This window comes from Panthera tigris, chromosome B1 (genome assembly GCF_018350195.1).
Source record: "Panthera tigris isolate Pti1 chromosome B1, P.tigris_Pti1_mat1.1, whole genome shotgun sequence".
NCBI classification, from domain to species: Eukaryota; Metazoa; Chordata; class Mammalia; order Carnivora; family Felidae; genus Panthera; species Panthera tigris.
The window spans coordinates 89345983-89418071 of record NC_056663.1 but is presented as its reverse complement, the minus strand read 5'-3'; positions in this window follow the sequence as shown (position 1 = coordinate 89418071).

The window sequence follows — 72089 nt, the reverse complement described above, 5'->3', positions numbered from 1 at the left end:
CGTAACAGGAGTATCTCTTATAAAAGTACAGGGGCACTCACCCATCCCACCAACAAATGGAAAACCAAAATTTCTTCCGTTTTTCAATTTCTAAAAGATGTTCATTTTCTTTCCTTCTTTTCTTTCTTTCTTTCTTTCTTTCTTTCTTTCTTTCCTCCTTTCTTTCTTTTCTTCCTTTCTTCTCCTCTCCCTTCTCTTTTTCAGCCTTGTCCTGTTCTACCTTTGATATCCTATACATTAATGCATAAATTATAATATTAACCACCCCAAACTCACCTTATAAAAATAATGGTACAGGAAAGTAGGGAAGAAAAGCAGGATGTGGTTAATATATAACAAAATATATATATATATATATGTATAGCTACTATCATCCTCATTTCTTCGACTTTTCATAAGAGCATCAATAAGGCCAGTTATAACTATGCCTGTCTGTCTTCCCTTCTCTTCCTCCTCCAAGCACAATTTACCTAGCATATTTAAAAAATATATTCAGTTCGTCTTTAAGTATGTTGTGTCATTTTAACTTCATTTGAGTGTTTTCTTTTTTAAAATAAAAATTATATTCAGATAATTGTCACTTAACAGGCAGCTGGAAAAAAAAATAATACAGCAAGATCCTGTACACATTTTACTCAGCTTTTCCCACTGGAACAACTTTCAAACTATAGTATAATACCAAACCAGATCATTGACATTGATGCCATCTACAAATCTAATCAGATTTTCCTACTTTACTCATATTCATTTATGTTTGTGTATGTATGTGTGTATATGTAGTTCTGTACAATTTAATCGCGGGTAGGTTTATGCATCCACTACCATAGTCAAGGTACTGAACAGCTTCACCAAAGGTCCTCATGTTGCTTGCTTACTAGCACATCTGAATCCCTCCCACCACCCCCACCCTGTCCATATTCTTAACTCTTGGCAACCATTAATCTATTCTCCATCTCTAAAATTGGCCATTTCAAAATGTTATTTAAATAGAATCATAAAGTTTATAACCTTTGAGAATTGGCTTTTTCCACTTGCTACAATTCCCTCAAGATGTATTCAAGTTGTTTTGTGTGTTGATAGTTAACCTTTCTGTTTGCTGCTCAGTAGTGTTCCATGTTATGGATGTACTACTACACATTGACCATTCATCTGTTGAAGGACATCTGTGCTGGAAAACCAGTTTGGGGTTATCCCAGATGAGGTTGCATTGTTTATCTATGTGCGTTTTTTTTTTCATGAACATAAATTTTTATTTCTCTGTCAAGAATGGAATTATTGGTTGTAGAGTAGTTGAATTTTGAGTTTTATAAGAAACTACTAAATATATTCCAAAGTGGTTTTACTATTTTAGTTTGTGCTTTCTTAATTGAAATTGTTATTGAGATTCACATGCCATGTAAAAAAGGATATTTTAATAAGAAAATTCACATGATTTATAATTTTTCTAAATACATGTAGAGTCAAATGTTAACATGCTTTCATCTAAGTTTATTTTCATCATTTTTTAAAAGCTTTTGGTATTGTTGCTTTCTTAACTATTCTTACACTATATTTGTGTGTGTGTGTGTGTGTGTGTGTGTGTGTGTGTGTGTGCGTGTTATTCTGCTTTGTTTTGTTTCTTCCTATTCCCCACTGGTAGGTAATTTCTGTTTTTGTAGTTTCAAGTTTTTATTCAAAATCCAGTTAGTTAACATACAGTGTAATATTAGTTTCAGGAGTAGAATTTAGTCATTCATCACTTACATACAATAACCAGTGCTCATCACAACAAGTGCCCTCTTTAATGCCCATCACCCATTTAGCAACCCTCAAGTTAGTTCTTCATAGTTAAGAGTCTGTTTTGTGGTTTGCCTCTCTCTTTTTCCCCCATGTGTATATCGGTTTTATTTTTTAAATTCCACATATGAGTGAAATCATAAGGTATTTATCTTTCTCTAACTTACTTCACTTTGCATAATACTCTCTAGCTCCATTCACATCACTGCAAATGGCAGGATTTCATTCTTTTTTATGCCCGAGTAATATTCCATTGTAAACATATAACCACCTCTTCTTTATCCATTAATCAGTTAATGGACTTACTTTGGGCTTTTTCCAAATTTAGCTATGGTTGATAATGCTGCTATGAACATTAGCTTATGATAACGCTGCATATATCCCTTTGAATCAATATTTGTGTACCTTTTGCGTAAATACTTAGTAGGATAATCGCCAGATTGTAGGATGGTTCTGTTTTCTAACTTTTTAAGGAACCTCTACACTGTATCCTAGAGTCAATCCACCAGTTTGCATTCCTACCAACAGTGTGGGAAAAGGTTTCCCTTTCTCCTCATCCTCACCAAAATCTGTTCTTTCCTGTGTTGTTAATTTTAGTCTTTCTGATAAGTGTGAGGTGGTATCTCATAATTTTGGTTTGTATTTCCCTGATAATCAGTGATGTTGAGGATCTTTTCATGTGTCTGTTAGTCATCTGAATGTCTTCTTTGGAAAAATGTCTATTCATGTCTTCTGCTGATTTTTTAACTTGATTATTTGTTTTTTTTTTTGAGTGTTCAGATTTATGTTTTTTTTTTATTTTGAATACAAATCCTTTATCAGATATGTCATTTGTAAAATCTTCTCCCATTCAGAAAGTTGCCTTTTAGTTTTGTTGTTTGTTTCCTTTGCCGTGCAGAAGCTTTTCAAAATGGATGAAATTCCTACATGTGTATCAGGAAACCATCAAAATCCTAAAGAAACAGGTGGTAAACTCTTTGACATCAGTGTAATAACTTCTTACCAGATACATCTGCTGAAGCAAGGGAAATAAAAGCAAAAATAAACTATTGAGACCTCACTGCTAATTTTGAAATAAGATATTTGGGGCTATACTTTTGGTGATATTTTAAGCTTTGAATGTCATGTACAAATCCCTATGAATATCACAATATATAGATTTGCAATTGGTTCTACTTTTCTACCTCAAATAATGTTCTAGAATTTATGTCTCTATTTTCATGTGGTTATATTAACCTTGGATGTTAGTCATATTTTAGCTAAAATTATTGGTTGTGTATGTAAACTTTTACAAAGTTAAGTGCAGTGCTTATTAAGACTCCTTTCAATAGTTTCACTCTTTTGTTTACTTGATTTTTTTACTTGATTTAAGCTGCTAAATATGTTTAAAATAAATTCAAAAATTGTGTAGTTATTTGAAAAATTAATATTTTTAAAAATTGTGTAGTTATTGAGTTAATACATACATGAGAATGGATTTTTTGACTTTTACATTTGAGAGATAGCTTATTAGAAAGTGAATCCATGATTTACACTGATCTACCTTTCACAAATTCTTATGCTGATTTTTCTATTGTGTTATTATGAAGGGACACCTAATTGAGGAATAGCTTAAATCCAATCCAGCATATGTTAGCTTATGAATGACTTGATATTTATACCCAATTATGGATACATAGGCATTTTTTTGCTCTACCCTTGGGTGTAAGTGACATTCAGAATACTTTCAAGTTTTCTGATTCTACATTAATAATTCCCAGGAATGATGAATCTTTGTTTCAAAATCTTTGATTTTCAGAATTATTTTTTATTAAGTCTTAATTTTTTTCTGTTTTGATTATTGTTTTTTATTTATTTGGTATGGTCTCTGTTTCCTTTGCTCTACTTTCTAATACAGGGGTATCAGTTATCTGTTGTTGGAAACTGTTTTTCCACTAGATTTCTGACTTTCCTCTGTATCTTTTCATAATTTCTCATGAATTCTGCCTAAAATTCTAAAACCTGCCCTTTGAATTTTAAACTGAAATTTCTACATTATGATGTCAATTTCTACCACTTTGCGATGTACAGCTTATACTGTATTGACAATATGTTTGCTTTAATCTCTATCATAGATTTTGACAATTTTGTATTGAACTATAATATTTTCTTGTTCTAATATGAATAGTTGAGTTTTTACTTCTTTTTTTTAACGTCTATTCATTATTGAAAGATGGAGATAGAGCATGAGCAGGGAAGGGGCAGAGAAAGGGGGAGACACAGAATCTGAAGCAGGCTCCAGGCTCCGAGCTGTCAGCACAGAGCCTGACTTGGGGCTTGAACTCACAAACCATAAGATCATGACCTGAGCTGAAGTCAGACACCCAACGGACGGAGCCACCCAGGCACCTCTACTTCTAAAGAGAATGTATCTCGCTGTGCTAATCCAACAGGTAGTAGTAAGGTTATTCTATTTCAATTGTTTCTTTGTTAGTAGGAGCCTTGAAGCAAATATCACAAAGTTGAATATAAGCTTTTCTGTTTATAGATAATCCTTTTGGATTTGTGGCATGAAATCGGGTTTATAACCTAAAGTTAACCAGTAATAACAATTCTCTTCCCTTGTTCCAACTTTATTGAGGTATAACGACAAATAAAATTGTAATATATTTAAAGTATATCATGTGATGATTTCATGTATGTAGACATTGTTAAATAATAACTAAAATCAAATTAATTAACACATCCATCATCTCACATACTTAAAAAAATTTTTGAGAATGCTTAAGATCTACTCCCTAAGCAAATTTCAAGCACACAATAGAATATTACTAACTATAGTAACCATGAAGTACATTAGATCCCCAGAACTTATTGTATAACTGAAAGTTCATGACTCTTCCATTATTATTGTTTCTATTGTTAATTTTACTAAGGTTTCAAGGGATGAGACTTGTCAAACCTGCATTTATACACTTATATAGCCATAGTTCCTAGTGCAGCCTATATTCATATGCCTTGTTATATATTGCATATGTAATATACATTATAACATATATTGTGTATACACATTTGTTTTCACAATATATCACAAATATGATAAATATTGAATTGCTTATATATATTCATTATCATTGCACAGAATTTATAACTTTGTATAAAATATAGAAAAATGACAAATTAAAATTAGAGTGTTTTGATAGAATCAGAATTACAGTTGATTTATTTTATTTCTAAACTTGTAAGTATATATTAACAGAGTTCTGTTTGTCAAATCTAGAGTCTAGAAAACTTCAGGTTGTGACAGTTATAGGAGGTAATGCAGAGGAGGAGATAAACTTGAACAGACTGTTGATTTTTCTAAGTCCTTGAAAAAATTGAAACCAGGGGGCTTTTGACTTTTTATAAGGTATAAGAAAAACAACATAACTTTGTGCTGGTCTATTTTGTTACAGCCTGAAGTGATTTTTCTATTTGTATTTTATTATCTACCTGTATTATTGGGAAGAATATCCCTCTAGTCTTTAAAAGGCAATGCTAAATGCAGCTTCCTTCAAAAAAAGTGCTTCTCTTATTCTTTAGGAATACTCTGAATATCTCATTTGACAGAAGAAAAGAATTTATCCAGGATTCTTTTGTTGGTTCAAAAAAGACATACTGTAATTCCCAGTTTATAAGCCTCTCCAAATAAGTTAGTCTAGTCATAGTCAGTATATGGGAATATATCTGAAAATTACATCAGAAACAGAAATAACAAAAGGCTTTTACAACTCTATGTACCAAAGACTTTATTTCTTTTTAATTTTTTTTGGTCAGTGAAGTGTTTAAGTGAAGTATTTCAATAATTTCATTTTCATAGAAGCATTTATATACTTTTAAAAACTATCCTTTTTTTTTTTATTTTAAATTGTTTTCCAGAGCTTTGCTTGTATGTAGAATTTAACATACTCTTTGTCATGAGATTGTGGATATTTTAAATTGATGCTAAAATATTACAATATTGGGAAGAGCCCCATTCATTTTTATTCTTATTTTCATATAATACTGATTTTCTTACATAGCACTATTTTCAAAAATAGATTATTTTTGAAAAATAAAGTTATATATGTTTAATTGAAAACATACTTCTGTTTTCTGTAAAATTGTGTATGAAAAATATAATTTTTATCAGTGTCGTAGTTTTATTCACATGACGAATTATGTAAGATAAATAACTTAGGTAGGAGACAATGTAAAATTATTTTGAATTTACTCTCAAATAAAGATAGGAAATTTCAATCAATGTTATTTTTCTCAGTATGAATCTATTTTTATAATTTTTGGAAACAAGTCACAAAAAGGATATTACAATGACTAAGGATTAAAGTTAAATCCACACATACAAATACATTCTACTCTGTGTGTCACTTATTAGTGAATGAAAATTTCTGGTACCAATTAAATTGCTAAGATAGACTCTTTTGCCTATAATTGTAATTTTAAATATGGTGCCTTTTTTTCCCCCTCTATCCCTATGATAACAATGGTAGAATATTTCAATTCACCCCTCTCAGAGTGTGACAAGGTGAAGAGAACAACAAACAAAAACATAAAAAACCCTTAAAAAAATAATGAATTAGAGGTGAATTTAAGGTGATGGAATCTTGAAATTACAGTGTAACTTTCTGTTGAGTGTCCTTGAAACATAAACTAAAGTTTGAACAAAAAGAAATTAAAAAGTATACCATATAAAAAAATACAAATGAAACAATACTATCCCCTAATAATGATGCAAGAAAGAATAATTGATAAAATGAGAAAACAAACTTTAGAAAAAGAAGCACAGGAATATTCATAATAAATTGCACTGCTAATTGTATATAAATATATTTGAATATTACAATGAAACTGATCACTTTCCATGAAAATGTAATTGGTGCAGTCTCTCCTGCAAATGAGAGAAATAATATACATGTTGATTTATACAGAAGGATCACAGATATTTTTCAATGAGTTATCCCCTAAAAAAAATAATAGGCAGGCCCATACAGTTTAATATATTTACACCAGCAGAATTGTAAAGAACAGATAATTCCAACATTATTTAAACTATTCTAGACCATACAATAAAAAGGGTATTTTTTCAAATAATAGTTATTATATGAAACATTGATAGTAAAAACTGACAAAAATTGTACCAGTAAAATCTACAAAACAATCTTAATTAAGAATTAGGGAAAAATTAAGATAAAATGTTAGCAAGAAGAATCCAAAAATAATTAAAAAGATTAGCAACACCATTTATAGCAGTTATTATTGGAAAGTTAGCAATCATTAAATATAAGAGCATATTCTTATGATTTATTTATACATCAAGATAAAATTATATAATTTTATACAAATGTGCTGAAGTTCCATTTCCCTATTAAAAATTACAGCTCTCAGTCTAGATTTTTCTCCCCCTCATTTCACCATCCGTCTTTTATCCTTTCTTTCTTTCTTTCTTTCTTTCTCAGTCTTATCTGATATTGCCTTGTGATGAGAATTTTCTTTCTCAATTAAAAGGTCTTTAACTCATTTTGAGTGGATTTTTTAATATGATATAAGATAGGGTCCAAATCCACTCTTTGGCTTATGAATATCTAGTTTTCCCAATGCTATTTATTGAAAAGATGGTCCTTTCCCCATTGTATATTTATGGCATCTATGTCAAAGTTCATTTGAGCTTCAGTGTGAGTGTTTATTCCAGGCTCTCTATTCTGTTCCACTGATGTAAACCTCATTTTATTCCACTTTGCTTTATTGCACTTCACAGGTTTTGCAATGTTTACAATTTGCAGTTTTGTGGCCACCTGCCTTTAATGAATCAAGTGTCACTGCAGGTCTCGGTGTCACATTTTGATAAATCTCACATTTTTTTCAAATTTTTCATTATTATTATATTTATTATGATGATCTGTGACCAGGGCTCTTTGAGGCTACTATTGTAATGGTTTTGGGGCACCATGAGCCATGTCCATGTAAGATGGCAAAAAATCCATGAACGGTGTGTGCCCTGACTTTTGGACCTACTAGCCATTTCTCATCCTTTTCCCTTTTCTTGACCTCCCTTTTCTCTGTAACACATCAATATTGAAACTTGGCCAACTGATAACCCTAAAATGGCCTCTAAGTATTCAAGTGAAAGGAAGAGTTGCATGTTTTTCACATTAAATCAACAGCTATAAATGATTAAGCTTATTGAGGAAGATATGTTGAAAGCCAAGGTAGGTCAAAAGTTAGGCCTCTTGCACCAGTTAGTCAAGTTGTGAATGCAGAGAAGTTCTTGAAGGAAATTAAAAATGTTACTCCAGTGAACACAAGAATAATAAAAGTGAAATGGCCTTATTGCCATTTAGGGAATGTTCTAGTGGTCTTCATAGATCAAACCAGCAATATTCACCCCCTCCCTTTTCTTGAGTTTATTTATGTATTTTGAGAGGGAGAGAAAGGGAGAGAGAGAGAGCAGGTGGGAGAGGGGCAGAGAGAGAGGGGGAGAGAGAGAATTCTAAGCAGGCTCTGCACTGTCAGCACAGAGCATGATATGGGGCTCAAACTCACAAACCATGAGATTATGACCTGAGCCAAAATCAGACTCTTAACTGACTGAGCCACCCAGGCACCCCTCAAACTGGTAACATTCTCTTTAACTAAAGCCTAATCCAGAACAAGGCCCTAATTTTCTCCATTTCTAAGAAGGCTGAGAGAGGTCAGGAAGCTGCAGAAGAAACATTTAAAGCTAGCCAATGTTGGTTCTTGAGATTGAAGGAAAGAAGCTGTCTCCTTGAGACCAAAGTGCAAGGTGAAGCAGCAAGTACTGATGTAGAAGCTGCAGCAAGTTCTCTGCAAGGTCTAGCGAAGATCATTGATGAAAGTGCTAACCCGAAACAACAGATTTTCAATGTAGATGTAACAGATTTTCATATGAAAAAGATGCCAGCTAGGACTTTCCTAGATGAAGCTAAGTGAAGCAAAGCGAAGAGAAGAGAAACTAACCCCTGGCTTCACAACAGGCTAACTCTCTTGTTAGAAGCCATACAGCACGTGACTTTAAGTTGAAGCCAATGCTCATTTACCATTCTGAAAATCCTAGAGCTCTTAAGAATTGTGCTGAATCTACTCTACCTGTGTTCTATAAATGAAGTCACCAAGCCTGGATGACGGCACATCTTTTTACAACATGGTTTGCGGAGTATTATAAGCCCAGAGAAAAAGATTCCTTTTTCAGAGAAAAAGAGATTTTTTCAGAGAAAAAGATACCTTTCAAAACATTAGTGCTCTTTGACAATACACCTTGTTACCCAAGAGCCCTGATGGAGAGGTACAATAAGATTAATGATGTTTTCACATCTGTTAACATGACATCCATTCTACAGCCCATGGATTAAGAAATAATTTCTATTTTCAAGTCTTATTATTTAAGAAATAGTTTTCATAAGGCTCTAGCTGCCATAGATTGCAATTCCTGTGATAGATCTGGATGAAGTAAGTTGAAACTTCTGGAAAGGAGTCACTGTTCTAGATGCCATTAAGAACATTCATGATTCATGGGAGGAGATCAAAATATCCACATTCACAGGAATTTGGAAGAAATTTATTCCAACCCTGATGAATGACTTCAAGGGTTCAAGACCTCTGTGGAGGAAGTAACTGCAGATGTGGTGGAAACAGCAAGAGAACTAGAATTAGAAGTGGAACCTGAAGATGTGACTGAATATTACAATCTCATGATAACACTTAAGAGAGGTTTCTTGACATGGAGTCTAATCCTGGTTAAGATGCTGTGAAAGATTGTTGAAATGATAACAAAAGATTTAGATTATTACATTTGCAATATCTGAGAGGATTAACTCTAATTTCTAAAGAAGTTCTACTGTGGTAAATTCTATCAAACTGGATAGAATGCTATGGAGAAATTATTTGTGAAAGAGTCAATTGATGCAGCAAATATCATTATTGTCTTATTTTAAAAGATTGCCACAGCCACCCCAAACCAAGGAAAGCCTTTCTAAATCTGTAATGTCTCAATTTTCCCATCTGTGATTCTTCCTATCTCATGAGTGTGCATATATCAATAGATTATACTTGTTCACAGATGGAGATGTACTGAGTCTTTGATAGCTACCCAGCAACTGAAAGAACAAAAAGAGAATTTGACAAGTTAACTCACTTGTATTTTCAACCAAATGGTCTGCCTGTAGTCATTAAAGTATTCTTTAAGGCTTCACTGCTATATTTATTTCACCCAGAAAGTTAATCCCAGAATAACTCCTATGTGCTTTATAGCTTTAGAGTGAACTTTTGTAATTTTGTGCTATTTGAACATAATTCATGAATATAAAATGTGTTTACTTTTTAATGATAATGTTTATACTGTTTATGTTAAATAGTATATAATTAAACATAATCTTCATCAACCAAAATAATTAATAATCAAATAATTCCTCAAAATTTTACATTTGATAGATTTTGTAAATTTGGAGCAATGTCCTATCCCCAATTTAGAAAGTCTTTTCACTTACGTTAAAGAAAATGCAAACTTGGGGCGCCTGGGTGGCTCAGTCGGTTAAGCGTCCGACTTCGGCTCAGGTCATGATCTCACAGTCTGTGGGCTCAAGCCCCACATCAGGCTCTGTGCTGACAGTTCAGAGCCTGGAGCCTGTTTCAGATTCTGTGTCTCCCTCTTTCTTTGACCCTCCCTGTTCATGCTCTCTCTCTCTCTCTGTCTCAAAAATAAATAAATGTTAAAAAAAATGCAAACTTGTCAACCACAAAAACAAATAAAATAGCACCATAATCACTCCTATCTATGTAGAGTCAATAAAAAAAAAGATACTTCCCCTTAGACTTTAATAAACTTTTATTTTCTTTCTCAAGATAGCTTATCCTATGTAAATGTTTGCTCTTTAACTGTTTTGAGTAAGTTAGGAAGCAAATTCCCTGGCTTAAACCCAATGCAAGTGTATCTAACTGAGAAATTGTATTTCTGACCTCCTAAGGAACAGTTCTGGGTTTATACAAAAAATATGAAAATAAATAGAAATAAGTATACTAATATCTCAGTGAAATTTTTTTTCGAAAGCTACAGCAACAACAATAAGCAAATAAACACTCCATTTTTTTTTGTTTTGTAATGTACATCAAATTTTCCCAGTTATGACATAAGCATTAGACATATTCCATTTTCTAATAAGGCAAGCTAATTAGGAGTGCCCTGGAATGATGCAAATAGTTAGCTATTGTCTTTAAAAGTAAGATCACAAGATATTTCATATGAATACCAAATTAGCTATTGGGATACCTGGAAAGAACAATAAAAACGTAAAACAAATTAAATATATATATATATTTTTTTCACAGCTCTTTATACACACACATAGGCACACACACACACACACACACACACACGGAGGAAAGGCCATACGAAGAACCAGAGGAAGGTGCATCTGCAAGCCAGGAGGATTGCTCTCACCAGAAACCTTGACACCTTGATCTTGGACTTCCAGTCTCTAGAACTGTGGGAAAAAATAAAAGAAAAGCCTGTTGTTTTAATGTCGTTTAAGCCACCCAGTCTGTGGCATTCTGTGATGGCATTCCAAGTTGACTGGGATAGAAGAATCTAATCAGCTAACTTATTTTGAGAGAGCAGTTTCAGTGAGCCATGGAGCTGGACACTGGGGATCATAGTGACAAATAAGCCATGGTCTTTGCCCCTGGTGAGCACACCAAATACCCAAGGATATACCAGACCAAAAGAGCCTTGGGTACCTTAGGAGAGTGGGTATTTTGATGAGAGAAATATAAGAAGGTCCCTCCTCCACTGAGTGGGAACAGAAGAGTCATGTGTTTGCACCCCGACCCGTTGGGAGGAGTTCACAAATGAAAACTAAGAATGCAAGAAATTTGGAGACAGCTCAGAATCCAAGAATTCTTTGGGAGACTTATGTTTCTACTATTTTACCTCTCACTGTCATTTCTTCCAACTTCAAGTTTTTTTTTTCACCTCTTCAAACTCTCTTGCATCTTGCAACTCCTGTTGTCTTCTATGACTACTTTGCTCTCTGCTGCCCAGAATTTTTATTCTTTCATTCCCTCCAAGTTCAATTATAGAAGGTGGTTGTGCGATTCAGACTTTACGCGTGAGCATGCAGTATTTGAGAGGAAAAATAGCTCTGCACAGTGAAATAGAGACAACTTAAAATTTAACATTAGTCCTTACTCCCAAGAAGATTTAACCCTTCCCCATCATAGTGATTTTTTGTAACCCTGGACATCATTAATGTCCCAGCTCACCACAATATATTGCCTGCTCTCCCCCCTTGAAGTTTTACATTTCACTAGACTCCAGACTCCACATCCCATAGTTTGTAATATTTTGCTCAGAATTGTCTTACTTTTGTAGATACATACAAGAGAATACTACTCTGGGATCAAAAAAAAAATGCAATCTTGCCATTTGCAACAATGTGGATGGAACTAGAGTGTATTATGCTAAGCAAAATAATTCAGAGAAAGGCAAATATCATACGATTTCACTCATATGTGGAATTTAAGAAACACAACAGATGAACATAGGGGAAGGGAAGGAAAAAGGATATAAAAGCAGAGAAGGAGACAAACCGTAAAAGACTTAAATTCAGAGGAAAAATTGAGTGTTGCTGGAGGGGAGGTAGGTAGGGGGATGGGCTAAATGAATGATGGTCATTAAGGAGGGCACTTATGATGATCACTGTCTATTATATGTAAGTGATGAATTACTGGGTTCCACTCCTGAAATGAATACCACACTGCATGTTAAATAATTTTAATTTAAATAAATTAGTTTTTTAAGAAAAGAATGGTGTTACTTTTTCTACCTGTCTGAAAGTATGATCCAGAGCAATTTATACCCTCTAATTTTAAGGAGCTTTGAGAAACCAAATGCATCCTTGCAAGGTCATCATCAACCTTGTAACACTAACAAAAGATTTGTAAGTGTTGTGCTGTTGTTGCTGTGGTTGGAGTAGAAGGGAGAGAGGAAGAGGTTGGGGAGGGTTCTCCTTTTATATGCATATTATTATTGATGTTTGAAAATTATAGCCTTCTTAAGTGGTCTCTCTTATAAAGAAAACTTGACTCCATTTTGAATAAAATGTATAAGGCTCATATGGCCAGAATATGTCTCAGAGCATCACTGTTCCAAGGAAGAGAGATATGGAGAAGCCCTGAGTCCAACCCACAATCTAAAGCCAATTCCAGGATTTCAGGAGGAGCACATTCTAGATCAACTAAAGCCCAGGCATCCTGCAGAATGAAAAAAGCTATTCAATATACAAAGATGCCTGTTACACTGTCTTTTTGCAATGGAGGCTAAATGATATGAGGGGGAGAGTGGAACCCCTGTGTCCACAGCTCTTGCTCTTTGCTATACCACTCTCTCTTCTTACCTCTAAGGACACTTACTTTTGTCTTAGCATATTGATGCCCCCTTTCTCTTCCTCCTACTAGATTATCATTTCCTAAAGGACAGAACATGAATTTTTCTCATGCTGTCCAGTCCCTAGCACAAATCTTTGTACCTTGCTGCTGATCAATGAAAATTTTGGATAAATGGTAAACTTGAGCCTCATGTTGGTGATAACTACAGATGGAAATTATGGCTTAATTACCTGCTGGTAAATAAATATCACCAGTCCCCAGTGAGACCGGATGAGATTTAGAAATGGGCTGGCACAAATTCATCTCTCTCATACTGGCAGAGCTTACGCCTGACAGCAGAAGTAGTGAGGTGAACCACAGTAATTTGTTTCTACCACTAGGGGTTTCATCATTACTTCACATTAGTGTATTACTGAAGACATTTTTGGATACATATGAAAGGGCTTATGACTAAGGTAAGTGACTGCTTCAAATGGAAATAGTTGCAGTTAAGATTCTCTATCTTCTCAAGAAAAACTATTCTGGCTGCTGAGAAAATTAGGGAGTGTTCTTGTCTCTGCTACCTTCTCCTTTTCCTTTTGAGGTTTTCATCAAATAGACTTCCTTAAAATGACCAAAGCATGACGTATTGGTATGTAATATGCCACTACACCTAGCTGTTTTATGACTACTGGTGGCATTTAACTATTATAACAAAAATGCATACCAAACTGTAGGAAAAGGAAAGAAAAATATATATATTTTCACAATCTCCTGTATTTCTTTAAAAATGTGCATTTTCAGGGTGCCTAGGTGGCTCAGTCGGTTAAGCATACAACTCTCAGTTTCTGCTCAGGTTATGATCTTGTGGTTTCATGAGTTCGAGCTCCACATTGGGCTGTGTGCCAATGGTACAGAGCCTGCTTGGGATTCTCTCTCTTTCTCTCTCTCTCTCCTCTTTCTCTGTCCCCCCTCTACTCACACTGTCTCTGTCTCTCTCAAAATACATGAATAAACTTTAAAAAACAAATAAAAATAAAAATGTGCATTTTCTTTTATTATCCTTGGATCCTCAATTAATGACTCTCATTGATATAGTATATAAGGACTCATTAAACGTTTTGCGGAGATAACAGAAAAATGTTGAGTTCCAAGCAATAACTATTGCCATTATTTATGGTTAGTATGCTGCCTTTATCCTGTCATGGCTTAGTGGAATGCTTCTAAAATCCTGGAGATAATAGCAGCTTTAATTTTTTGAAGAATTTAACAATCATGATCAAATAGTAAAATTATGATTGTAACGACCAAAAGGGTTACTAATCAAGTGATCTACCAAAGGATGGTTCCCATGATTTTCTGTGAAATAGATTATGTCAAAACCTTGATCGTATCAATATTTCTTAGTGAATGAACTATGCTTAATCTACATTTGTGATATAGGCAATGCTCACTGATTTTATTAAATAGTGGCTCTCCTAAATAGGATTCACAAATAGGCAATTTCATTTCAGGTCTTTTGCACCAAAATGAACCTAATCATTGATGGATAAATAGTACATGGATTATTTTCTGTAACTAATCTAAAAGCAATTAATATATGACTCTAAATTTCTCACCTTGAAATTTCCTGCAATAATAGCTATAAATCTTTATCTTGGGTAATTAGGGAAAGGCATTAACAAGTGTGATATTAAAACAATTTAAAAGTTGTTTTTCGCCATCAAGAACTTGGGCAAGAATAATGAAAAGAACTGACAAAATTCCGACTAAGCAAAAATATGCAAATAAATTAGCAAAAGCTTTTTTAAGCCAGATTGACATGAACATGCTAATGACTACGTTCTGACTACTAGAGATTTCATTATAATTTGCATCCTCGATTTGGGTGCTCGTGAGCCAAGAGAGCTATAACACTTTGGGTTAATACTGCAAACTCTGTAAGCAGTCTTTCCAGGTTTGTACCCCACATCTTTCGCATGTTAATTATGTACATGCATGCAAGGTACCTAAATTATCTGTTTCTCAATAAAATGGACCAATAAAGTTGGTAGTAATGAATGCAATTATTTAAGATTCAATCCTAAAACAAATCAGGTGCATTTTATTTAAATGAGTCTTTTTCTTAATTTACCCTATAATATATATATATATAATACATATTATATATATATATTATATATGTTATATATATATAATATTATATATATTTTCTAATTGTAAAGGATAATGTATGCTTACTGATAGATGTAGGCAGCATAGGGAAACAAATGGAAGGAAAAGCAATCTTTTTTAGAAAACATGAGGTATACTTTAAATAACATTTAATTTGCCCTTTCAAAAACCCACTAAGAGATATTAATGATAATAGAAATATTAAAATATCTCAGCTACGATTTATTGGGCTCTTACTATAATTAATTACTTTACTAATATTATGTATTATTATAAGTCCTTGCAACAAAACAGGTAAGTATTATTTTTCACATTTTAAAGGTAAATAAATTGTATATCAAGAGAGTTTCTATTGTTTGTCAAAGCCAATTTAGCTCTTAAGACATGAATCAAAAATTCCAAGCCCTTTCTGTTTGGATCCAAAGCACCCCACCTTAAACAGGATGTGCTTTTCAAGAAAATCAGGTTAATTGTCTTGTTCACAACTGAACAGCTTGACAGTTAAAGAGTCAGTGCTAATATTCCCAGCTCCACATATGGTGATTAACTGTAGTTTCATAGAAAAAATGAAAACAGTCAGTTCTTGTATATTGTTAAAAACTAAAACTAAGTAATGGAATGCTAAAAGGCAGTATGTGAATATTATTTAAATATGAGAAGTGATTTTTGATTCATCTCTTCCTTTTTATTTCTATAGTTGTTTTTTTTAATCACCAATGTTCCAAGACATAGCTTTGAATCCAAGACATGTATCCATGAGCTATGAAGACTTCATCACAAAATAAGATAAAATAATAAATTACAAATATCAGTGATGCCTATTTAAAAACAAAAAATACTTAACACTGCCTATGAATCTATGTTTTATGTTCTAGCTCTGCTGAGACAAAAGGCATCTTGTTCTCACAAAAGGGATCCAAAGAAGGAAGAGAGAAGAGAAAAGAACATGCTAATGACTACGCTCTGACTACTAGAGATTTCATTATAATTTGCATTATAGGGTATCATTTTATTCAGCAATGTTTTTAATGGAAGAATAAAATATTTTTTAATCAACTGCTAGGCTTCTGGGATTGATATAATAATATATCCACCTTTTGAATCTCCTCATTTGTGTAGACATATGAACCTTTTCTTCTTTTCTTACAATTATTCTTTCCATTTAGAAGGATTTTGAAAATTACATTCTACCTCCCTTGAGTGTGCCAAAATGCATGGCTTGTATGTCTCCTCATCCTGAGCCGTCTGTATAGTTACATGGGCAACCAGGTAGGTCAGACAACACAGCACAATTTCCCTGTATCTGCTTACTTCCTGGAAGCAGGGACGGACTATTCGTAGGATGCTTGTTGCTGGTTCAAAAAGGGCTAAGGCCTTGGCCTTGGGTACCCAATTGATATCTCAAACCACAGCATGTGCAGGCATTATCTTTATCCTAAATCACATCACCGCAAAGAAGTTAGGGCTTAAAAATACTAGCACAGAAAATGATGATACTGTGACTGACTGCTATTGGTATAGTATTAAATGGTTCTTCATTTCTTGGAGGAAGTCTTCTTCCAGCATCTTTGAGATGTGCCAGACTAATTTGTTAGCTTACAAATAATGGAAAATCTCAGACCTCTTCACAGCTTTTGGCAATCATCTTCATGGTGCTGACAGGATGTAGAATAGATTTTAAAGAACACTTTTTTCCAGGCTTATGTTCTTTTTTTTTTTTAAGTTATTTATTTATTTTGAAAGAGAGAGAGAGAGAGAGAGAGAGAGAGAGAAAGGAATTCTCAGAGACACAGGAGAGAGACTCCCAAGCAGGCTCTTCACTGTCAGCATGGAGCCCAATATGGGGCTGGAACCCACGAACTGGGAGATCATGACCTGAACCAAAGTTGGACACTTAACCTACTGAGCCACCCAGACGCCCCTGGAATGGATTTTAAAAATAAATTCAATTCTTTTTTTTTTTAATTTTTTTTAACATTTATTTTTGAGAGACAGAGAGAGACAGAGCATGAGTGGGGGAGGAACAAAGAGAGAGGGAGACAGTATCCAAAGCAGGCTCCAGGCTCTGAGCTGTCAGCACAGAGCCTGACTTGGGACTCGAACCTAAGAGCAGTGAGACCATGACCTGAGCTGAAGTCAGAGGCTCAACCTACAGAGCCACCCAGGTGCCCCAAAATAAATTTAATTCTTATGGACAAAGGGCACATTATGACAGTAAAAGTCTTCCACTACAACTCAATCAACTGTGTGTCTTCTTGAGTCCCTGAATCACACCTCCATTCAAAAGACTGACTTTTTATTTAGGCCATGTCAGTAACTGCTTTGATGACTGGAAATAGAAGTTTTATTTTTGTACCTCCAAAGAAGCCATTCAAATCTGTTAGCTGCCAAATCCTTCCTTTAGGAAATAGCCATCAAGGTCTAAGGAAGCCCAAGCAACCATCATAATAGACATATATGGAAAAGAATACAACCTTAACTGAGCTCCTGGACAATGTGCATCCAGCATCAACTTCTAGCATGTGTGTGAGTCACCTGGACTGGCTGCTGCCATGTTTTACTGATCGTGGTTTGCCTGTGTCAGCTGACATACCAAGAGCAGAGAAAAGCTATTCTTGCTGAACCTTATCTAATTTGTAAAATCTTAACAAATAAAAGATGGTTCCTGTATTAAGCGTCTACGTATTTTTTTTGTTGTTTTGTTAACTAAACTTTTATTTTGAGATAATTTTACATTCACTTGCAATTGTAAGAAACGATACACAGAGGATTCCCCTATAGCTTTCGCGTAGTTTCCCTTATTTGTGACATCTAGCTAAACTTATAGCCATTATACTGACAATGGTACAGTCAAGATAGAGACTATTTGTGAAGAAACTGGTACCATCTTGAGTCACAGCTGGAATATCAGTCACCATAATGACAAATATTTCAGATTCTCACATAGGAGTCTGAAGGAAAATGGTCTGTCCCTTTAAAAATAATCAGTCTTGTGAACACCAGAGGAAGAGGGGTGCAGAACTGTAATAAAATCTCCTGAACAATTAAATTTCCCATATTTTATGCATGACTCTTTAATGTGAAGGTTTAAGGTATCTGATGATATACTCAATGTCTTTCTGCCCATTGCTGCTTGCTTCTCTTCAGGGTCAGGGGTATGGGTCTGTCACTTAGAGTCAACCCACCATCACCTAATACCATAAGCCAAGCATGCCTTTAAGTGTCGGAATACATCTCCACAGGGATGGATCCTGTGTTTCCTCAATGGAAGCTTTATACTTAGAAATGCAGCCATCTACAATATCACATTTCAGGGTATAGATTCAGATGTTTTCTTGGACAAACAGGATTCCCCTCCTCCCACTTTGAGGGTAGGTTACTTCTTGTAGCACATACTTCCAAAACCATGAGTCAACACCCATCTAGCTTTACATGAATAAAAATGGCCAGTATTGTGGTCTGCAGCCTTCCCTGCCTAAAGTCCATTGCTTACCTCCAGGAAAATTCCTCTCGTCCATCTCACATCTAACTTTTTGTTAACAGTACTCTCTATCACCAATTTTGTACAAGATAGACTTCTTGGTAGGAAAACTGTGAGGCCAAGACTTTATATTTAACTGGCAGTTAGTTCTTCACAAAACCACTAATCTACCCATTTTGTAAAAGTAAATCTTATATTTAGAGGCATCTATTCCTTTGGCATTTTACTTTAAGGTAGCACAATATTACTATGATGTATATGTTTATATTTAATAGTCTATTTTTTAGAGGCATTTTAGGATTATTGAAAAAAAAGGTATAGGAAGTAGAATTTCCTTCCATACCTTCTTCCCTTCACACAGTTTCTCCTATTATAAAAATTTCGCATTAGTGTGGTGCATTTGTTAACAAATGATGAACTAATATCAATACATTGTTATTAACCAAAGATCGTAATTCACATTAGAATTCACTTTTTGTTTTGTTGCACATTTCTGTAAATTTTGGCAAATATATAATGATGTAACTACCATTACAATGTCATATACGATAGTTTCACTGCCCTAAAAACTCCCACGCTTCATGTATGTATCTCTCTCCCCTTCCCATGAAACCTTGGCAACTGCTGATACTTTTATTGTCTGTATAGTTTCCCCTTTTTTCCCAGATATCATACATTTGGGAATCAAGAGAATGTACCCTTTCAGATTGGCTTCTTTCACTTGGCAATATGCATATAATGTCCTTCCATGTCTTCCCATGGCTGCATAGCTTATTTTTGTTTATCACTAAGTAGTCCTCTACTTTTTCAATGTTTATCGACTCATCTACTGAAAGACATTTTGGTCACTTCCAATTTTTAGCAATTGTGAAGAACAGAGCTACCGTTAACACTTCTGTGCAGGTCATTGCATAGAGACATCTTTAAAATTCATTTGAGTAAATACTTGGCAGCATTAATCCAGAATTGTATAGTAAATCAATGTTCAGATTTGTAACAAACTGCCAGTCTTCCAAAGTGGTTGCACCATCTTTCATTCCCAGCAGCAGTGAATGAGAGGTCTTGTTGCTTCCCACCCAAATCTGAAGAGTCATCTTGGACAAATATAATAGAGAAACTCTGAGCTGGGCCCATTTTTAAGAAGAATAGAGATGACAGAAAGGTGCAAACACTTAATTCAAGACCAAATCCTGCATTAGGGCAGTGACTTTAATTAGAAAGAGAACATTACATTTTGGGAATCTGTAATTACCAATTTTAGCAGTGATATTATGGAAATAAGACACATTGAATAAATCTTACTATATTAATGCCTGGCACAGAAATATAAAATCATGTTGTAATCATCTTTGGAGCTACTGAGATTAAAGTACTTAGAACTCAACAAAAAAATAGCTCCTATAGTTTATATGACTCTTTCCTGTGACAAGGAAGAGTCCATCAGTAGACTGAGCTGATCAATAGCCTTTGTGATATATTTTTACCTTTATATATTAAAACATAAAATTACATTTTATATAATAAGCAATTCATATACTACATGCAGCTTGAAAGAGTTTTTAGTAAAAATTGCTCATACATGCATATAATATATATTAATGGTTATACACAGAAAAATTATTGGTACATGAACAATTAATTAATCATTAATTGATAACCTTAAAATTGGAAAAAACATTTATCTCCAGTAGAATATGGAAATAATTTTGTTCATAAAGAAAATCATCTGTAAGCTAATACTCATTTTTGATTCTTTTTCTTTTATTAGATTACTTTCAACATCTTTTGAACGAGTAAGCAATGATTTATTCTAAGATTTATAATTTCAGTACAAAACCAAGTACACCAAACATATTTATTTCATTTGTACTCATTAGGTTAACTCTAACAGTATATTGATGCTGCTAGATAGCAATTTAATTTTACTAATAATAAAATTCCAAAAGTAAGTAGTAGATAGATAATTAAGGCAGAAGAATTTGATTCGCAATTGGAATGTAAGAGAGAAAAAAGTTTGCAAATCATTAAAGTTTTTAATTTCTTTTAAAATTTATCTCACTTTTAGTCTTTTAAAGGATTTCATTGAGATTCAATTTAATGTGATATCTGTTGAAATAATGAGATTTATGGAAGAGATGTATTGTCATTCTTAATAGTTATACTGAAATATATTCCAGTACAATACTGAATCTTGCTAACCATTAAAACGGTGAACCAAATGAACTATCTAGTTCTCAGAATAAATGACATTTCATAGATCATTCATTATAATTTCAGAGTGGCAAATAGAAATTAAAATGATTTCAAACTAAGCAATAATTTGAAAGATTTGGAAAAATTATTCACACTATATATTGGAAGGGGAGCAGACAAAGAAACAAAAAAAAAGAATGGTGAATTTAATACAATTTACCAGTACAATTTCCATAAACTAGTATGGTAAGTTTCATGAAAAAAGTATTTACTGCTTTGCCTTCGTATTTTATTATTGGGTATAATATTTAACACTACGTAATGGGTTTACATGAGACCAACAGACATATGACAAATGGTACATTTTCTCTGAACTAAAAAATGTGCCTGTATTTCTCTCCTATGCTTAGAATTTGAAATCACTAACATGATAGTGGGCCCATGAGTCATCCTGTAGGCATTTTGCAAAATCTAGGAGCTCCTTTTATTCCTGAGAATATTTTTCTCATTCTTTCTGCCCCCTACCTACATTTACTAAAACCATTCTGCCATTTATGTCCATCATTTGGTGAATTATGTGTTTTCAAATAGATGCTAAAAGCCCACATTTATTTTTTCACACTGTAGAAAAAAATTTTATAATCTTGTAAACAGCTAAATCTTTATGAAATATGCACTCAGGTAATTTTAATTAAAAGAAAATGTATTGTTTTACAAAAAAATGATCAAATGGTCATTCTTGAAATGATCAAAAGGTCTTACTGGTACCCTCAGCTTGACTAAACCTTAAGGAAGCTTTTTCCTTACCCTAGGCCCTAACCTCCCTTTTGTTAGAGCATTTAGTTTAGAGAATTTCTAATTTATTTTTCTTCTCCTTAAATGTACAAATCTTCTGCCAGCCTCTTGCCAGCTTCTCAAGGACCGGGGAGCCATCCCTTTAAAATATAATCATCAAGGAAGATAGTGCCCCAATCTCCTAGTTTGTGTAGAAGGGTAGAGGCCTAACATTAGCAAGCACCTTGCTCCAAGTTGTAAAAATATCTTCTGTCATGAAGATATGGGAAAATTTACTTTTCTATCGGGCAAAAACAATTGGCAAACACTGATAGCCTATAATTTCTCTCTCGTTCCAGCCTCGCTATGGAAATAGTACAGAGGTTCGTCAAAAAATTAAAAATAGAAGTATCATGTGATGAAACCATTCTTAACCTCTGTTGTGTTTTGTTTTGTTTTGATTTGTTTTGTTTTGTTTTGGCAGAGCTGATCCTGAGTTCTGGCTTTCCTTCATAATTCCAGTAGCCTTGAATAAAGTCCTCCTTGCCTATTTAACATTGTCTGGTGCAACTTTGGCTTAGACCAAAAGGATAGCATTTTTTTGAATGTTTTTTTCAAGAGTTTTCTATTATTGAAAGACTAAGTTGAGTAATTTCAACCGCCAATGAGTATGTGATGTTATTTAATTCAGTTTAGTTGAAAATTACTCACCTAAGAGAGTTTTGCTATTTTTTAAAAATAGTTAAATTTCAAAAAGATTAGCATATCTTAACACCTAATTTTATATTTTATTTATCTTGTTTAATTTCCAAAGAAGAGATATAGAGGGATAGAGAGACAGAGATAGAAAGAAAAAGAGAGAGAAAAAGAAGAAATGAATGAACTGTGTCATTTCTATGAATGTGTCATACTAAAGTATTCATAACATAGAGTTCTTTATGGGATTAACTTAAAAATGATATTTTTAGGGGCGCCTGGGTGGCTCAGTCGGTTAAGCGTCCAACTTCGGCTCAGGTCATGATCACGCAGTCTGTGAGTTCCAGCCCCGCGTCGGGCTCTGTGCTGACAGCTCAGAGCCTGGAGCCTGTTTCAGATTCTGTGTCTCCCTCTGTCTCTGACCCTCCCCCGTTCATGCTCTGTCTCTCTCTGTGTCAAAATTAATAAACATTGAAAAAAAATTTTAAAAATGATATTTTTGGGGGTGCCTGGGTGGCTCTGTCAGTTAAGCATCTGACTCTTGATTTCAGCTCAAGTCACGATTCCAGGGTTGGGGGATTGAGCCCCACTAGGCTCTGTGGTGAGCATAGAGCCTCCCTCTGCCCTCTTCCCTGTTCACACACTCTCTCTCTAAAATTAAAAAAAAAAAAAAAGGAAAATATATTTAAAAAAATTACATTTCCCTCAATTAAAAAATGTAAATGTGATTATAATAAATATAAGGCCTTTACTGTTTTTTTTGTTTTGTTTTTGTTTTTTGTTTTTTGTTTTTTGTTTTTTTTGGTGACAATTTAGCCTTCCAACATTACCCTTTTATGAATTCATGATGTGTTATTTACTGCTTCTAATTTTAAATTTTGACAGAAATTGTTGTGAGTTGAGCATGCATATATTTGAAATCAGGGTGTGAACACTCAGTTGCCAGTTATAAGTTGACCTCAATTTAGGATGTATGTTAATTTTAACTTTAAAATTTCTATGCTGTGTGATAGATCATTTACATGTGTAATTTTATTTGTAAAGCTTGGACACCAGTTGCAGTTTTGGATTGTGAAAATGTGTGGTATAAGATATGAGGGTTTTGTGGGCTTTCCTGTAATTATTTTTTAATCGTTAGTTGTGCATTTACTCCAGAATATAAAAAATAAAAATAAAAATAACAAATTCTTAGCAACTTTTTCTTCCTTAAATGCAATTGCCCTTCTGTTTTTCCTATCAATGTTTTAGAAAAAATTTCAAGAAAAAGGGAAACTTTTGGAAATCTTCATATGTGTTAATATTAAAGTGAGTCTTCTAATACATATAAAATATTGTTTTCACCTTAAGTAGAACATCACAAGTAGTGTTATATAAGAAAATACATGTTTAATGTACTTAAGGCATTGATTTGCTTATTTAAAAACAGTAGATAATCAGATAATTAACTTAGTCTCCTTATTAAATTTTAACTTCTCAAATACTAGTTATATTACCAAAAACGTGTGATTTGATGAACGTAAATTATTTTGGTGGTAATTATCGGTAAATCTTTAAAATATGTACAGCATTATTTATGAACAAGATTTAAAAGGTGCAATACATCTTTGGGTTTAATTCGGTGTATTTTCTTTGGAACATTAAATATTTGTCTGCTATCAGGTTTCTTATTATACTGAAATATGTTTAGATAAAATGACCACTTAACAACAGTCCATATTTGCCCAGGTACCTGCCAGGAGAGACCATGCTGCTTTAGTCGGGACTACACTGCTGGGGCCAGCTGTTCTCAAGACGTTAAAGAAAAAAATCATTGAAAGAACCCTGGCATACATTCCTAAGAAAGCAGTAAAAATATTTTCATTTGGCTCTAAACTTTATTGCCCATATCTGAAGCAAGGTCAGATTACTGCCATGTCTCTGCCTTCAGGTAGCAAGGTTTCTGGTGATTCCTCATGAACCAGCTTTCATTCTTTTTCACCAGGTCATTCAAACTGCCATATGATACCGTGGCTCTGCTCCCTTTAGAGTGTTTCCTAGCTGAGAAACTAAAGTGTAAAGAAATCACCTGTGAATCCTCACTTTCAAAAGTAAAAGAAAAACAATTAATATAGTTTTACCACTTAAAACATAGAACTTTACAGAATTGGCTTAAAATAACATGAAAATCTTCAGAATATGTACCTGACATTAGGTAACTACATTGCCACTCCCTTGAGATCTGATCACACTTCATTCAGTCTCCAAATGTGTTCTCAATTTGAACATAATTGTATGGGTTATTTTTCATCTTTGCAAAATTTGACATGTTTCCTTGATTATCCATTTTTAACCTAATACCTTATACAAGCTGTTACACAAAAATTTGCAGGTATAATCACCTTAGCTTTTAAAGTAAAGGCACCATGGATGTTATGAATCATGAAATGGCATCAATAGAGGGAAAAACAATCCACCACATTGTTAAAACCCTCAGTAGCAGAGTGATAAGAGATGCGAGAGAAGCTGGGAAAGGAAAACTGGATAAACTAGAAGTTGGCAGCTGTTGTGTTAGCATTTACGTGCTTGGTTTCTCTACCTCTCAGGTTACAATTTCTTTGGCTTAGAACCAGATTCAAGATCTGATATTACCTGAGATGATTTTAATTTCATTCCTTAGTACAGCCGGTGCATTATTTTGAAAGACTGTAAAATTTGATGTGTCTCGATAGTAAATCTTTAGATTACATGTTTCTATGACTTTTATTCTAATCTTTTAGGGGACTGAGATTATATTTTTACCTACTCCATCTCACATGCTCAGAATAAAGTGCATGATATTTTAGTTTTCTACTGAATTTGTGATGCAAATTTTGTTGGAATTTCAGAAATTGAAGCATAGATTTATGCATATTTCAAAGTCTAACTGTTCAAAGAGGAGACAAGCTCACATGTAAAAAAGAGAGTTTCTTTAATTTCCCACTATATTGAGCACGACTTTTACGCTCACTGTATAAGTTTCAACAATCAGAACCACACCTACATAAAACCAGTCAATCAAGCAGACCAAATTTCACCACTGGAAAACATCATAATATGTTTTGTAAAATTTTATAGAAGTTTAATAGGCAATTATTTTGTACATGTTTTTCTTAATAAATGATTTATGAATAGTCATATTTTCAGATAGTATGTTTGGTACTATATGCTACTGAATCTGGAAACACATGTGAATATATAATAAATGGCATATTAGTAGATATGTTTTAAGAGGTTAAGGTGATCCTAAGACCAAAAGAGTTGAGAACATTTTCTATAAGTAAATCATGTAGCAGGTTTTTAGGGAACAGAAGAGAAACATCTCAACTAAATGACCATTAATCTATCTTTTAACTGGTAACATATGCTAGACCTGAGAATTTAACAGAAAGCAAAACAAATAAAAAATCATGCACTAATACAGTTTCATTCTAGTTTTAGGAAATTGGTAATAAGTTTACAAAATAAAAAAAAATTAATAGGGTGCAAATGTATAGAGATAGAGAATGCCAATGGAAAGACAATGTTACATGATACTTAGGAAAAAAGAATTCATTCAAAGGAGGAAGGGGGTGTGAGCTCTGTGGCCATCCGGAGAAAGTAACCTATTGAAAAGAGAAAACCCACAACCATGGTTCTTGAGGGTGCTAACCTGCATGTTACTGGGAGCCTTGAGGAGGCCAGGGTGGCTTGGCAGAGTGAAGAGTGGTGAAAGCGGTAGATGAAATAAAGAGTTGAGAATTGACAAATCCATTTGTCCTGTCAAGGGATTGAATTTTACTCTGAGATGGGAAACTAATGAATGGTACTGAGGTCTATTATAGCTCAGATGGTAATGAGCTAGGCCAAAATCTAATGGGAATGAAGTCTCCTCCAGATTCCTTATGTTTTTTTTCAGGAAACAAAACCTACTGTGGAGTGAATCTATCTTCAGCAAACTGGTGGGCTTCCTCTTAGGATACTTTTAAGATTTTGAACTTAAATTTAGTAAAACTATGAAGAGCTAGGGTAGAATATTCTTAGAGGGAAATTAGATCTTCCCAGTTTTTCAGCATATTGCTTGAGAATCAGAAACAAAGTGGAGATAGCCCTAGTCTATAAAATGTCAAAAAAGCCCTGAGTTAGTTCAATTCTTGATGGAATTGAAGTTAAATGGCATTTTTGTTAGGGAAAAAAAATTGTCTGTATTATTGTTATGTGTACAGTTCTCAAAGCATACGAAAAAATACTAGACATTCAAATGAGCAAGAAAATATGTCTTCTAGTCAATAGAAAAAGAAAAAAAAAAAAGTCCAGAGATTTTAAACAAAGCTGAAACATCAGAATAAAATTGGTTTCATTCCAGATAAGGCAAGTTCATTAAACTTTGGAAAATCAATCAGTGTAGCTCACCGTATCAAAAGACTTGCAGAATGATCATTTGCTCAAAATTTAAGAACCTAGTGAAGATCATGATTCTTAGCCAACTGGAGATAAATCACATTCTCCTAACCTAATAAATTATAAGAATTCTTGGGAGAGCATTATACTTAATAGCATTTATTAATATATAATTATCACTGAGAGTCAAATACAATTCTTTCTATTCCCATTCATACTCAATATTATATTGAAGTTCTAACCAGTACAATAAAGAAAAGATGATATTATATTATTTTGTAGATAAAATAAATTTTATGTAGATGACATAATTGAGTACATAAAAATTCCACTGGATTTACACATAGCTTATTTGAATAGAGAAGTAATTTTAGGAAGGTCAGTGGGTTCAAAGTTATCTATGAAATTTCTTGTATTTATTTTGATACTAACAACAAATAAATACATATTGCTATTTAATGTCAGTATACTTTTAAATAGTATCAAAATATCAAATACCTACAAATAAATAAAATAAATGAAAATGTTCAAGACCTATATAATGGAAACTACAAAATATTAATGAGAAAATATAAAAAAATAAATGGAAAGATATTTTATATCCATTGATTGAAACAGTAATATAAAAATGTCAATGGTCTCCAAACTGATCTAGAAACCAAATGTATTTCACACCAAATGCGTGGAAAAACAGTGACCAAGTGAAAGAGACATTAATAAACTAAAAAAGTGTTCATTGCCAAGGGTCATCTGGAGAATGCAAATTGAAACCAGATGTGATATGACTTCATACCCTTCAAAAATGGCTAAAATGAAAAAAAAAGTTAGCTTGCAAAAATTATAAAATCTCACTCTTCAAAGTTCTTAACAGTAGTGCCTGTTGCTGTAAGCAGGAATTGTAGGAAGCTGGTATTATCCTACTTTTTCATTTGGGTACTGGTTACATGAATTTTCATTTTGTGAAATTTATTAGCTGTTTGTTTTTTATTTTTCAATTTTCTATCTTGTGTAATACTTCAATGATTTTTTTAAAAAAACATTACTACATAGAATTGAGAGTCACTACATATTGATTAAAGTTTCACTTACCAAACACATATAACAAAGTATACCTATATATACCAAATAATTCAAACTCCAAAGCAAAATGCTAACTTAGAAAATAGAACAAGGAAACATATTTTCATAAAGAGGAATTTTAACATACCTCTTAGCTTTTGATAGATAAATTATATTCCACTAAAAAGAGAAAACAACCATACAGAAAACTTGGAACATTAGTAAGACCACTAGATAACAAATTTGATATACAATACTTCTCTTAACCATGTCAAGTAATACATTTTTATCAGATCCTCTTGGGGAATTTGTAAGAAAAGTAACATATATCTGACCATAATATGTTAACAACAAATGTCACAGAATCAGTGTCTGGAGTGGCTGGTCAGAATGTAATTGCCTAAGACAAAAATAGAAAGTAAAAGAATTTTAAAATCACTTCAAACTTAAAGAAAAAGACATCGCAAAATTCATCAGTAAAAGAACTTATAATGGAAATTCATTATGCAAAATTTGAAAAGAGAGTATATAAAGTGTGTGAGAGACATTTGCTGTAGAGATTAGAGGGAGACACATGACTCTAAATCCTTGTACTAGAAAATAGTAACACTGAGATGATAATATAGGTAGCCAAGATAATTCATGGAATAGAAAAAATTGCAATACTGAAGTGTGATGAAAACAAAAAAAAAAAAGTTTGTAAACACTAAACTAATGACATTGACACTCATTATATTGATTTAAATAGAGGAAGAGGGCAAGGACACAATTTTTTAAAATGAAAAGGAACACATAAATCATTATAAAAATAGGCAAGAGGAAAAGTCAGAGAAACTAATCTGAAATCTCAAGTTTGGTTAAAGAGCTATTCAATATAATTGAAAGAAAAAACAAACATTTCTGTGTAAGGTCACTCTTCAAAATTAAAATTAGATTAATGAAACATCAAAGAATCAGTGACCTGGAAGAGAGATTCCAGACTGCTGTAGGATTTGAAATTACAGATAGCTCTTCACTCCTATGTTGAGGAGAGCAAAGACATTCTGGTCAAGATAATATAAACAGAGAAATAGAAGCAAATCTGCAGCTAAATATTTTGTAGAGAATTTAAAAAGATCAAAAAACAAAGAAACATGTAAGTGTAACCAATGTTATAGCTAAATTGTCTCAAATACATATTTTCAGCAAACACTGAATGTAAAATTCCCAGATATTTGCTGAAATGTAAAAAAAAAAAAAACAAAACAAAACACCAGGAACTTTATTGTAGAGAAAAACTGGGGTGCAAAATATAATGCTAAGATGGAGAATGAAACTAAATGTTTGGGTGAAACTAAATAAAAATCAAATTTTTCCTTTTAGCAGCCAATACTAAATGCATAGTTAAGACAGTATTGTCTTAAAAATAATAACTAACTTACAAAAATAATAAGACAGATTGGTAGGAGATATCAGCATTCCAATGTATCTGCATCCATGTACTGTTTGAAAGGAGAACAGAAGTTGGTTGACTTTATGATATTTTTACTCAAATATACATGTTAAAATACTAGATGGGAGATAAGTAATATATTAAAATATTTAACTCAAAAACTAAAGGAAATAGAAAATATTCTCTGACGTATTAAAAAAAACTATCAAAACAATAAGAATCAGGAAAGAAAGAAATGACACAGCCCATCGCCCCCCACACACATACGAAAATGACATGGCAAATAGAAAATGCAAAGTAACCTAAAATCAACAAGCCTAAATAATCAGTAATCATCATCAATAAATATGGATTTAAGTAGCTAATTAAAAGAGGTATTTTCAGATTTTAATTTTCACATCTCTTGCTATTTTTACAAGACAGAAACATAATAAGAGAAAAATGGAAATTAGATTATAAAGATTCACTTTAGTAAATATTAACAGAAAGAAAAGTAGCATAGTTTTAATAATATTAGAGTACAATTTAAATAGGAACTAGAGATAGAGTGTATTTTTTAAATTACTGCTGAAATGAATATTTCAAGAGGCAGGTAGAATATACAGCAAAAATTAGCATAATCACAAAGAAAGTGGACAAATCCACAACTGTGCTAGAAACCATTTTGCCTAGATACTGATAACATGAAGCAGGCACACAGGTGAGTTCAGTGAGTATTTAGAAAGTTTAATAATACAATATACAAATATAGTCACATATAGAACCCTAAACCCTGGGGCACCTGTGTGGCTCAGTTGGTTAAGCATCCGACTTCAGCTCAGGTCATGATCTCATTGTTAGTGAGTTCGAGCTCGCATGGAGGTCTCTGCTGTTAGCACAAAGCCCGCTTCAGATCCTCTGTCTCCCTCTCTCTGCCCCACCCCTGCTCACACTAAGTTGTTTAATAAAATAAACATTTAAAAAAAAGAACCCTAAATCCCCAAATTAGAGTTGTAAATTCTTATAAATATATGTCAAATTTGATTTGAAATATAAATTATATTACATAATTAATTATTTAATTCAGTAGGATACATTATGATTGTAATCTTGGACATACAGAAAGGAAGATTTAATTTGACACTGAAAGTGGCTTAGTGCTTTGAGAGACAGGAAATAAAAAATACGTGATGTTTTGAGATAAGGATTGATACATGAGTACAACTAGAATTTCCCTCTGAGAATAGCTAAATGGTATAAAGTGACACTGATTAATAGTGTGCCTACTAACATAAGAATATCTAAAGAGCTCACATTATGTGCCAAGCACTTTCCTAACCAACTTTGATTTGTCAGTTCACACAGTCCATACAATCCTATTGGTGGGCTTGCCCCATTTACCATAAGGAAACTGGAATAGAAAGAGTACAGGACCCCTAATAGCCAAAGCAACCTTGCAAAAGTAAAGCAAAGCTGGAGGCATCACAATTCCTGGACTTCAAGTCATATTACAAAGCTGTAGTGACAAAAATAGCATGGTGCTGGCCCTAAAATAGACATGTAAATCAATGGAACAGAATAGAAAACCCAGAAATAAACCCACAATTATATTGTTGATGATTAAAATTAAAGAATATCCAATGGAAGAAAAGACAGCTTCTTCAACAAATGGTGCTGGGAAAACTAGACAGGAACATGTAAAATAATGAAACTGGACCACTTTCTTATGTCATACACAAAAATAAATTGAAAATGGATTTAAAAACTAAATGTGAGACATGAAACCATTAAAATACTAGATAACATGGGCTGTAACCTGTTTGATATCGGCTGTAGCCAACTTCTTACTAGATATAACTCCTGAGACAAGGGAAACAAAGGCAAAAAAATGAACTATTAGGACTTCATCAAAATAAAAAGCTTCTGCACAACAAAGAAAACAATCCACAAATTACAAGGCAACCAATAGAATGGGAGAAGATATTTGCAAATTACATATCTGTTAAAGGGTTAATATCCAAAATCTAAAAAGAAATATAAAATCCAACATAAAAAATGAATACTCGAGTTAAGAAATGGGCAGCAGACATGAATAGACATTTTTCCAAAGAAGACATCCAGAGGGCTAACAGGACCATGAAAAGATGCTCAACATCACTCATCATCAGGGAAATACAAATCTAAACCACAATGATATATCACCTGTCAGAGTGACTAAAATCAACAACAAAAGAAACAACAGTTGTTGGTGAGGATGTGTAGAAGGGGGAATCCTCTTGCATCATTTTTGGGAATGCAAACTGGTACAGCCATTCTGGAAAGCAGTATGGAGCTTCCTCAAAAGGCTAAAAAATAGAACTATTCTACAATCCAGCAATTGCATTACTAGGTATTTGCCTGAATACAAAAATACTAATTCAAAGGGATACATGCACTCCGATGTTTATAACAGCATTATTTACAATAGCCAAATTGTAGAAACATCGCAGTTGTCCATTGACTGATGAATGGGTAAAGAAGAGGTAGTATATGTATGCAATGGAATAAAAAAGAATGATATATTGCCATATGCAACAACATGGATGGAGCTAGAGAGTATTATGCTAAGGGAAATAAGTCAAATACCATATGATCTTACTTATATGTAGAATTTAAGAAACAAAACACATGAGTGAAGGGGGGAGACAGAGAGAGAGAGACAGAGAGAGAGAAAGACAAACCAAAAAACAGACTATTAACTGGTAGAGAACAAACTGATTGTTACCAAATGGGAGGTGGGTTGGGGTAGCAGGGAAAGTTGACGTAGGTGATGGGGATTAAGGAGGGTTTTTTTTATTGTAATGAGCACCGGGTGTTTATGGAAGTGTTGAATCATTATATCGTACACCTAAAACTACTCTGTAAGCTAACTAACAAGAATTTGAGTAATAAGTTAAAACAAAAAGGAAGACAAGTAGTTAAACACCCTGATGTGACATAGCTAATAAGTAACAGGATAGAATTTGAAACCTAGCTTTTGTGATTATTGTTTGGAGTCAGAGTAAGGTGTGTGTGTGTAGGTGTGTGTGTGTGTGTGTGTGTGTGTGTGTGTGTGTGTGTGTGTTTAAGTTTATTTATTAATTTTGAGAGAGAGGGAGCACATGCGTGTGAATGGGATACTGGCACAGAGAGAGGGAGAGAGGGAATCCTAAGCAGAGAGAGAGAATCCTAACAGTGCAGAGCCTGATGTGGGGCTTGATTTCACAAACCATGAGATCATGACCTGAGCCAAAATCAAGAGTGGGATGCTTAACCAACTCAGCCACCCAGGCATCACAGGGTAAGATATTTATTTACTGTCTGAATATGAAATGTTTCATAGAGAATAATTTAGGGAAATAAAGAAGCTAAATTTTACTGTGAGTGACTCAAGATTACACGAAGATAATCTTTTGTGCCATATTTTCTATGTAATTTTCATTTTGTATCCTTAACTACAGAAGAAAACATCAAGACTAGAAGTACCATAAGCAGTGTAGCTGGATCTTTTCTGGAATAATAAAAATCTGTACTATATAAGGCTTTATCTTTATATCAGAATATAGTCCTAAATCGATAGCCTTTTAGCAGATACATAAAACTTTAAAGTACTATGGATTTAAAGTTTTTGTTTTGTTTTGTTTTACAAAATCTGCTAGTAGTTACGGTGCTTTTATGAATACTAGAGTCCATCACAAAGTAAATATGTCATTTTCAAACACAGAGGAAGAAACTACAGGTGAAAAAAATGAGAATATGCACATATAAGCCTAGGAAGATGAGAACTAATAATATATTTGTTCCATCAATGGCTTGAATGTTAGAAATTTTGTGAGAGAAAGGAACTAAAAGCCAAGCCTGAAGTGGGCATGAGTGGAGAAAATAAGAATGTCAGCTCCCTCACTCTAGCTATTTGAAACACTAAGGAAATTAAGTTTTTTGTTTGTTTTTATTTATTTTTGAGAGAGAGATAGAGAGAGACAGAGACAGCACGAGTAAGGGAGGAGCAGAGAGAGAGGGAGGCACAGAATCCGAAGCAGGGTCCAGGCTCTGAGCTGTCAGCACAGAGCCAATGTGGGACTCAAACTCATGAATGGTGAGATTATGCCTCGAGCCGAAGTCAGACATTTGACTGAGCCACCCAGGTGCCCCATGAATTTAGGTTTTTAAAAAATCATTGGAATGGCTAGAAACATGATTATTTGGGAATTCTACTTTTTTTAAGTGGAGAAGGGAATGGTAACAAAAGGACCAGTATGTATTAATTTCACTGCAATGATAGATATTCAGACTATCATTTTTAAAATGTAGCTTTCTAGGACCTGATCCCAAATACTCGGATTTCATCAGGTCCCAAGCACTGCTTAGAATACTCTACTCTTGGTTAGCCATGACTGCCCTATCCTTGGGCTGGCAACATTCTCAGAAATGATGACAGTAACAGTGCTCTGAAAGAAGGTCACCGGATTGCCATTTATGCATTGTTTTACTCAACTAATACCTGAGTACCCATTCTTTTCTGGATTCTAAGTATACACAAGTGAATAAGAGGAGGGAGGAGAATATCCCTGAGGGAGTTCACATCTGTTGTGGACTGAATGTCTGTCCCCACAAAATTCTTTTGTTGAAACACTATCCTTCATTAAGATGGAATTAGGGAGTGGGGAGGTAATTAGGATGAGCTGAGCTCATGAGGGTGGAGTCCTCATATCCTGGATCAGTGCCCTTGTAGGAGTCCCTGGAGAGCTTGTTTCCTCTCTCTGTTCCCCACCAGGTGAGCATATAATGAAAATTCAGCAGTTCGCAACCTGGAAGAGAACTCTCACTAGAACCTGACTCTTCTGGCACCCTGGTTTCAAACTTGTAGCCTCCAGAATTGAGAAAGTAAATTTCTATTGTCTGTAAGCCACCCAGTATATGGTATTTCGTTATGACAGACTGGACCAAGACATTCCAAGCTATGTGTCTTATCCATCAGCTAAGATGATTTCTTTCACACTATATCTAAATGTTTGAAATCGTATGTCCTGCAGCAACCACTCACCATGTGACTCGCGTTGTTTCAACCGTGACAGTCATGCCTTATGAAAAACCAAATAAAACAACCAAATTAAAATAATAATTTGGCCATCATGGTTATTAAGCTGATTTAGCTCTTTCACTCAGTGTTAAATCTACAAATTGTAGTTTTATTATTATTGCTTCTTCACTTTATAACACACATCTGAGAACCTTTAAGTGATAGCATTGACAAGGATCAAGCCACGGAGAGACAAACCAAGGTAAAATTACAAAGTGCATGGGATAGAGAAAGCACAAAAAAACTTTATGTATTGAGGGAAAGTCCGCAAGAGGTATTCTCTGCACTGACTGATTCAACAGTCTTGCCACAAAGCAGGTCTACTTACAGTCTAAGTTCTATTAATTAAAACATGTGTCAGAATCATCAAGATTTATATCCAGGGAACAAAAACTACTCTATTTGAAACACAAATCAGTCAGGTTTTTACAAAGTCATTGGAAGGGTTGGGGAATTGGTTCTTACTTACATCTCAACAGTTGCTCCACAAGAACACTGCAAACCCTGGCCTTCCAGGGGAGCAAGCCTAATAGGGGAGCAAATCCTGGCACGGCGGACCTCAGGAGCATATTATCATGGCAGTTGTGATCTCAAGATCTGGAAGCTTCTGTGCCCAGAATTTCTCTCAATGGTCACAAATCTAATTATGACTGAACACCAAAACGATGCTGTCAAAACCCGCAATGACTCTAGGACCTTGCTTACCAACAGGAAGGAAGTAAAACCAAAAGAGAATGCCTCTAGGGAATACAGTCAATGATACAGTAATGGTGATAGCAATAGTCACAGGTGATAGATGGTAAGTAGGGACACTTGTGGCGAGCAAAGCATAACATATAAACTTATAAATGTATTAATCACTATGTTGTACACCTGAAACTAATGTAACATTGTGTTGCCAACTGCATTAAAGAAATTAAAAAACAAAACAAAACCCCCCAAAAATGCTTCTGTCTCACCTCCACCTTCCAAATATGCATTTTGCAAATGCATTTAATTGGCAAAACCCAATCCGTACCCAGAATCTATGTCTCCAGAGTTTACAGTAAAAGGATGTTTAATATCCCACATTTGAAAAGGATGCATAATGCCAATTTATCCTGTCCTTAATAATCCCAACATGGAAAGCAATTTGGAGAAGGTCTTTGATGACTGGGAAGTTTAGCAAAATAGTAAAAGGGATATTCCTGGGAATTATTTATTCTACCTCCAATGGTTAATAGACCTCACTGCTTAGGACTTTTTCTGCCAGCAGTTAAGCTTTTTTTTTCTTTCTTTTTTTTTTTTTTTTTTAATTTTAATTAAATGTTTTCACATTACCATTTGATTGATTGATTGACTTAGTCTCCCCTCCAATTGCATTCAGTTTTTTAAAATGCCTTTCTCAGAATAAATTAATCTCCAATTAGCAGACTGATGTGGGGAAGAGACAGATACATATCTGTGGATCTTTATATCCAGAAGCCTTGCTCATTAGAATCAGATTTAGGAATTGGCAGCTTCAAATATCTGTAAACTGCTTTATAAATACCACCGAAGCTACAAATCATGTTCCGTGGATAGTAAATTTCCTGAATGAAGGGAATTGGAATGATATTCCTAAAATACAATGTATCCAAGTCTTACTATGTTCTTTCACAGAGTTATGATAATGACTACACATCAAGATTAAAGTATAATTTTCTTAAACTACACAGTGCAATGTCTATGTGCCTGCTTATAATAACAATTATGATTAGACTATCATTACCAAAATACAAGCTTAGCTATATCTTGTTTCTTGGTTCTACATACACAGATTTTTATGTATCTTAAAATGTATACATATTGGTACATCCAGCTTACTTTGCCATCACCTGTCAATGGTAAAATTGAACTTTGACATGATTTTCTAAACACATACTTATTATAAAAAATTGGAAAACAAATTTTTGAATTAAGATTTAGGTTAATTTATCAGTGATTTTCTTTCTCAAAATTATTTTTATTTCATTTTTAACTTATTTTATTTTTTTATATTATTTAACGTTAAAATCTTACTTTTTATACGTGCAGAAAATGTTTATGTCAGTATCTATATTCATTATTTTTGTTTGTTACAGAATGTGGTATTCACACATTGGCATTCTTGAAAAAATATAGAAATGTTTGAAACACAGATTAAAATGAAAGTTTTAAGTGCAAGTCTGAATAAAATGAATTTAAGTAGAAAAATACAGTAAAGTACTAAGTTTCCACCTCTGAAGGTACAGAGTGAAATCTACAATGAAATAATTTAGTTTGCATTTTCCCTGTTGAGTAATTGTTCATAGCTGGCTCATTTAATTTTACTAAAATATATCTTAAAATATTTGAGTTCAAATTAATTCTCATGTTAAAACACACACTACACGTTTATTATAGTACATTTGTCTTTTTTAAGTGAGTTGGTTACAGTCAAAGAATTTGAAAAAAAAGCATGCTATATTATAATTAAACTATAATCCTCAGCTGGGGTTATAAATAAGTTGTTCTGTGTATAAATAAGACAGGTCTGTTTTTGAAAAAAAATAGTAAAAATAAGCTACAGTAAATATTTTGTTCTATCAAAACCTAGTTTACACAGGTTGCCTAGTTATTATGGCCAATAGAACTGAGCGCCTAAAGCTGTGGTTTTATTATATGTAAATTGTATTTCATTTTTTTGTTGAAATATAGTTGACATATAACATTGTGTAAATTTAAGGTCCAAACCATATATCAGATAAACAGTTAATGTTCAGAATATATAAAGAACTCATACAATTATATTACAAAAACAGACAAAACAAAACAAAAAAACAGAACATGGACAGAGGAACTAAGGCTTTTTTTCAAAGAAGACATCCAAAGGATCAACAGATACATAAAAAGATGTTCAATATCACTAATCATTACAGAAATGTAAATCAGAACCACCACAATAAGATATCAATTCACCCCTATTAGAATGGCTATCATCAAAAGGGCAAGATGGCCAGGATGTGGAGAAAAGGAATCCTTTTCCCTGCTGGTGGGAATGCAAATTGGTGCAGCCACTATGGAAAACAATATGGAGGGTCCTCAAAAAATTAAAAGCAGAACTACTGTATGATCTAACAATTCTGTTTTAAGGAAATGAAAATAGAATATATTTTAATTTTCTAACAGTTACAAGAAGCATTTTATTTTCTAATGTATATACTTTACTGTCTTTGGTTACTTATAAAGGACATCTTTCTAAAGTGTAAGCTAATCTACTGTTTTGGAGTCAAATATTTTTAAATACATATTTTAAAACATGTAGGAATAGATTATTCAGCATTACATGGTAAGGCTGAAAGTCTCTCCTGATTTTCTTGGGAGCATAGGAGAGGTTTTCTACACATATTTATCCATGAAGATTTTTCCCCCCATGGAATTGAAGACCATGACCATACAGATCTAGGATCTTTTGCAATTTAAATGGTTTTGTGTCAAACCCATTATATATGAAAAATAAGAAGCTTTTCTGTTTAGATTTTGGATGTTTGAAGTATGTGTGAAGTTGACACTGATAGCTTTAAGTTAATATTGTACTACAAAATTCACATTAGGTTTTCCCGTATCTTAACTCATGTTGGACCTTATTATTCATTCCTAACTCATGCCTAGTGTCTTTTAAATAGATTACAATTCTGCCTGATTTGACAAACATTCTTTTATTGTTTTTTAGGTGTGAAATACTGCTTCAGGCGACAGATTTACTAAAACAATAAAAGGTTATCCTTTCCTTCAGGGAGCTTGAAGGGAGGAGAAGATTCATCTGCTAATGGCAGATCCAGATACTTGAACAGAGAGCCTGGTGATAAAGAGAGTAAAAGCCCTGGGGCACCTGGGTGGCTCAGTTGGTTAAGCACGGGACTTCTGCTCAGGTCAAGATCCCTTGGTTTGTGAGTTTGAGCCCCTGTCTGACTCTTTCTGACAGCTCAGCCTGGAGCCTGTTTCCCATTCAGTGTCTCCCTGAAGAGACAGACACCTCTCCCCCGTTTGTGTGTGTGTGTGTCTCTCTCTCTCAAAAATAAATAAACACTTATACAACAACAATAAAAAGACAGTAAAAGCCTTGAATGCCTTCTCTATGTGTCTCGAGGTCTTACTTTCACACTGTTCATTCTATTTTGTTTTTTAAATATTGCACTAATAAGCATCATGTCAGAATATTTCTATGTTTGCAGACTTACCCAGGATCAAAAAATCTCCATACATGTTAGAATACATGTATTTACTATTTCTGTTCTTCCGGGGTTATCAAGTGCTCAGAGGATAGGTAGCCTTTGAAAGAAGGGCAGTTTTCAATTTATTTCCCCAATTTTTATACGGCTGCAAGTCTTCTTTTCATAGAAGCTAGTTAAATTCTATGGATCCTGGTTCTTACTGTGAATTTGGTGGGATGTGTAGCTAAAATTTTCTACTTTTTATAATATACAGAGTTTTATACAAAATCCCAAGAGGCATTTTTATTACCCGAACTCCCTAGGAGGATTGGCCTCGAACAAGACTGGGAACACCACAGATTTCTGATCACTTTCTATTGCTTGTTTCCTTAAGGCTACCTGGTTTCCTAACTTTTTTTTTTTTTAATAAATGTACCCTTTATACTCCCCTTATTGTGCTTATGGATCAGTTATTTTAGTCTTGGTTAAGATAAATGTATGAATGTTCTTCCTACTTTATACATTTATTTATAATAATTTTGTAATATCAACAGTGATTGCCAAGGTAATTCTTTTAAAACATCATTTTGAAAAATGTTATGAGGTGCACAAACAGGGTAGAAAATGTAATATTATAAGATATATTATAATTGAATGGAACTTCCAAAAAATGGTGATTGGTGTCGTGAATATTTAAAGAGTGAGTAGGGTGAAATCTAGACATCGTGAGCATCTGTTTTATCCATTATTTTTATGGCTAACCTTTTAATCTTAAAGTAAATTTAGTATGGTAACATTAAATTTTAAATTTTACTTAGATTAAGAGCTGAGATAATGTGATTTTATAATAGTATTTAATCTATGTTTGAGATTTAATATGAATAATGTCACGAGTTCTGATGTGCCTACCTACTCTTAGATTTAACATAAAGCAATGTTCAAGAATATATATCTTCTAAAATAATGCATTTTACCCTATTCTTCCTACCTTCTCCTACCCTCCACTTCTTTATTCAAAATTGAGGTCGTTTTGCATAAGCCAACCATCTGAGAACCGGCACAGACAATCAGACACCAAACTGTATTGATCATATCTCTTAAATATCTTTGATACATATTTAACATGATTGTCTGCTTTATTACTCACTTATATTCTGTGCAACATGTCTCCAAAGCATTAGATGAAAGAGAGAATCTGAAACAGGGTCCAGCTCTGAGCTATCAGCACAGAGCTCACGTGGGGCTCGAACTCACGAGCTGTGAGATCATGATCTGAGCCAAAGTCAGACGCTTAACCGACTGAACCAGCAGGTGCCCTGCTGGTATTTGTTAGTGATTCACATAATTTAAAGGTAATCTATATTGACTAATTAATTCATATACATAAATATGCATATATATACTCGCATCTATACATTGAAAACATAAATAAATATGCTTGCAAAAGTTTTTCGGAAGAAAAAGAAATTACATGCAACATATTGAGTATACATACATTTCAATTTCTTTATTATCCTTGTTTTTTTTACAAAGTAGATTGACAGATTAAAAAGTTTTCTGCAAAATAATTCTTAATGGTGTAATTTAAATTCCATTAGTTTCTTAAAGTTATTACTTAATTGTATTCTATCTTTTCCTATCATGTTTAAAATTGTGTTGTGGTTTGGGAAAAGTAACATAGTATTTTGTTCAGAATACTGGATTAAATATTACACATTTTCATTACATACAAACTATACAGTATGCCTAATGATCATTAGTTTTAAGAATTACAGAACCACTGGATGGAGATTTAACATTAAAAATATATCTATAAAGAATAAATATTGGCAAAGGAAAACTCCATTGGATTATAAGTAAACACATGTTTTTTGCCCTCAAAAAGAAATAGGATATATATTAGAAACTTGTATTTCTACTTTGTCCCTGAGTCTCATAATGCAGAATATTATTGACAGTCTAGTGGTCCCTTTTTAAAGGTATCACATTAAGCAATCAAGCCAACATTCATTCTTCGCTTGGCAAAAAACATTGTTTTAGTTATTCAGAATGTATTTCAGAGCCACAGGGGAAATAAGAAATACCCAATGAAAACAGATTCTTTTCTTGAAAGCAGTAATTTTCTCTCTTTAGATGAACACAGTGTGGGAGAAAACATCAACAGCCATTCAAGTGCTTATGTCAAAATGAGGCTAGGAGTATATATACCGCTGATAACTTCATCATTATGATTTTAAGTTTCATAAATATTTCTTGAATAGCTTTTGAATTAGAGTACTAATAGTTTAATTAGTGAAAAGTTCTCTCCAGTAAGTTGTTGATTACATTTCAGAGAGAGGGAATCCTGAGTCTGTAGAGTAATTAAACATTATATATATACATACTTTACTGTATTTCTAAAAAAAACAAAAAGTGTCATAAAATGTCCCATTCCACACATTGGATTGAGAGATACTTACTAAAAATATGGCCAAATGATGAACATTTTACATAAATTATAACAGAGGATATAAATATTAAGCTTTATAATAGTAGTCCTTTTTTCTTCCCAAAATTTCCTATGACTTTTATTGTAATTAAACTTTCCAATAGTGCTGAAGATAAATAAAACATATATTTGTCTTTAATGAAGATATTAAAATATATATAAAAAAGAATTATCTATTGAATATATTGCATGTAAAATTATTTGTTAAACCTCAACATAGTTCTCTCCGAGTACAGATTTTAAAAGCTACATTTTTTTTCTCTTTAAAATAAAAACTAAAATGTTCTCTTCCATTGTATGCTTTAGAATACTACTTTTAGGTTTTTAAAGGTAATGTATGCATAGTAGATAAAATTTTTTAATGCAGATGTTTAACAAAGGTATATAATCACAACATAAGACATAAATATTATAAACATTTTATATAACTGTATAGGCTTTTTAAATAAAATACATACACATTTTAAATTGTCTGAAATCACCTACCATTCATCATTTGGCTCTTTCCCACTGCCTTAATTATTGTGGAAATTTCCTATGTCACTCATTTGTATATTATTATTTTAAATAGCTGCTCATTTTTTCATCATATAAGTATACTGTTAAAAAAGTTAGCAAGTTGATTTTTATTCTATACTTACATCACTTCTATTTTAATAAAGTTGTGCTAAAATCACTGTGCATATAACTTTGTTTACACTTCTGGTTGTTTTATTCATAAGACACTGAGGTGAAATTTAGGTACATAGAAGTTGAGAAGATTAAAAATGGACCATTTACTACATAATAGAATATTATCACAGCTATGTATGTGCATACATACATAATTTTATGAGTATTTGAAGAAAATCAAGAAATAGATGATGTCACTATATAATGAATTAAGTTACTCTCTAAATATTTCAAATGAAAGAAAAATTTCATATTTCGTATATCTACCTTTCACATCATTAAGTCTTCAGAGTATATCAAAACTCCTGGAGTACAATAAGGAAGCATTATATATATCTTGTTGAGTCCTATAGTAAATCTAACCTTCTATAAAGTCAGGTATTACCTCTTAGAAAATTGTGTTTGCTTCACACAGATTACTAGTTGCAGAAGATATGCACCATTTCTAATCTTGCTAAAAGTTGCCTTTTGTAAGGATAACCAAAATAGTCATGCTGCTTAAAGCCTGGCTGTGTCACCAGTTAAACTAGGTGAAAACCATCAAACCATACTTTTGTAAACAATGTAGACAATCTAGTGTGGGGCCCTCAGTCGAAATTTTGAACATTGAACAGCATATTATGAATCACCTGCTAACATATCTCATCCTTATATTGCCCAAGAGTGATTCTCAGGCCACCAGGCATGCCATACATAATGATAGCACTACCCAGTCCTCCTGTTAGGATGAGATGCAATCATGGTACAAATTAAGTGCACCAAAGTAATAAATGTGACATGGAAACTTCTGATTGTACCATCCCTTAAACCACCTCTAATACTTGAACCAATTGATAAATTGACAAAACGTTCAAATAGGTTGTGAATAAAATATTAACATTATTTCTGATAAAGTTAGTTGGGTACTACAGCTTGAATGTGTGATTACAAGTAGACTTCTTATCACTTTCACCTATTCTTCAGCTTGGAAAGACCCACTTGAGGGGAAGTTTGGTCTGTGAAGCAGTCATATTTACCTAGACTCACTGCGTCAAACCACATTTTTTTCCCATCAACTTCCTTGTTGTTAAATCAAAAAGGATATTTCCCAATTTACGTCTGTCTTTATCCATTTAAACCATGTGATATTATGTTCCATTTTTTTTTTAATGCAAAGCTCTTATCAGTTGGATTTTGTGGAAAAAAAATAATGGTATCCTTTGAATTCTCTGGCTACTTTTTCTTAAAGTCCTTCCTAGTCTTGTCTTCCTTATCCTAATATGACCCATCTATATGTTGATAAAGTAATCATTTCTGTTTCCAGCACAGATTGATATTTTGAGCTCCAGACCTATTGACCCTGGTTGTTTTTGAGTTTCAGACAGAAACAAGAAATCTAACATTTAAAAAAAATTGAATTCATACAAATTTCCTGTAAATCTTCTCTTTCTTGTATTTCTCATCTAAGCAAAAAACACCATCCATAAGAAAGGACATTTGGCTTCTTTCTGTACTCTACCTTTTCCACAAATTCAATCACTCAACAGCTATAGAAAGTCCTTGCTTTGCATAATTCTAATACATATGAACTTTACTTATCATGGTGTAGTCAAATAACACCAGTTTCCCACCAACATGGTTCAAATTCCAGATACCACCTGGTATTAATCGTCTAAAGTACATAAAGTACATATCTCACTGCAAGCTCTTTGGTCCACAAATCACCATATAAATAACATATGTGCCATGACTAGTGACCAACCATGTCATTTCTTTCAAAGTCTATTGATGATTGGTCACGACACATCTGTTATTCAGTTCACATACATACAGACAAAAAAGCATGTCTGAATGATAAACCTGCATGGCATTTTATAAAAATGGGTAACCAAGAGAAAACTAGTGTAGTAAGATGGAAGTCCAAGAGTTGTTTGTTTTTGTTTTTGTTTTTTAAAGACGATGCTGGAGGTGAAATTCAAATTGAATGTAAATGGAATTGTAGAAAACAATAGCTGTCGATGGGAGTATTAACACTACCTTGTCAGAGACTCTAAATATACAGTAACAGGATCTTAGTAAAGGTGAAGGTACACATAAATGAGAAAAGTGTTTTGACTAAAATAATAAAGATATCCCAGAGAAAGTGATGTCCATATGAAATTTTTCATTAAAGGAAACTTTTGGGGTGCTGAGTGGCTCAGTTGGTTAAGCGTCCTATTCTCGAATTTCAGCTCAGGTCATGACCTCAGGGTTGGTGAGTTTGAGACCTGCCTCAGGCTCTGTGCTGACAGCACTGAGCCTGCTTGGGATTCTCTCTCTCTGCCACTCCCCCATTTGCTCTCTATCAGTCTCTCAAAATAAATAAAAATAAACTTTAAAAATAAATAAATAGGGACACCTGGGTGGCTTCGTCGGTTAAGCATAGACTTTGGCTCAGCTCATGATTTCACGGTCTGTGGTTCCAGCCTGCTTCGGATTCCATGTCTACCTCTCTCTCTACCACTCCCTTGCTCATGCTCTGTCTCTCTCTCTTTCAAAAACGAATAAACATTAAAAAAAAAAGAAAGTAAATAAAGGAACCTTCCAAGGTATTTTGAGACACAGAATGATGCACAAAGGACTAAGTGATAGAAGGTGACCCAAATTTAAAAGGGAGCATGAGAATTCTTCAAAAAATAGGAAAGATATTATGTAGATCTTGAAAATTATAGAAGAAGGAAGCAAGAGCTGCTCAAATTACTCTTAAAGGTTTTATAAAGAAATGATGTACTTTAACTTTCAATGTTTCCAATGCCATAAATTATAGAACACTGTATACATACTAAATACTACTTTTACTATTTTTCCATTTTCCTAGTAATTGATAACTAGTATTGAGACACTTTTCAAATATTGTGACAAAAAAATGTAAAGGTCATGAACTATTATTTTTTCCATTGATTGTTGAGTTGCTACCAGTGGTTTCAGCTTTCACGGTCATTTTTATGATGTTGTACTACCGCCTGAAATGAGGATTGTCTGTATAGTGCATCCCCCTTTCCCAATATTCTACATTCCATTCTGTTTCTACTGCCATTTTCAGGACACAATCAACCATTACCTGGAATATTATAATAGCTTGTTAAGTTATTTTTTCCCTACATTTTAGATTGAACTTTTTGGAAAGCTATCCTTTTTAGCAAGCTTCTTGCGTTTAAATTTTCCATATAATTTTCCATTATTACCAAGGTAAGCAAGTCTAGATTTTCTTTTTTTAATTTAAAAAATTTGTTAAGTTTATTTATTTATGAGAGAAAGAGAGAGCGTGAGTGAGAGAAGGGCAGAGAACGAGGGAGACACAGATTCTGAAGGAGGCTCCAGGCTCTGAGCTGTCAACACAGAGCCAGACGTGAGGTTTGAACTCACAAACCGTGACATCTTGACCAGAGCTGAAGTCGGATGCTTAACCGACTGAGCCACCGAGGTGCCCCAAAGTCCAGATTTTCTAACATGACTAACAGGCTCTTCATTTCCTAGTGCCTAGCATCATAGTCTAGTGAATCTCTAAACTTCTCAAGATGTATACTGTAGTCATATGCAAAACCTTCAGTTTTCCAAATACTTTATAATTATTTTTGCCTCAGGAGACATTTTCATTCATTTATTCCACTAGTATTTGAATATGGTATGTTCCAAGTATGTAAAAGATAATAATTATATAGTTTTCAGTAAAGTTTAGTGAATGATTCTGAAACCTGGCACTGTGATTTGGGAGTGATTATTAAGCAAGTAACTAATATGCAATTTCATAGTTACACAAAATATATGTGCTACTCAGAAAGAGTATGATTAGGAAAGTTTGGGGTGAGATTAGAATAAAGTTCTTGGAAATACTGAATGGCATTGAATTTGTAAAGATGATTAAAAGAGCCATGGGCTGGAAAGAAAATTACAAGTTAGCATTTCAGGCAGAATAATAGGACATGCAAAGATCTTTTGTTCTGTGTCTTGTCCAAGATTGCTTTATTCTTGGAAAATGGAAAGATTAAAAGCAGGGAAGGTACACTGTATGTTAACTAACATGAATTTAAATAAATATATATATTTTTTAAATCAGGTAAGGCGAAGAGTGCAGAGTATATAAAATTGAAAGTGGTAAATAACATGTGTAATGATCATTCTAAATATGTAGTTAAACATGATGGCATGCATGGTAGTAAAATTCAGTGATACAGAAAACTATGGAACACTATTGGCTGGGGATAGAATGAAAAACAAGAAGATTGTGAAATATTTTAATAGAGCCATTAGGAGACAGATGTATACCACTAAAACTCAGAGGCCAAGTCTAGTCTTAAGATAAAAAGATACCAGCAATTTGGTATGGGTAGTAGGGGAGTTCCAGCATATTTTGTATTTTCTTTAGGGAAGCACATGGAGAAGCTTTTTAATTAGAGGAGCAACAATTTTTCGTTTCTAACAGAAGGGGAGAAGGGCATGATAGGTAGGACATATGACTCAGATCTCATTATCTGGTTAGCTGAACGTTTAAGACCATGCTGTGTGATGGCTTCTATTGCCTTTTTTATTTAAAAAAAAAATAGTTAACTTATTGAGATCAGGAAGTTGTTTTGAGAATTCAGTCATGGAAGCAAATGAATTAGGTGGCACAGAGAAGAGGAATTCAACTGAGAGGCCCTATTTTTGGATGGATAAGCCTTAGAATACACATATCACACACACTGGTGCCAAATTGTGACACGAATAAGAAGACTTTAGACCAGTTATCAAAATATTTGTTTCCACTTGGGATAAAAGCTATAAGGTCAACAAATGACAGCATTTAGGAAAGGGAGATGATGTGTCCGTATCCAAATAGTATTGAGCCATCAAAGAGGTGCTTTTTATCATGATGATGTATGAAGGAAGTTCTAGAGTGACAACGGTGGCAGTTAGTGTGCTTAGGAGAATATTGACTTGATCTTACAACACCCATTAATGGTGTCATTTCCTAGGGCAGTCTTCAAAAATCCTGCTTGCAAACATGAGAGTCATAGAGTTTGTTAACCAGGGAGTCCAGTATATGACAACTCTGAACAACGTAAATACTCTGTTAAGGTTTTCATAGTCAGTAAATCTTTTAATTTGAAAATATGCATAGGTAAAATGGCAAAATTATGTGGCTTTTCCATGAAATCTTATATGCTAAAGGCATCTATAGTTAAGTTGAGAGAGGTGCATGGTTGCAATAAAGAAATATAGAAAATGCAAGAATTATATCTAAACAGGAACATAAACAGGACATAAAATTAGCACATGGAGCCAACTTTAATAAAATTGAGAGTCTGACTACGTTTCTGTGAGAATTGCATCATCAAAATATTCATAGACTGGAGAAAAAGAGACTATGAATATTTGAGATTTAAAATTACCCTTGTGCCAAACCAGTAATAAGCAAGAAGTAAACTGGAAAAAAAAATAACTCAGCTCCCAAGATGGTCATATTCCCTGGCATCCTCATTGCAGTTTTCAAAACAAGGTAAGAGAAAAAAAACATCTCTAAGAAGCAGGAGCCATAGTGAATAAATAGGAGGAAAGCTACATTTAGGAGACCAAACTGAACAGATTTTTAAAACTCGGTTTAATTGGCAAGAATATCTTTTGTATATAAAGCATGCTCTAAGTTGCTTCTAACCTGCACTCTTTCTATAAATGTGGGATCTGGTTAAAAAATATATATAAGTCACCTTGCAAGCAGAAAGAATCAGGAAAATGGGGGAGTTGAATACAGAAGTGGGGAGCTGGGCAGTGTGGCCCTGAACTCAGTTTTTCTGTGGTTAGAAGCCCGCCTACATTCAGTTAAGCATGATTGCCTTCCTTGGGTTCTAATTACCACCACCTGGTACAATCCCTTTCTTCTCCTACCTGATACTTCTCTGAATTAGTTAGAGCAGGTGCCATTTCCCATAATAGCATAGAGCGAGAGCAATCACCCTGATATTCCCATCTATAGTGATGACTCTGATAATTTAAACTAAAGCTGCACTTTGATTATAGTTGAGTCTAGATAAAATTAAATCAGATTGCATATATACGTACATAGACATATATAGACATACATGTGTTTTTTTTTTTTAAGTGATGCATCTAAAATACTTTGTTGAAAACGATAAAACACCCTATTGATTTCACGAGGTCTGGCTCTATTGAAATATTTGAGTAGACGGGAGATACAGTTTAGGATTGGAGAAGTTTTTGTGATAGAAGGAACATTAATAACCACCTGGCTTCTTTACCAATTCTTTCAAAGTATGATCTAGGTCTTGAAGCATTTACATAAGAAATAGACTTTGTCCTTAGGGGGCCTTTGGCTTAGATGGAGATTTAGGCAAATTGATATAGTGTGATACTGGTAAACATTGAGGGCTCTAGGACTAATAATGGCTGTTTAAGCAATCTTAGTGTTAAAGTAGTCCTTAATGATTTTCTGGAGGAATTGATAACTAAAATGAAGCATAAGGGGTTAAGAGTCTGTTATTAACTCAGTGTAATGCAAAAATAGGTCATTGATAAAGGGAGAGAGCTACATAGAAATAAGAAAAAGGAGTATTTGTGGTTACTAAAATGTATTTATCTTGAAGGATTTGGGGAAATATTAAGGGATTTACATAGGGTAGAAATTCATCCTGGGATGCCATCTTGGGATGTCTCTTGGATGCAGATAGGTGTCTATTGGATTCAGGAAACAATTTGTTCCTCAAGCATGTATATGGGTGATCCTCTTGGTACAAGATAATGTAAAGACTTGGTCAAATGACAGTTTCCCAATTAATAGGACAAGGAGAAATTTTTTAGTTTAATGTGAAACTTTGATTTGGAGTTTGGATCCAGAATTCATTCAATGTTTTCTCTTTCTTAATTAAAGACTAATTACAACTCCAATTTGAAATATGCATGCTAAGCCATTTTAAAATAATAAGTATGTAAAGACAATAGCTGTTGGTCCAGAAACAAAATGTATTGGCCTAATCTCCAGAGCATATTATTATCAAAAATTTCCCTGTTACTATTTTTGCCCTGTTCTCCTCTATATGCCCTGTTACTTATCTGTGATGGATTATATTTAAAATGCAGCAAAACATTTATTTTTTATCTGAATTTATTATATATAGAATTTTATTAGATTAGAATTTTATTATATTAGAATATTTTACAGGGGGTTGAAATTTTACTGTTAACCTATTAGGTGCCAGGCAATTTTTTAAGTACTTTATGTTTATTTACTTCATTGTCCAATGGTATTCAGTTGGATTTTAAAAACAACTATTCTGTTAATTGCTAATACTGAAAATCATGTCCAATTTCTCAGTTATAAAAGATGATAAGTATAAACTTTGTTTTATTAAAACAGAGGCATCTACTGAGAGAGGAAGGGCATTGTATGACAGTGAGCCTAGTGGCCACCTACTGCTTAGGCAGTGATCAAAGATGATGTTGGTGAGCTTAGGACCAAGAATAAGATCAAGGTTTCGGCAGATGAATAAATGTGTTGGACATCAGACTAGTATAGTAAGGCCAATAGAGACACACCTAAGTTTAAGTCCTTGAAAATCAGGAAGTCTGTAACTTGCATAAGCTATATGAATTTTGAAATACTGGAAGCATTTTGGATAACATTTTGGATAATGGTGATGACTAAATATATGAAAGCATCTAGCATAATCCCCAGTGCAGTAGATATTCTCTAAAAGTCAATTTCATTCCTTCAGTTGAATATTTAAGTATTGAAAGTATTTTTGTATCTTTTCATATTTCTGTGTGTGTGTGTGTGTGTGTGTGTGTGTGTGTGTGTGCACGCATGCACATACATCCTATTGTGTTGAGCAGTACTTTTCAGCACATGAAATCAGTTCAGTATATGTTCTAGATTGGTGACTTTAATTTTTTGTCTGGTTTTCTAGTGACTCTACTAAGAATATATTTTTTATTATGACCCAGAATTCACAAACCATACTTACTTTAGGTGAAGACTTCTAATATTTAATTTTGTATTTTAATCTATTTCTGTTTTAATTAAAAAATCTAGTCTATTCTTTTTTTCATTTTAATTAAAAATCATTCTGATCTCCACACTCTATAAATCCTTGCTATGAAGATTTCACAACTGTTAATGAATTCCACTATGCACTTTGGAAGTACTCTCCTCGGAGGACGTAGGTAACTTACTCATTCCTTATTATTGTGTAATGAGAATAATAAAAATACTTGGAAAATGGAGAGAAATATGCCTTTCAGAACTGAAAAAAGGCTTCAACAGACATATCTGAATTAAAAATAATGGTTGTCTTCTACCCTATAAAGATGATGCCAGATGCTGGCTAATAAAGTGTCTTCTTGTGACCACTATGCAAAAAGAGGTAATGGAAACTGAGTTTCATAGAACAGTATTTAGGATGAGACTTCCTTATTAAAACACTTCAGTTTTAGTAAAGAAATTTTGCTTGTCTGAAAATATTCATCAAAATGAGTTGAAATGGAGTTTTCAGGTTGTCCTAAAAAATGTAAATAGACTCCTTAAGATATTTTTGATTCAAAAACTTGATCAAGAGCTTGACCAGCATGAGATAGTGCATTAGAACAGTAAAGAATAGGGGCGCCTGGGTGGCTCAGTTGGTTAAGCGTCCGACTTCAGCCCAGGTCACGATCTCACGGTCTGTGAGTCTGTGAGTCCGTGAGTTCGAGCCCCGCGTCGGGCTCTGGGCTGATGGCTCAGAGCCTGGAGCCTGCTTCCGATTCTGTGTCTCCCTCTCTCTCTGCCCCTCCCCCGTTCATGCTCTGTCTCTCTCTCTCTGTCTCAAAAATAAATAAACGTTAAAAAAAAAAAAGAACAGTAAAGAATATGTGGGTTGTCATTGTGTGACTTATCTCTTTCCTGAATAATCTATTATAGATTGTCCATTATAAAGTATTGACATATTTCATTCTCCATGTAGGCACTGTAAATGTGGCTTTTCTTGAAATGTATATGATATCTCAGGCATTCTTAAGAATTAAATGATAGAATTTACTTATAACATTTGACTTATCATAGAATTGAAAACATCAGAAAAAAATTTGAATCGTTTGAAGGATCATGGTTTTATATTTAACACTAAATGATCTGATGATCTAAAACCATGGCCCTGAAGGAAGCAGAATGTGAACTTTTAAGCTTGATAAACTAATCACGATTAGACATAACCTGAAATTTGGATACTGATTGCACCAAGAATCTGCTCTATTTCAATTTCTACATGAATTTTTGTAACTTTCTTTGACCTTAGCTTTGGATTTGGTTGAAGAGAATATATTGAGAATTTTAATGTTTATCTGGTTTTAGTTTTTAAATTAAAGATTTAGTAAAATTTTAAATTAAAATACATCTGTGAAGCCTTTGGAAATAACATGTGTTTAAAGACAATAGCCTCTAGGCAAAGAAAAGTAGTCCTTTGTCTGCTTGCCAAATCATATTACTGTCAAAACTTGAATGGAGTAAGAAGCCCAATTACTCACTGTGATAGCTTACAGATGAAATGCAGAAAATTACTCAAGTTTTACCTTAATTCATTACATTTAAAGATTTTCATATGAGAAGATAAATAAGGTTTACTCCTGTCTACTATGTCAACCTATTTTGTAAATACCACAATTATTTGCTTCATTAGTTAATGGGATTTTAGCTTGATTTTTAAGCAATGGTAGTCTTGGTTGTTACAACTGGATGATATCCTATTTAGACTTTTTAGGATAGTACTTTACATAGCCTTAATAATAATATACTTCACATAAAATAGGGGGAAATAGAAAGTTCTATTTTGAGTAAAAAATATAACATGCTTTCCAAATTACTAAATGAAGCCACCAAATATTTCCTAATCATAGACTGTCATTATAGGGTTTCTCTTTAGTGAGGAAAATACAAAATCATCATCATCATCATCATCATCATTCCATCTTGTCAGCCTGGTTGAGCCCCATGTGATGTCCCTTTTGATACATCAAGTGTTTTCACCTGAAATATTCTGATCCAGCCTCTTCTTTTTGCCCAGTAAAAAACACCTAGTAAGGCCACTGCTATAGGGATGCAGGGCATATTGTGCTATTTATTTCTGTATGACTCTTCAATTATGAAGGCAAACTTTTATACTACACATACACTTTTGATGGGCGCATTTCAACTTTGCTCTTAGTTAATGAAAATATTTTAACAAGGGTAAATAATGCCCATAATTTATGAAATTATGAATATGCATGGGAATCACACACTGCTGCAGCATAAAATACTTGCCTTGTAAGCCTTCCCAGCCCTCCCACCACACCACTCCCTTTCCCCAACCAATTCACTTAGTTTGTATTCTATCAAACAATCATTTGTGTTTTTCTGCATCTTATATTGATATTACAGAGGAGAAGAATGATTTTGTTGCTATTATGTTAGTAAAAAAAAAAGTGTGGCTGTTGCCAAGCTTATGGAAATACATTTTCCTTTTTTAACTTTAGTTTCTTTAAATGATTTTCTTAATTCACTCACCTACAGGCTTATCTCACCTACTTTCCTTATAACTCCTCCTGTATTTCACAGATACTAGATTTTTAGCACATTTTAGAGTATACTCAAACTACGGTTTCATAAAATATAAGAAACTTAATTATCAGAATAACAAAATGTCCTTTACTCTCTCTTTTCAGGTTATTTTGTATTTTTAATTTAACTTAAAAAGCATTTGGCAATGAATAAAAGCCTAGAAGCACATGTAGTAGAATATATAGGCTTCAAAATAATTGTAAAGGGAAAGAAGACATTGAAACTCTCAATTGTTAACAGAGAAAAATATGAAGGGTATATGGTGGCCTTTGCTAAATATGGACAAATATGGATAGACTGTATGTTGAAGGGAGACTAGCTTTCTCCATGGAAACAGGACATTTTTAGAAGTTATAGCAATGTAAACCTAGATTCAGTCAAAAGATGGATATGAGTATAATTACAGATGTTTGAAATTTTAATCTACTAACACTGAAACTAGTAACTCTCTCTCCCTATAAGAAGGCCACACACCTAGGACAACTATGTGACCTATTTTCTCCAAGGCAGAGTTAAGAGAGCTAAAACAAAACGCTGTCTATAAGCCTCAGATTTTGGAGTTAAGGATTCCTGATGATTTTTTTTTTTACTTGAAACACTTTAACAAGAAAAGAAAGAATCAAAATTCAAGATGCAACTTGAGGTAAGAGAATATGAAGAGCTGAAATAGGTTTTAAGGATTTCCACTCATATTTACTGAATTCAGGACTGTTGTTAACATCAGATAATACTGTTAGTTACTTCTTTCTTCTAATATCTCGAAGATTTATTGTCTCTTTGGGAATCTTACAGCTGAGGGATGTCATTGCCATGTGTTGTAATTTAAATGAGATCAATTAAACACTACTTTAGGACCCTTCCTCGTTCTCCACATTACAGGGCCCATGGAAATGCCCTTTATTAGAAGGGTATACAAAGTAATAGAAATCATCTCAGAACAACCTGAAATTCTTTGGTGTTCAACAATAAGTTCACATTTGTAATATTTTAGTTTCACATTTTTTTGTAATGAGGGCAAAAGTCACATTTATTTCTGCCACAGATTTTTTCTTAAATAAACACATAAAAATCATAAATGTAGGTAATAAGGTACACAACATAAATATAAAATTTGTGATATCATCAACACAAAGTGAGTGCAGATACAGAGATGATAAGCAGAAGAGTTTTTATATAAAATTGACAATATCAGTTTATAATGGTTTGTTAGGGGCTCCTGGGTGGCTCAGTCGGTTAAGCGTCTGACTCTTGGTTCCAGCTCAGGTCATGGTCTCACATTTCATGAGTTTGAGCCCCACCTCAGGCTCCACACTGACAGAATGGAGACTGCTTGGCATTTTCACTCACCCTCTTTGTGCCCCTCCTTCTATCTCTCTCAAAGTGAATAAATAAACTTTAAAAATAAAAGATAATAGCAGAGAGGGAGGCAAACCATAAAAGACTTTTAAATACAAAGAACAAACAGGTCGTTGGAGGGGTGTTGGGTGGGGCGATGGGCTAAATGGGTGATGGGCATTAACGAGGGCACTGCTTGGGATGAGCACTGGATTGTATGTAAGTGATGAATCACTAAATTCTACTCCTCAAACATTATTACACTATATGTTAATTAACTTGGATTTAAGTAAAAATTAAAAAATAAAGAAATTAATTAATTAATTAAATTAAAATAAAACAGAGTGTTATATCTTTAAAATGTGTTAAGTAATCTTTAAGGTAACCACAATGAAAATACGTACAGAGAATATGTTCACCAATAAATAGATGATGACATTAATTCTATTATTATGACAATTCATCTAGAGAACATACTGCATTCACTGACCACTCACCAAGGAAAGAAATAAACAAGATAAGTCACAAAGCATGCATGGGTTATATTTATAAAGAAAAATACATGGATAATTTTATTGGCATAGGGCATAAAGCTGATTTATATTTGGGCTACAGTCACATTGTCCAAAAATGTAATGTGGTGAAAATTGTCATCCTATGACAAAATACAGTTAAAAACAAAACCACACCTCAATAATGCTGTGGAAAGCCCTATACAAAAGGAAGCACATCTTCATGAAATTGCAAAACCAGAATAATACAAAATTTAATGCAAAAAATTCTACATACAAAAAGATGAACCATTTCAAAGGAAATATACTACAATATAACAATAATTTTAAACTGTGATTGTGTACCCATGAAAAACAAATGTTTTGAATAATTGGCATGTCTTCATGGACAGTAAAATTATAATGAATATTCATTAAAATCAACCATGAGGGGTGCCTGGGTGGCTCAGTCGGTTAAGCGGCCAACTTCAGCTCAGCTCATGATCTCGCAGTCCGTGAGTTCGAGCCCCGCGTCAGGCTCTGTGCTGAGAGCTCAGACCCTGGAGCCTGTTTCAGATTCTGTGTCTCCCTCTCTCTGACCCTCCCCTGTTCATGCTCTGTCTCTCCCTGTCTCAAAAATAAATAAAATGTTAAAAAAAAAATAAAAAATAAAATAAAATAAAATCAACCATGAAAAGCTCCAATAAAAAGTTTTATGAATAAACACTTAAAAACATTAAAATTGTATTATGTTAATAGATTCTTTCTGTTATACAGAATTTAAAGGTACAATCTATTCTTCAGAATCAAGTAAACAAAAACCTTTCATTTCTAAATAAATAAGCACCACCAAAGTTGTAAAATATGCTAACACTCACTTGATAAAAAAAATATTTAGGATTATATTCAGATACATTCTGAGGAAAGTAGAAAAAACCCTAATGATCAATTTTTCCTAACGTAAAAATCACATTTATGAGTAAAACTTTTTTTCTAAATATAGGAATTTTATTAAGTATCTACCTCAATCATATAAAGTACATGTCCATATCATATCATCAAATTGTTTTTAGCCATCAAAATTTAAAAGCATCTTCCATGATATTATTTTTTTATTGATCAGTAGTAATTCCTATATGACTCTTGATGTACTTTACCTTGCATACAGCACATATAATGGTAATCTTTTTTTTTTTTACTTTATCTTCTCTCCCTGACTTTGAAATACTTCGCTACCACATAAACTGAAAGAGTTAATGTGCCATCTCCTGAGAGGCCTTCCATCTCTGTAGCAAAAGGCTGTTGTTCCTTGAGTGCCATGTCTGAGTGGAGAGCCCGCAAGTTTACCGAGGCAGATAGCTTATCACTTCTGCAAGAAGTATTGAAACATGCAACTAAATCCTTGCTTCCAAAATTTGATCTTGATGTGTTACTGAGTTCTAGCAGATTGAAAATAGAGTCTATTGTAAAGTGTACTCCAAGCTGGGTATCAGGTCAGAAAACCAGGAAATGGAAAGGAAAGAGTGAATTCTACATTTCAGGAAGAAGCAAATGGTTTCATATTTACAGATAATATGTCTTTGATTCATGAAACTCAGAAAATATACATTACTAACAACAAGAGACAAATTGAATGTGGAAATAGCACAAATTTAGGTCTGTCAACATATGATTCAATGCTGGTATGTTGCTTAATGGGTAGATACTGGAAGGTGAGCTGGATATAACCTGTCTCACAATATTATTAAATTCAGTTGATAAAATCCCAATATTGAATGACATATACAATAGTATATTATGTTTTGGTGGTATTTTAATGTAATATGATTATAGTATCTGTCATACTTCTCTATGTTAAAACATCAAATTGTATACGAGTTCCGTGAAATGGGTTCAACACCTCCTTATACCTTTTAACTGTGTACTTCTGCAAAGTCAAAGCAGACAATTACAAATACAGATAATAAATTAAAATCAAAGTAATGTTTCTATATCAGGAGAGAAAATATATTTTACATAGAATAGATAAATTTCTATGCAAAATTGTCAAACGTAATGAAGTTAATTGGGCCCCAAATACGAGAACAAGATACTGTTCAGTTTTTCTCTTTCTGAGCGAAATAACAACAAAAAACACCTTGATCCAATAGTTCATGGATATTTCTTTATATAAGAGTTTTAAATCTTAGAATATTAGCTTTCTAAGACTTTTATTTATAATGTTTCTCCTATAAGTCTAAACTCTAGCTATGCATCTCTTATATAGTGAACAAAATAATGCAATAAATATGGAGAATTACCTCTCTCTGACCTTACAGGTCTAGGAGACTGACATTTTGGAAGCAAGGATGGAGAACCTTAGAGAGCTGATTGAAACCCAGATGGGATGGATGAATAGAAAAAGGACCCATTTTTTTTTTGGCTGACTCCCTCTTATATGATAGCTGTTGGTGGTATAAGGGAAAAAATGTTAACTCTGAAGTTTTGTGCAAAGAAAGCCCAAATCTTTCTGTAATAGGTAAACATATATTTCTGCAGCAAAAAGTCCTATATTTTCCTGGAATAAAATTTTGTCATACAAATTTCAGACATCAAGAAAAACAAAATAAGTGCCTAAGTGGGCGATGAATGTCTGGCATAATAGCCATGAGAGAATTCCAAAGTAGAAGCGAGTACCTCCAACTCTTTGATGCACTATATGTATTTTATTGTTAATTATGATGCAAACAAAAATGTTGACCACTGGAAATATGTACACCCAGAAAGCTTGATAAAATGATTACTATTAGACAAAGATTCTAGACAGTTGGATATTTAAATATGATTTCCTATTCCTCCTCTATAAATGAAAATCTCTGTTTCTCCTGAATCAAACTGTGGTTGGGTTTTCTGCATGGCTGAGTGTAAACGATATTTTGGGCTTCATAAGAGTGGGCAGATAGAATTAATGTGGTTTGTACCCTACAGACTGTGTAAATGCTTGTATAGGAGTAAAACAGAGTTTGGACCTCAGAGATTTGGGTAGTTTTCATAGAAAGTCTAACATGTAACCACTTCACTATGCCTATTCTCCTTGGCCTTCACAAGATCTGAAAATTTGGGCTGAAGGAAATATGTTTGTTAATTTGGGAAAATTAATCAATTTGGGAAAATAGTGACCTCAAAATCCCTATATAAGTATAGAAATACATGTATATTCATATTTATGTATATTTTCACATAATTTATGTGCTTTTCCTGAGATTCCATATATAAGTAATATCTTTCAGTATTTATTTTTCTCTGTCTGGCTTATTTCACTTAATATATTATGAGAAATAAAAACAGCCTCTTTTGAAACATTGGTCATGTAGTTTCAAAAGTTCCACAGTATACTTCCAAGTTTCAGTTGCTCATAATTATTTATTTTACCAGTTAACGTAGGAGCATGTATACTAATTAGTAAATGAGTCAGAATGAAAGAAGAGTTATCTTTTTTATTTGATCATAAATATTGTTATTGGCCCAAATATGGAGATGTAACCAGTATTTTCCTCACTTTTTCTCCCTGCGGCAACTCCAAATCCTATACATTTATATTCAATATGAGTAAATATAGCATCCAGTTAGAATATGTGAAAAAGTACAGAAGAATATAAGATAAACACAACATGACATTGACCCTATAAGTCAAAGATAAACACTGTTAATATAAAATTTAATGCACTTCCAATCTTTTGCGCTCATATAAAATTTAACTTTTCATGGGTGAGAAATTAAATACATTATTAAAACCTGGAGAGTTATTTGGGATAATTTTTCTTCTCACTTTGGAATCTAAAGGATGTGGATTTAAACTCTCTGACACTACTGTGTGGCCATGGTAAAGTCACTCGACTTCTCTAGGAGTCACATTTTATGTGTAAATTGGTATTAATATTACGTAGCTCTCAAAGTAGTTGTGAAAATTAAGTGTTGTATTACATGCTGAGGGAAGAACAGAAATTGTTATAGCCATTTTGATTTTTAACCTACTTAAGTATTTCTGTATTAGCTAACAAATACCTATTGTTTCTGGGCCCCCAAGGTCCCCACCAACTATATCAGTTGCCTAGAATACTCTTTTGAGACCTATTAAACGCTTCCATTATAATTCAACCATTAAAAGATTATTGTCTGCCACAAGGGATTTTCAGAACCTGACTTCATACTATAGCCAGTATATATTATGATTGTGTGTTGCCCATTCCATACTTGTTAAATATCTTTTTTTTTGTCATCATATCTGTTTTGTTTTGTTTTGTTTTCCAGCAGAAATGTTGGTTCTTTGCATAAAGTGCCCAAAGCTGGAGTACTATCTTCTTATTTACAGCATTCAGAAATATTACATACTGTTGGTTTACCTTCTTTAATTAAAAGATGTTATGTAATTTTGGACAGTATGGCTTTCATCTTTTTCTTAAATCAGGATTCTTAAGTAGGATTCCTGGACCTAGTGACACTACTTTTATTTAGCCATTTTTTTTTTAAGTTTATGTATTTATTTTGAGAGAGAGAGAGAGAGAGAGAGACGGAGAGGCACAGAGAGAGAGGGAGAGATTGAATCCCAAGTAGGCTCCACACTGTCAGTGCAGAGCCCAATGCAGGGCTGGATCTAGTGAGCTGTTGATCATGACCTGAGCCTAAGTCAAGAGTTGGTCACTCAAATGACTGAGCCACCCAGGTGCCGCTTGTTTGGCCAGTTTTGTTTTGAAAGGTATTTCTGTCAGCATCCAGTATGATTGGTTGATGGCCAAATTACATTCTACCTGATTGGTCAGTTTCCCTACCATAAAGACCATCAAATCTATTGAATATTATCTCAGTGTCTGGAAAGGCTACCTTAGGAAGATAGGAAATACCCAGGAATAAATATAAAACATATATATATATATATATATATATATATATATATATATTTATTTATTTATTTTATTCCCAGAAGGGGAGACAATATTTATTAACTGCTCAGTGAGTATGATATATTAATATACAGGGTCAGTTCACTTTGATTACTTATCTAATCTACTGATGCTGGATATGATAGAGAAACTAATTAATTCAGTTAAAGCCAATTTTTCTATTGAAATGTCACAAGGTGTGAAGAGCTTAAAAGGGACAAACGAGGGTGGTGGGTACCTGAGTGGCCCAGCAGCCAACTTTGATTCAGGTCCTGATCTCACAGTTTGTGGGTTCTAGTGCCACATCAGGCTCGCTGCAGTCAGTGCAGAGCCTGCTCAGATCCTCTATCCCCCAATCTTTCTCTACCCCTCCCCCACTCATTCTCTCTCTCTCTCTCTCTCTCTCTCTCTCTCTCTCTATCTCTCAAAAATAAATAAACATTAAAAAAATAAAAAGGACAAGTAAGAAAATATTTTATGGACAAAGAGCTATGTATTAGGGGCAAAGAAAACTAATTAGATCTCTCCTAATAATGTCTCAATTTATGATAATTAGAGGAAAATTAAAGTGGAAACATTTAATGAAAAGTTAAAGTGAAATAAAGCAGAACATCTCTATTTTAAATAAGTGCTCATTAGAAACGCCACTTTTGAACCCAATGGAAGACATCCACAGCCTTACTCCCATGAGGTACTGTTTGATATAACATCAATAATATCTAAAATTCCTCTAATCTTTTCAATTTGATCTCTTTCTTCTAATCATATATAACTTGATATAATTCTCACAATAAGAGAGGATTTTTTCAGTAAAACACAGAAAATTACACAATTGATTTCTTGACTGGATATACTCCGCTTTATGACATAATAACTTCATTGATTTGTCTTTTTTTTTTTTACACACACAGCTAGCATTACTATTTGATTTGATGACATTTCTATATCACACTGAAAATTGTCAAAAACGCTAAAGATAAAAAAAAAGATTTAGTGATATAGGCAGGTATTATCAAATATGCAAAATGATCAACAGCTTTTTTAATAAAATTGTAAAATTTTCACCTACAATGATCCCTCTCCTTTCCTCCTTAACACTTTCTTCCACTCCCTGAACATAATTGGCATCAATAAAAGCACTTAGTAAACCTGACAGAATTGTGTCTTTGTGAACAGATTTACCGATACATACAAATGTAGTTCTTAGTATATATTTTTTTAATTATCCAAAATGTTAAAAATGCAAAAGAAAAAAAAATAAACTGAACTGAGGAAATGGTAATTGTTAAATAAGAAGAAGTGATTTGCCACTGGGGCCATTTCTTTCACTGTAGAACCTAACTCTTAGAATATGTTTAATATGTTTGAAAAATTCATTAGCTTTTGAAGATACAGGATACCGAGCAAATAACTCTGCTGGTCTAAAGAATAACTATAATCTGAAGGAGCTATTATCACTTTAAAAGGTATTTAATTATAGTAAGAATGAGTTCACAAACTGCTGGAAGCCACATCAAAAAGCCATTCTACGTCTTAAGCTGCGCTTACACTGTCATCAAACAAATGATTATAATATACAATTTTCATTAGATCCCAGAAACAACACAATATTTATTGAACAAGAAATAAAGAGCTGATTTTTTTCCTCTGAAATATTTTACAAAATGAATTTTTAAGCTACCTACTTTGGGAACGTAAAAAAGAGCATAGATTATTAAATCTAAGACATTCCATAAAACTCATCTGAATTCTTCATCTATTTAAAACATATTTACTCTATTTTCTAGGACCCTATAATGGGGAACGTATTTTGTTGCACTGCAGTTATTTGGGTTAGGTACTAATTTTCCCTAACAGAATATGAAGTACTTTGCAATAAGGCAAATGCCCTATTTTTTTTTTCATATGCAAAACAATTCTTAAAAGAAAGGGAAATGCTAGAGAAAGAATATAACTGGTTAAATGGCTACTATGTTTGTGCCAGTATACTTAGCATAGAAGATACTAACTTACTTTATTTCTTCAATACCACCATGTGACATGAGTTCTAAAAATCATAATACATAGATATTAAGGAATTTGTTGAATATTACTGAAAGGGTATATACATTGTACAAAGCTGGGATTTTTCAAATTCCGGGTGCTACATTTAAAATACATATCTCATAGGGGCGCCTGGGTGGCTCAGTTGGTTAAGTGTCTGACTTCAGCTCAGGTCATGATCTCACGACTCCTGAGTTCAAGCCCCTAGTCGGGCTCTGTCCTGATAGCTCAGAGTCTAAAGCTGGCTTTGGATTCTGTGTCTCCCTTTCTCTCTGCCCCTCCCCCATTCACACACACACTTTCTCTCTCTCTCTCTCTCTCTCCCCCTCAAAAGTAAACATTAAAAAAATAATTAAAATAAAATAAAATAAATTAAATAAAATACGTATCTCACCAATTAAGATAGCATCCAGGGAACACTACCAGAGTGCTAATGTGATCCGAATGAATGAACGGAATGTGTTTTCTTAGAAAATAGAAGGATGAATGTGACTTACCACATAAGAATGTGAAATCCCTTGAAAGGCTGGTGTGTGGAGGCTGTTATTCTCTGATGTGTGTGCAGACTGGACTATAATCAATAAAGTTTACAAATATCAGATATGATTGAAAACATGGGAGTTTACTCCAACAAATAGTGTTGTCCATCCATGCAGTATACTGCTCTAGCAGGTACTCTAATTCCCTTCAGTAGAGTTATTCAAGCAAAACTTAAATTGGCATCTGTCAGAACTGAAATAAAAGGCATTTTTCATTCTGTGGGAGTTGAATTAAATGTCCTACATAGCCCTTTCCAACCATGACAGTTTGTAGTTTTATGATAATCATCAAAACCGAAGATAATTACCATGACAACAACATATTTCAAAGTATCTTTGGGAAAGTTGAAGTTGAGCACAATTAGTTATATAATAATTATGGGTTAGCTGCGGAGTCAGCAAACTTTTTCTGTAAAGGAAAATCAGTAAATGTTTTAGGCTTTGCAGGCCACGCAGTCTCTGCCATAATTACTTAAAGTGCTGTTGGAAAAGAACCTTAGAATATAGGTAAAAAGTTATAGGTATGAGTGTGCTCCAATAAAACTGCACTACAAACAAAGGCAGAAGAGTGACTCTGGTCCACAGACCATAATCTGTTAACCTTTGAGTCAGATAATGGTGTCTCTGGGGTGCAACCTTCCCAAAACTGCCACTGAAAAAATCTTGGTTTAATCTTGTTTCTCCTAGCTAACATCTTGGCTAATCTGGCATGAGACACTGCATGTTGAAATAATACTTCCCTTAGAACGTTTCACAATTTTCTCCAGCACTAATATTTCATGATTGTAAACTCATAGTTCTTTCTTACACTTTATTTGTATATTTTTGTCTTCTTCATCTCCTCAAGCTGCCTTTGATTCACAAATAAAATGGAGACACTATTTAAGCCAATGAATTAACTGCCTGAGATTCAAATGAACAAAGAATTCACAGTCATTAGGATGAAATAATCCAGAGTTTGAGATACCCGATGTGAATGGTGGACAGAACCAGCAAAACTGAACATCTGCAGCAGCAATCAAATGTCCGCCAGGAACAGCAGGCTCTGAGAGCAGTGACACATCTGGTTAAACCTACTAAGAGCTTGAAGCCAGAGGAATTTAGTCATCTGAAATAGGGCATGAAGATGCCCAACTTCTTTTGGTCTCATTTTGTCAATGCTGAGTAAGTCAGACTTCTCATACACACTTGCAGTTTCTTCTTTAAACCTACAGAATAAAATGGCTGCCCTCCAGGCATTCCCTGGCACTACTACTTTTGATGGATTTGTGTTGCCTTGGAGATTTTTGGAAGACATATGTGTTGAAAGGATTGATTTATACTTGACATAAAGCTAGGGTTTCTAATATTATTCTGACAGCATTGATGAGCACTATTTTCTTTAATAATGTCTTCATTCATTTGGAAAAAGATTGGTATAGTTGCCTCAAATGGTTTCCAACACTTGAAACTTGTGAGTATTATAATTTTACAGTTTCTCTGAGATAACAAGTAGACTAGCTCTCTCTTCAAATCCCAGATCTGTGTCTGGCTGAGTTCTCCTTGTTCTTTGATTCTCAGCTTAAATGTCGCTTCTTCAAAGTGGCTTTCTTGAGTGTTTTCTACCTAAATGCATTTATACATACACCTATGTGTATTTGTGTATGTGCTTAATGCTTTGTTTAGTATTTATGTCCCTTTCTGTCTGTATGTGTGTGTGTGTTTACCTGCACTAGACTTAAAAAAGAGTACATCTTTTTTTCTCTCTATGCAAACATAACACTTAACATACACTTCTTGATACATAATAGGCTTTCAACCAATAATTGTTTGACATGCAAGTTTATGATTGAATAAATGATGATTGAATCAGGATAAAATGTGGGCAGATATAACTTCATTTTAATATTACTTAATAACCACTATAGAATTACTTCTACAATTATTTCAGTGTTTCTGATCAGTGTTTCATCACTGAAAGAGTAAACTTATGTGATTAACAAAACATGTTTTAATGCATTGTTTTATGTTCAGAAAATGAAGATGATGTAATTTCATTTATATGCATCATTGCATGGTTTAAAATAAATAGAATTCTGATGTAATATACTAGTTTCCGTCCCTGGTTTGCTAATTGTAGATCTTATTGGGTATTTTTCCTGAAAACATAACCATGCCTACTCCGAACTTGCTGGTTGTGCACCTGTGTGTGTGTGTGTGTGTGTGTGTGTGTGTGTGTGTGTATTTGTATGCAGTAACGGATTTACTTTGTCTCTTTGTTTCACTTTAGTTCCTAATTTCTCATTATATAATCAGACCCATAATTAGTGCCTGCCTCTTCAGTGTTTGTACACTTTCTTTTGGAAAAAGGAGAGAAATAGCAAGAACTTATGAGAAGAAGCGGGATTTGACATGGAGTTTCTTCTGCAGGATTCCTAGAGCCCCTGGACATTGGGTAGCATGGAGACAATATAACTTTAAGAGAAGAGTTGGGGCGCCTGGGTGGCTCAGTCGGTTGAGCGTCCGACTTCAGCTCAGGTCATGATCTCACAGTTTGTGAGCTCCAGCCACACATCGGGCTCTGTGCTGACAGCTCAGAGCCTGGAGCCTGCTTCGGATTCTGTGTCTCTCTCTCTCTCTGCCCCTCTCCCGCTCATGCTCTGTCTCTCTTTGTCTCAGAAATAAATAAACATTAAAAAAAATTAAAAAAAAAAAAGAGAAGAGTGAATTGACTAGGAAAAAATAATGGCTATACTGTAAGATAAATCCATGAAAAATTTAAACAAGATGCTTATTAAACAAAATCCTACCCACAATATTGTTTAGATTGAACAGGCCTCAGCCCAAATGCATATTTTTTAACTATCCAAAGTCTACTCAGGTAATGAGCAAATTCTGTTGAATCCAATTAATATCTCAAATGCCAGGTAAACATTGGGTGATGGTAGAGGTCAAACCAGAACGGTCCATTTGCTCAGTATGAGGAGAAAAGGGATGTATACACTGCCTACATTTTTAAAATATTTCATTTCTCTAGTGGGACATTCTCCAATAATTTCCAATCTTGTTCTTTTAAAATTACTCTCTTTAAATTCATATTTAAGAAATAATAAATGTAATAACATAAATAGCCCATTGATAATTATTTGATTATTGAAAATAATAGTATTTGAAATAGTAGGAATAATATTACCAGTAGGATTCCTTCCATGTATTTTGGAATAATTTTAAAAATTGATGACACTTATTTTTTTAAAATAGTTCCTAGGATAATAAAGAAGGAGAATAACACATTGTTCTAAAGTGCTGAGTTTAATCATCCTATAATAAGGAGAAGCTATCATCGGACATTTTTATTAGAGTCTGTAGGTTTTAAGACTCACCTTTTCCCTTCCCCTCCTATGAATGCAATATCAATTTTATGCATTAAAAAATCAATAGCCAATTTTTTCCCAAATAGTGAAGGTGTTCAAAACCAATTAATGATAAGCTTAAAGTACAAGTAAGAAAAATATAGCAATAAAAGTCGTCGTATGAACCAAAGATCTCAGTCATCTTTACTACAAGCAATAATTCTGGAGTATAATAAATCAGGTAAAATGCAACTATTTTAATTAGGATACTTATTATAAAATTGCAATAATTTAAGATATACATTAAAATTATGGGGGAAGTTAAGGAGAAGATATCTCCTGCCACACTTATACTATCTCTGAAATATTTTAATTATATTAAATATGAGAAAAAAACTTTATAGAGTGGAAGCAAAAATATGGATCATCTAAGCACATCAAAGTAACTACTAAAAGATAGAGACACAATATCTAAAGAAATTTCTAAAATATCTTGATTTTTAAAATAAAATCCAAATTGAAAAATATTTTAGCTATGTATCAAATTGCCACTCATATATTGTCTAAATATCTGAATATGAGATCTTTATTTGGACTATATAAAGATGACTATATGTAGACATACAAACATATATAATAACGTTAACATGCAACTTGCTTCTCTGAGGTACAATATGTTCTAAATAGGCTTGAGTAATGCTGCAAATGTGCCATTATTTTCTAAACTTGATATTCACTGCCCTCAGCTCTTTTACTATGAATTGTTAAAATCTTTGTCATTCTGATCTCTGCCACTTCAAATCACTGCTCTCCTCACTTTTCACATAAGAACATATGGGGCAATCGGTGTGACTTGTTTCAAATTGTATTCATTGTATGAACATTTATGAAATTCCTAATTTAAGCAGATATTGTGTTAGGTTGTGGAAATGAACATGAAATAAGACAGTTTTTGACCTTGAGGGTTCAACTCTAAGGGAGAAACAGGAATATTTTTTTCAATATATTTTCTTCAACAAGAAAAAAGTTGAGAGAGCTATAAATATACATATATATATATTCTTTTCCTACTTATACACATATTTTATATTTTAGATATTTATATGCTTACATATTTTTACTGTATGTATTTTATGCTACATATCATATATGTACAATAAGAATATATGCATAATATATAACATAAAATACCATATATGTATTTTACATATGCACATGTATAACCAGTAATATAGTCATTGGATATATGATATAACTGTATTAATATAATTTACATAAAAATTATGTACATAAACTATAATTTATTCTAGAAATTTAAACAAACTATAACTTAAATCTTGCACTATATAGACGAGCTTATGAATAAAGTACATTTTCTAACATACTGATTATATAACTTTGAAAAGTAAAGTCAGTGTCAAAAATGAGTACTTTCTAAAAGGTTAACTAAATTGTACTGCCATTGAATTAAAGCTGCTGAAAGTTCTTAAAGGTCATCTTTTCATATTTTTACTTGTTTACTAACCATATTACTTATCAGAGAACTATAAGGTATGCTTCACAGATTGGTAAAAACAGTAAGCTCTATGTGGAAAAGATAATATGTGTTACTTAGTATTAAGATTATCATTTAGTATTCTTAACTTCTAAATTGCTTATCAATAAGTGATAAAGAGAATTGACATCAACAAAATCGACATCTATAAAATATGTATTTTAAGTTAGAGTTGAAAAGATAAAGTTACCTCACCTTACACGTATACACACACACAGAAACACACTTCATCACCTTGAAAAAGAACGGGCTGCTCACAGGCCAAATGGCAAATTGACAAATTTACCTGCGGTACCGATTACCTCCCTTGTAATCCCAATTATCTCTGAGTGACCTTTTTTGCCTTCTTGTCCTGAATGAACGCTGCATTATACTCACTGATATATGCTTTACATTTTATCTTTTAAAGGAATTATAGTATTTTAAGTAACGACTCCTAAAAACTAGGAAGAGTTAGAGCCACGGGAATAAAATATAATTAGTTTTTATTATAGATTAGATAAAACATTTGGGATTAGGGAAAATTGCATAGCCCCTCACCAATCATACTATTTTTGAAACCGTTCTTTTCACTTCTCATTATTCAGAAAAATTACTCATTATTCTTTAGAGCAACTCCTGGAACATATTGTATACTTAATAAAACTTAAACTTAATAAAAATTTGTTAAGTAAGTGAAAATGTTAACTATCACTATTCCACATATCACTGGGATGACTTCAAAAGCTAAATAAAACAATGCCTCCAATAGCTCTTAATTTATTAATTAAACCAGTTTTATTAACTTGACTACACCTAAGTTTAAAGTAAAAAAATAGAAAGATGACCTGATATTGGTAAAGGAAAATATATATGTGTGTGTGTGTGTGTGTGTGTGTGTGTGTGTATGTATGTACGTACGTGTGTGTGTATATATATATATATGTTTATTATATATATATAAAATATTTCAAAATATTTTACCATGAAAATGCTTTATAAAAAGTGTTTATGTAATCGCATTTCATGTTTCTATATCATCTGATATAGGGAAAATATGGAGAAACACACATAAAAGTAGAGTTTTGTGATGGATTTAAAAAAAAATAAGTGCTTAAGTGGTCTCTCAATTCTTTTATTTCCCTCCTCTCAATTATATACATATACAATTTATACAAATTTATACAAATATATACATATACAATTTATACACATAATATAATACAAACATATATACAAAAAATATATATACAAAAAATACATATATATTTATATTTATACATATACAATTGAATATATAACTTGTATATGCATAATATATATTATTACATTATACATATTATACATGCATAATGCACATATGCTATACAATATCTATGTTACATAATATACTATCCATAATACAAATCATATATTACATATATAATATATAATATATATATAATTGAATAGATATAATTAAATACACCTCCAGGTTCAAGTAATTCTAATACTGATTATTTTTTTCTTTGTATTTATTCGTTTATACTAAACAAAAACAAAAATAATACATCCATTTCTCCCACCGCCGCTCCTTGCCTCTGGCAACCACCAAGATCTATGAGCTTGGTTCTCAACCTGTATATATATATATATATATATACATGTTTTCTTAGATTCCACTTAAAAAAGATCATAAGGTATTTATCTTTCTCTACCTGACTTGTTTCACTTAGCATAATGCTCTCAAGGTCCATCCATGCAGTCATATGGCAGGGGTTTATTCTTTTCTATGGCTGATTAATATTCCAGTGTATATCTATACCACAATTTCTTTATCATTATTCCATTAACGGGCATTACATTGTTTCCATATCTTGACTATTATAAATAAGCTGCAATTAACATGGGTTATATACATCTTTTCAAGTTAGTGTTTTTATTTTCTTTGCATAAATGCCCAGAAGTGGAATTGCTGAATCATTTGACAGTTCTATTTTCAATTTTTGAGGAACGTCCCTCCATACCATTTTCCACAGGACTGTACCAACTTACACTCACACCATCAGTGAACGAGAGTTCCCTTTTCCCCACATCCTCACCAATACTTACTCTTATCTTTTTCATAACTGCCGTTTTAACGGTTGTGAGGTGATAGCTCATTGTGGTTTTGATTTGCATTTTCCTGACAATAGTGACTTTGAGAGCATCTTTGATGTACCTGCTCACAATCTGTATATCTTTTTTGGTAAAATGTCTATTCAGATTTCCTCTCATTTTTTAATTGGATTGTTTTTGTTTTGTTTTGTTTTGTTTTGTTTTGTTTTGTTTTGTTGTTTTTTTTTTTTGCTATTGAAATGTATGAGTACTTTATATACTTTGGATATTAGCCCTTATCAAATATATGATTTGCAAATATTTTCTCCCATTCAGTAGGATGCCTTTTCATTTTCTTGATTATTTCCTTTGCTGTACAGAAATTTTTTTAGTTTGATGTAGTCCCACTTGTTAATTTTTGTTTTTTTTTAAATAATTTCAGTTAATTGTTCTCATATTTTTCCTTCTTTATGACCAAACTCATTTTCTGTCACAAATGTTCATAAAACTTGTTTATATCAATTCTCTTTTCATCTCTTCAAAGACACTACAAGTCATATTACATAATATGAATATTTTAAAAGGAAGAAACTGTTAAAGATGGAAGATGAATGTTAAATATTTCTATTTATAGCTAAACGTGACTAAATATATAGAGCCTTTGAATCATTTAATGCCTACATTTTCTTCAGAATTATACAAAGTATAATTTCTCCTCACTCATAACGTAAAAATTAAAGATATGTGTATGGGATGTGGAATAACTGAAAATAATACCTATTTATTTTGTTAATTCAGCCAGCACATTTCTAACAAACCCTAACATAAAATGAGCCACTTAAATGTTTAGATTCCATCATACTCATGGGTGTTCATAGGAAAACTTATAGTGATAAATTTAAACATAGACAGAATTCTACCTGTCTATACACACACTGTTCTCAACTGAATTCAATAAACATTTATAACTTGCTTTCTACGCTTGTTAAATAGTCTAATTTTTCTGAGAGTCTTGAGTTTCCTCGTAAGCAGACTCTGAGACAAGGATGTGTGTAAAAGGAATTTAGTAGGATGTTTTCCAGAAGCAAGCAGTAGAAAGTGAAAGAGAGGCAGGAAAAGAAAAATAGCCAACCATGTATGTGAGATCAGAAACATCACAAAGAGTAATTTTGGCTCACTTCCATAGGGAATCCCTGGAGGTAGGTAGATAATAACTATAGTTATCTCAAGCAGTTGCAAAGGTGTTAAGAGTGTTAATGCCCTCATCATTGGTTAGGTTCTTTCCATGGAAGATGTATATTCCTGGGCACTCCTTTCTTCACAAGCACAGACAAAGCACTAGTGAGAACATCTGTTAACAAGGTCACACCACAAATGGAAAGGGGTTCCCAGGGCATATGCCTAGAGCAGGGACATGCTTTGATACATAGTTTAAGAGGAGAGAAGTATCATTTTAACATTCAAGGAGCTTAAAGGCTACTCTGGAAAAATACATAATACCACAGGTGCTTAGAACAAATATTTCTGCACAACATTATATGAAGCCTACCTTACGATCCAGTCATACCTAGTTAGAAGGAAATAAAATTTCAGCAAGTAGTGTTAAGCTCCTCTGCCCCCAGTACCTTGAGTTTATTCTGAGGAATTTACAGATTCCCAAATTTCTAAGTACAGTGGGTGATAGTGATATGCTTAGTGTCCAGGTCCGCAGGGCTACATAATCTGCTGGACCCAGTGCCAGAGCAAATGTGGAGATCCTTGTTCAAAAGGTAAAAAAAATATATTGTTAAAGTGATGATATATAAAAAAGTGTTTTTTGTTTTTTTGTTCCACCATCTCTCTCTTGACTTGTCACTTTTTATCATTATTGTTAATTAATGTTCTAAAAAAGAAAACTTTAAATTTAAAATTTTCTTCATGAATTTTACTGTTTGTCTTTGTTATGGTGAAATGCCAGTTTTAAATGCAAAAATAGGAGCATTGAACTCATATGCAGAATCACTGAAATTACACAATTTGTATTTTGTAGCCAGGACATGCATATGTATTTTGTTCTTACCAGAAGAGTGGAAACACTGCACAAAATTAACTCAACTGTTTATACTTCACTCCTTGATGCATGCATATTCTACCTACATGCTTTACATACCCTGCTACTGAACAGAAATAAATGACCAAAAGTAAAAGAATCTATGAGTGGGACTATCTTTCTTTTTCACTTCACTTTCAACTCAATAGGGTAGTTAGTAGAGCTAGTTAGTTGGTTTCCACAGCTAAAACTAATATAATAACATTTCTTAGGTGTTTCAAAGAACACTACTGACTTCTTTCTGTGTGCAAAGAAAATTCTGGTTCAAAGAAAATGTGCAGTCTCTAATTTGTTGTCACCCATTCATTTAGTCATCTACCTAAGTTGCTTCTTCCCCTTGTATTTGCTGAGACTTGCTTGAGCTCCCACACACTGAGGGTTCACTGGAAGTCTGTGCTCACAAGACATTGCTAATGCCGTATGTGAACAGGATGGCAATGAACATGCTTCATTGTCTCTTCAGATGTCAATTATACAAGTTCAATAATAAAATGATTAAAAATTCAAGATGGTTGTCTTTCCTCTGTTAATCTATCAATTCCTGACCCTGAAGCCTTGAAGCCACACCAAACATTTTGCCATTCTCTACCCTCTTTCTCATTTCTTCACGCTATTCCTGCCATCTGGATTATTCTACTACTTGATCTTTACCCACAACTCCTACCCAGCTTCAGAGACTACTTGAATGACCCCTTTCTTGACACGGCTAAAGCCTAGAGTACACTCTTTCCTCCATACTTCCATAAAGCTTTTCTTAATCTCTTTTTAAGAGAGAGTATAGCCTTTTGCAGTAACTGTTTTTCATCGAAGACAAAAATACAGAAAACTCAGTAACCTTTTACCAAATGAACAGACCCATTTAACATCCCAGATCAGTAAGGAGATAATATGACCAAACCCCAGATGTCTCCTGTGCTTGCGAACTGTGGGGTGTGAGCTTCATGGACCACTGTAGTCTTCTGCTGCTAGCAGAAAGCATCAAATGCACAGTCGAAGAGTGCCATGGCACCTGGCCTTTGGTTCTCCACATAGGATTCTACTTCTCCAGTTGTCCTAGACATTGCTGAGGGCACTCCACAATGAAATCCTTATGAAGGAGATACACTCTGATGACTGAAGAAGCTAAGGGAGAAGTACCCAATCTTTGACTCCTTGAGGAGCCAGGGAGAACTAGAGGCTTGGGTTTTGATGAAATCCTCCAACAGCACCAGAAAATTATCTAAGAACAGGATGCAGGCCTTGAGGTCCTTTCCTTTATCAAAAATCACCATAAACAAATGGGGTAGGAAATTGTTAATATGCTGGATGAACAAAATAAGATAATTGATGAATTTGCTGACCTGG